The sequence below is a fragment of the Anopheles cruzii genome, chromosome 2 (genome assembly GCF_943734635.1).
Source record: "Anopheles cruzii chromosome 2, idAnoCruzAS_RS32_06, whole genome shotgun sequence".
Lineage (NCBI taxonomy): Eukaryota > Metazoa > Arthropoda > Insecta > Diptera > Culicidae > Anopheles > Anopheles cruzii.
Genome location: NC_069144.1, coordinates 59,252,770 through 59,317,477, shown reverse-complemented (window position 1 = coordinate 59,317,477; position 64,708 = coordinate 59,252,770). Strand labels below are relative to the sequence as shown.

The window sequence follows — 64,708 nt, the reverse complement described above, 5'->3', positions numbered from 1 at the left end:
ACTGTTCCGAAAAATGTTCTCACATCCAGCGTCTACAACTGCAACAACTCTGGTTGCATTCCTTGGCCACCATCCGTGACATTCTCCTGCTTGCGATAAATCTCGGAAGAAAATGAACAAAAATTTATGGCCAAATTCCATTCAACAAGTTTTGTTAGTAAGGCGCAGCTATATAATTTGTTTCGCAATTTAACCGCCAGCCAGATGAATGGTGAACCACATGGGTTGCGCACGTTGGGCTTCGCAGTTTTGCACCATAAATAAACCTTCCCCCCGCATCATAAACGCGCCGTGCATTCGCGTTTTCGCGATAAACAAACAGCTTTGCACATCGCCCGTGGCGCCATTGCGTACCGTTTATGCCGCTCCTCGGGATGGTATCCGTTTTATTAGTCCGCCCGCCCGAAGCCTCTCGCGGAGAGAGTGCCCGACCCCTTCTTGTGCCTTGTGCATAAAAATGTGGCCGAAGTAATTGCGCCCCGACCCGGCGAGCAGCACGTGCGTGCGGCTCGAGAACGACTAGGCGTCTCCATCGAGTTCGAATTTCGAAATTCGAACCAAACGTAAACAAACGCTGCCGCCGGCGCCTTCTTCGTTCGAGCGAGCGAGAGAGAGAGCGAGAAAGAGCGCGTGCAGAGTGGTACTCTCCCGCGATGTGCTCTCTTCCCGATGGCGCTCGGGTTCAGTGGCTTCGGCTCCGTACGATCGCTGCTTGGCGCCACTGTTGGGGAACTCTGCGGCCAGCGCCGACAGTTGGCCGTTGAATGTGAAGCCCGCAGGACGCGTAATCGAACGTTTTCCGCTGTGTTAACCGTGCGTGTCCCGCCCGAAATCTTCTCGAAGTTGCCGCAAGCCGCGAGTGTGAGGTACGGAGTCCTAAATCCTTATCAGTGTCCCCTTGAGGCACTGCCGGGACGTTTGCCCACGGCCGGATTTTACTAACGTGTACGTGTCCGGGTGTACGTGTTCCGTCTCGTGTTACAGCTTCGGACCAACACAAACCGTTGCCGGCTAAGCCCGATTTCTGCCGTTAATGAGATTTAACATTTTCAGTCTCGGTGGTGCCGTTGCTATGTGTGGAGGTGTGTGTGTGTGTGTCGCTGAAGTGACCACCGGATGGATCAGGGGCCGATATTGTACTGCTTCTTTCCTACGCAGTGTGATTGATTTTTACCAATGCCGGGCCGGGCTGAAACCCTCCGAAAGTCCCAATTCGTGCCTCAAACCGTGGACGGGTGATTTGCGAACGGACCCTGTTGACACGGGACCCACGAGGCCCTCTAGTCGGTGTGAAACTTTTGTGTCGCCTATAACCAAAACTGAAGTGGCGATGCAATTCGACACGTGCTTAAGTGACCGTCGGACGTTTCCCGTGAAAATCAACCGCCAGCAACCGGTGGCCCGCGTCGTTGATTCAATTTTCTCACTTTAAGGCCAGACGGTCCAGGCCAGACCTGGGCGGACAGCGATACGGAAACCCGACCCACCGTAATCGCGATCATGATGATGACCGGCATTAAGCCGACGGTCGGCCACGGCCAGTCAACTGGATGATGAAAGTGAATTAAAATTGGATTTGCGTTGGTAATTGAATTTTGTCTCACCCCCACGGGGGGGAGTCGGGGGCAATTGCGACCATCCGGATCCCGGCGTGACGCGGCGCGTGTAACGCGTCTCGAGTGCTCTGAGGTGATTTTAGTTTTCTCAACGAGCATTTAAAGAGTGCAGCGTGGATTATCGTGTTGTTGGCTTAGATTGATACTACAATCATATGAGGCCGAAATAGCATCCACGAACTGCGGCAGCTGCACGCGACCAAGTGACAATGTTGGGGCCTTCGGGTGATGACTAAAATTACGCCGCCCTCAGTGGTTGCGTCTAACGAAGTGCAAATTATGCGTGCAACGCGAGTGTGACTGGCGCACTGTTTGCGAACATTAGCGGATAACTAATTGGCGCGGCGTACGACCGTCGTGTGGTGGTCAATCAGAAAACCTGTTCACTAGGAGCACGCTCTTGCTATGGCACTAACTGATAAGCAGTGTAAAATAGGTGTTCAATTGAAAATGAGATGCGCCGACCCATGTCCCTCTTGCGTGGCCATACTGTCTTGAAATGTTGACATAAATTAATGGTTTCTTCGCGAAATGAGTCTGCGGGCGGCCTTTGCCTTTGCACGTGTCGTCAATTTATCGATCCAACGATTTGGCATTTAATTTAGCTTTGAAGAGTAAAAGTCAATTTAAAACATTGATTTCTTTTCGCCTCTTCAAAATAAATACTATCAATTTTCCGAATCACCGAACTAAATTCTTCGTTATTTCCAAGAATTGTTTTAACAAGTCGAAACACTCGCTTGCGAAAGTTATGTTATCTCTCGTTACTATTAGTCTTACAATGTAATTTCAATTCTCAAACCAAAAACGAAAAATCAGAAGCACGACGAAGCGTCCACAACTGAGCCAAACGTCGCTTCTTATTATCGTTGACATGGAAGGAATTAAACCGAACTCGGACAGACACTTGTTGTTAGTCTGTACTTCTTTTCCCACCCGATATAGGTCATTCGAGGCAGGAGATAATTGTAGGTTCACGGCCCCAGGAAAACATCCACCCAATCCAAGCCTCCCGCCGATCCGGGCACCTGGCAAGATATTATGCTTTGTAAACACAATTATGCTACAGTATGATGGAGTGACTGCCGAGAGTCGAGAGTTGGTTTAATTTTTATCACCATCTTGGGGACGAACTTTCCACTTTTCACCAAACATCGCTCAATTTCGCTAACCGTCGTACCGACACCGGTAACGCCCGGGCCCGGAAAAGTTTCCCTAAAAATCCAATTAATGTCCAAAACATAAAACGTCCAGCGCGGCGCCTTCAAGGACTCTCTCCGACACACGCAGGAACCCCGGAACGTGTCCGGTATTTGGGGACTTTCAGTGGCGAAGTTCGCACCGCCTCCCTCCTCGAGTGCGCGTCTTTATGGGCATCAGGAGACTTGACACTCCCGATCCTGACACGCCGGCGTAGGTCCCCGGGTCACTATTTGGGGCGGACGGAGAAGATATCCTTTCGGAAGAAGTTTTCAATTTGACATCCATTATAAGTTGGGGTACTTGGCTTCTGTTGGCGTTCTATTGTGCTGTTTTCCGTTGTTTAAAATGTTACATTACGATCGTCTAGACAGCCGATGAATGGCCGCACTAGAGCTTCTGTTTCACAATCGAACCATAATCCCGAGATTAATGTCGAAAATTAATCCTGCGCCACCGTTAACTGCCCATCGTTAACCGAAGTCAACCAAGCAGCACCCGTGCCTCCGGTTAAGTGCCGCACAAAGACAAAATTGTCTACCATGGCACGTTGCTTGTAATTGAATTTCGAAACGTCTTTGCCGTGGGGAAAATGAATTCATCACGCTCGAGGCGGACGAAACCAAAAAAATCGCGATACACGAAAAGTTAATTTCGGAAGAAAAACTTTGTCCCCTGCGTGTGTGTGACACACGCGCCCGCGGGAGTGTCCCAGGATATTCGCGAAAGATCAACAAACACGTGGTACGAGGGTTGAAAATGCTATACTTTCCAGCCAGCGGCATCGATATCGCTTCTCTCTCTCTCGTGCGCGCGCCCGTTTGTTAAAAAGCACTGACATGTGTTGACGTGTGGTTAACATCTTAAAAACCGGATGCCAACGAGCAGTGCGGCGCTCCGGTGACTGGGTCGGCTTGTCGCTCCGTTCCCTCTGCGAACACCGGAAGCGAGGAGCAGCAACGTATCTGCATTAATGGTGCCTGAAAACCCCCGTTAATTGAGCGCCTAAATGCATGGTAACCGCTCATCTATGTACAGTTCTGTTACACCGTGGTTGCACTCGAAAAGCAAGAGGAAAAGGACTCCTACGGACTGGGCCCTCTCGAGTGCTTGAATGTTAACCATCATTGTTGCAAAACCACATTCACCATGTCGATGGCTGGGTGTTGCAGAGTACACGACCGAAGCTAATTGCAAATAAGCCCACACTAAAGCCACGAATAGGTTGTGGTTGCTTCGGTAGGATACGATGATTTACTGACAGATCGGCAGGATCAGATTTTCACACCATCGCACAACAAATCCTACACCTTCACCAGATCAGCCTCGGATTAGAGATTAAGTTTCCAATTAGAAACAAAGAAAATTTTATTAATTTAAAATGGGCGACAGAAGGACCCCAAAAAAACGCTCATAAATCTACGTGCGTAAAGCATAAAGCACTTATCTGGGTCCCTCTCTCTCACGCTCTCGGGCTGATGTTCCTTTTCTTAACTCAAACCAGCAACTTTCTCCACAAAATGATACTTAAAAACACTCCACAAACCAGCTGGTCAGCGGCCAGCGAAGGCTGCCCTCCCGTTGCGTCGGAGCATATCACTTTCGTGACGTTGAATCAGCAACGCTAATTAATTTCAATGCGAATAATTAATTAGTTTTGCACTTCGAAAACAGCACCACGACACAAACAAACTCACGGACTTCGGACGACAGTGGGTCCTGGTCCAGGGTGAATATTGAAAAGAATTAGTGGAGCACACAGCGAGACTGCGTAGCTAAATAGGAGGCCACGTTCGGGATAAACACCGTCCCAAGGTATGTTCTAATATGGCGAAATAAATGAGCCGTCCAGAGAAGGGGCCCTCACTAGCTTAATGAAGTGTTTGGCCGAATTCGAATTCACCCACCATTAATGCTCCGACTTCCGGGCGGTGATTGATGGTGGCAGTCAGATTTATGTCCGGCTAACTAAGCTTCAGTTAGAGACTACTAGCCGTGACACTAACGTGTGGCCTTCTGACAGATGACTATTTGATCGGAAGCCACTCTCAGAAGATGTTCCGAGTCGGTCGGTCAACGCATCAATCAAGTTTCTCTGGAAAAGGCTTATGCAGCCCACATCCGTTCGAGACACAAGCCAAGCCAGTGTCGAGCATACAAATCAAATTGCCCTGCGTATGATAAATAGTAATGTCGGGCAGATAAATCTCAATCCGATCTGCTCCGCATTCGAATCCGTCGCTCTACGATCGATCATGATCAGGAAGCGCAAATTATAATTCATGTCCTAACCTGTTATGACCAGTGTCGAGCAACGGTGCGGCCCACTGTGCCTGATCCGATCCATATTCCAGCACTTTTAAGCCAGGCTCCCTTAAGCCGGGCCCCGTGTCCCCGGGTGGTCCCCGTCGAACGATAATGCATAATAAGAGCGCGCATCTAATGAAACCGCTGTCAATCAAAGCTGTTGGTTGGTGCGTCGGATGTCATACGGCACTCGAGCAAACAGCCCCGGCCACGCTTTCCATTTGACAGGTTCTTCGGACTTGGGACACCGAGTGGCAGCAAGATTTCATGGACGGCGGTGGACGACGATGGTGATGATGAGCCATTTCGTTTCGCTCGTCGCAATTTGGTGGGCCCCAGAGGTTGGCGGCGGACATACAATCTTGCCGAGTGGCGCATCCCTTGCGCCGGGCATCTTCATCCCGGTTTGATTCCCTTTTGCACTGGCCGCACGTGGCACTCTGCAACTTTGACTCCGGTGGCCATTTAAGGCACGTACTAACATGCGCACCCACACACACACACACACACGGTGTGTTTACATTAATAAATGAATATGGCGAGGGTCGCTCGGGAGTTCGCTGTTTGCATATGTGTGGGAGGGCGAGGTCCGGTCTGCTGGCTGGTCGGAGAGGATGATCCATATTATTCCATTATGATGCTAATACAATTTATTCGACGACCAGCGCTTGACGCAGGCAATCCCCACGGCGTCCCCTCGTCCCCTGGAGGCCCTGAACCGAAGCTGCTAATAGCGGGGTGGGTTTGCCGGTGAAAACGGTAGTGAAACGGAGCCGAAATAATCGCACAATCCGTTACATAAACTGTGCGCGCGGAGACCTACCGGCCGGATGGTTGAAGGATTTTCCGACCCAGGCCGAGTTTCCCATCAGCCCGTGACAAGGGCAGACCCACGGCCGGGCGACCGAACAAAAAACATGTGTCCGGCTTACGGAGAAAAAAGGTTCGGTTTCGGTGCCGTTTTTTTCCCTGTGCCCGGTGGTTCCGGTCCGGAAATGGATCCGAATGAAGCGAAGGAGCAAATAAGGGAAAGTAAACCGATTCGCCGGCGAAAAAGATGCTCAGCCTAATCTGGGTAGGCTGCGATGTTCGTACCTGGGCGATAGGCTTCGGGACCAAACCGTGGGCTGTATGTGCACCGATGGAGAGTGATTGCAGTAGGCGACGCTGGTTCAACAAGCCGTTGTCAAACATCCTCACCGGATATGATAAGATTGTTGGCGGACGATCGGCATGTTCGATTATTGTGACAGGACAAATGTTATTAGCATGTCATTGTTACTGAGACCTGAACAATATTTGAACTGAGTGAAATTTTATTCAAATAAATTTGTAAAGGACGTTTAATCGTATTTATGCTTTAAAGAAGGCTTTTTATAAGCCACAATTTGAACCACTAATGAAAGCCGGTCACTCTGCCATTCGAAGTAAAACAATCTCCATTTGCTAGGTAAACAGAAGAAAACGGCACCCATCTGAAGTGTGTCCCAAAAATAGCGCACTGATTGACAACTTTGTCAAGTCAAACACGGAACTTCACTTAAGAAAGGCCCCGGATTCCGGGCGTGCGTAACGAGCCGTTCAGTGAGACCTGCGGTACCAAATGTGGAGAGTCATTATTCAGTTCAAACACACGACTTGGCCGGCCAGAAGCTCGGCTCACTGTCCAAGACCGGCCCCAGGTTCTGGACAAAAGATTGATTACCGGGACTGGTAGTCCGCCCGTCAAAAGGGATCCAGCCCGTGGTGAGTGTGTTTCATTCGTGTGTCCAAAAATATATGCCTATTCACGTTCCTGTTCCCGTTCCGTTTTATGGGCGGGTGACCGTCTTTCCAACATTATTTCCGGTCTGTCACTCCATCAACCTCGGCTGGCCGGTGGGCACGCTGAATAATTCAATTCATTGAAAAAAGAAGGGCAGCACGACCAACGATTGACAGGTTCTGTCGGTTGGGTTGCCCCAGTGTTAGCGTAAACGTTCCCCGCGGGAACTGTCTTGTCGGAACACAAAAAGGAAACGAATAAATTGGATAAACTTTTGGGGGATAACATCTGCATCTGTTGCGCCGTCTGTGACACGTGGCTCAAGAACTGGACCATGCAGGCGATGCGTTGTACTTGCACGGCCAGGTTCTGGAAACGCTCCAAGCGCCCTCGAGCTGCCGGCATCTAATGAGTTTCGCATGAATTAAGCATCCCGCCCGGAACGCCGCGGGATGCACGGATGGGACTCGCCTGCATAACGGGCTGACGCCACGTGTCGGTTGGTGTGTGTATTTTGCAGAATGATGTTTCAAAGTGGCATGTTGACCCACATGGAGCGCAAATAGGAGGCTCGGTCGGTCGTCGCGCATAGCAACCGACATAATTAATCCGGGAGGCCGACTACGGCTAGCCTCAACAAAAGCGCAGAGTTGTCCTTGGGCAGATCAACCAGATAATGCATATCGAAACGATGTGTAATTTCAAATTGAAACAATCCCACCGAGGGGTCCTGTTCGAAGCATTTCGATTCCTATTTTAAATAATCCTCTTTTCGAATGGGTTGTGCCCCAGTATTGTCCCTAAGAAAGTTCACTGGTTCGCTCATGGGAACGTGCAGTGCAAAAAGGTTTCCGAAATCGCGAGAAAAACTCCATCAAACGGAAAAACCTCATACCCAAAATGGGATGGCAAACATATTCAGCAAACATAGCACTTGAGCTCCTTGAGCGACGATTTCTCTCTGCTCTGTTTTTCATCCCATTTTGTTGGCTCTTCTGAGCTCCATTTCACTCCATTTTTTTACTGGCCCGCCCAACAATAAATGATTTGACATTTAGTGCCTGTAGCGTGGTGCTATTTACATCCCGCGCCGACACTTCTCGCACACACGATCGTGGCGTAATGGCGTGTGTCGCGCGAGCATAAATAATCGCCACCAGAACGCACGATGCGAACGAAATGAATTATTCACCAGGCAGAGGGTTTGAAAGCCCTTGTAACCGGGTGGCCGCCCGAATTAGACCCGCGCTCCGGGGCCAGCATATCGTGACATCTCAAAATCTTCCCAAAAACAGAACGCAAACAAACCACGGACAGGCAAGAGAGAAACCTAGAAGACTGACGGCTCAATTCGGAGTGTCGGAGCAAAGGAAATTGGGGTGCCGCCAGTGCGGATAAGCGCAGGACGTGCCGGAAATATCGATGGGGAGGCTTCGCACCCGCACAGCCCTCGATTGGGGCGGTGGAATATGGCGGCCAATAAAATATTCCTCCTGAAGCTTTCTAATAAACGCCCAACACGCACGAAACGCCAAACGCCGCCACAAATCCTACGCTATATGGCCTGAATTGGACGAGAAAGAAGCCTCGGGAGGAAGCGACAAAATAAACGAGGAATAAAACGGTTTCAACAATGCGTGACACTTCCGGTGATCAGCCCACGGGCGCTTGGAACCGGATCCGAATCCCTTCCTCTTTGCGGATTGTGGATGTGTGTAGTAATTTGTCGAACGTACGAAATTTGTTTACCGATTTTTTGTTCAGATTTTTCGCGGAGGATGAGCAACAACAACAACAACGAAGAGCGATCTTTAAAGCACACCGGTTAAGATCCGAACGCTTCCAGAAGGCGAAAAGAGCATCTCGCGAGAAGGAACCGACTCAACGGAAGGAGCGGTAAAACATTAACCTTCCAGCAAACTTTATAGTACAGACCTGGACCGGTGAGTGTCGCAAGTATTCGGTTTATGTTATTGGCCGTCACGGGAATGTGCTCGGCTGCTCGAGAGTGTGTGGTGTCCGTCCCTAGGGAATCGCGTCTTGTCCCGTGATGGCAGCAGCGCACTAAAAGCAGCAAGGTTGTGCTTCGTTAGAAGCGTTTTTTATATTGCCGCAATAATTCAAGTCAATTTCTCGTGCCCACGTTCACCTCTGGCCTTCTTTTGGTCGCACGTTCTCGAGGTGGTGCGCGATAAAAGTTTGTTGTGCTCTTCACCGATTCTTTCGGGCCCGGCCCCAGCTCCATTTTGGTTGCCTCCAATTGCTTTGCTTTGGCCCCAGCTATGCTGCGGAGCACGTCTTCAAATAAAAGATCGGGATAAAGTGGGCCGGCCCGCGACCGGAACCGGAGGTGGCCTTCCAAGGGCGATTGACATCATAATTTGGGGTCACGTTCGTCGCAAATCTTGTAGTTCCGGGTTACCGGGCTCTTTTTGGACACTAAATCAAGGGATTCGGGGCCCTCAGTACATTTGTCATGATCCTGTGAGCCTGGCGTGTGAGAGAAGAAAAGATTTCATATCTCTTTTCAACATTCGAACTCTCCGTTTCTGTGTGACTGGCAATTAGCTGTACATGAAATTGCTTGCCACTCGAGTGTCTGCTTTCAAAATTCTTTGCCACGTATTGGCCGCACTCCAATTGTTCGATCTGCTGCTGGATGCAGCCACTCGACGAAGTCCACCACCCTTTAAAATGTAATTACTAAGCGCCGGGGCGTACCGAGTTCACCGAGGCGTCGAAGGCAATCCGAAGCAAAGGCTCTCCCCATTTCTAAAGGCACTTGAGCGCTGTCCGCTAACCGAATTAAAAAGTGAAGGACTTAACCGACTTGACAACACCGGAATCTGTCGTCCCGCTGGAGTGTAAACCAATACTTGCCACAGCCAATTTTCTCTCCCCCGGCTCTCGAGTCCTGTGTGTGTCCGGTCCACCTTCGTCGAGAGCCCGGCTTCACTTTGACACTTCATTTACCGTGCACTATGAAACTTAATCCTCTATCAACACGTGGGTCGCAGCACAGGAGTGTGGCAAAAAAAGGAGAAAACCTTTGCCTTTGCCTCCGGTTTCCGTTTTCTTCGAATCCTTTCCGGCATCAAGCGGATGCGGACACGGAAGTGGCAAGTGTCAGTAAGGCGTGAACTTTTTTGCGCCAGCCACCGGCATTTCGCACTCAAGCAGGATAAAAGCGGAGCGGGTTGTTCAGAGGATTCCCGAGCGTTGCTGCCTTTCTGGTTAAAACCACATTACCGAGCAGCCCGGGATGTGAATCGGAATGACACCGATCGACAACACCGACCACCGGACCAGAGCCACCATGCTGGGTATGGTCGGGAATAAAGTGGTCACATCGTGCAACAAATGTCTCGTCTGCTATCGGACAATGAAATTTTCGTAATCGCCAAAGTCCGAAGAGCGAAGAGCCATTTCTTGCGCTGCTTTAGTGTCGCGGTTCGGATCCGACTCCAATCGCGCCACCATCTGCGATGCGACTTTATGCGAAATGTCCCGGCCAAGGCAAAACCCTTCATCGAAAAAGATGCCACGCCAGCAGCTGTGACTGCGTTCGTTTTTTTGAGCGAAAGGACATCAAAATTCGAGTCACTGATTCGAGTTTGAGTCAGCAATAACGCGGGACGGCATTAGGGACTTTTGTTCTACTTTATTGACCGTACCTTTTTCCATCGTATCAGAAATAAGATGATGGATGTTGCAAAGCACATGTTCGATGAGTTCCTAAAGCGCATTAGCCTCAACGAGCTTGGTCCAATTGGCATACAAGCGAGAATATTGTGTGTCTTTAAAGTCTTTTTTGAGGCATCACACTTAAAGACTTTAGGGTTCTTTTGCTCGAGGTATGCACCAAGCTGCATATCCAGGCTCGATTGTCCGCTGGTAGGTAGCTCTGGCTTGGCCCATTTGGTTACCCTTCCGATGTGTGGCAGCTGCTTTTACCGTGCTAATTTTACGAGGACTTGGCACCGGAAAGGCGAACGATTTTTCAGGCCACTTCCCGCTGCCGGAAACTGTGTTTAATGCGAAAAACTTTCCCCCAAACGCTGACCACAACCACGAGTGAGTGGCCCTTTTTTTCTTCGGCAGCTTTTCCACTTCATTCGAGTTGTGCACGGCAAACGGTGGTCACGCTCACGAGTGGCCAATAGCCCGCCCGGAAGGAAGCAATAAGTTTCAGTAGCTCCCGCCCCTGGCCGACAGCGAATCGTTCACCTAGCGGCCTTTTCAACCCTGATTCCTGTACGGTTAGTTTCCAATTATTCAATTATGTAGCAATCGGTGCCAAAATCTGGCCAGGCTTCGAGGTCCGCTTACAGCCAACTCCATCGTTCGCGCAAAGGGACAGCGTGCAGGTTGTGCATCCCGTTTCCGGCGCACAGGGGCTGGTGTTCACTTCCGCTGGGGTTGTAAACTATTCAGCAGAAGCTTTAAAATGATGGCCCTACAAATTAGTCAAGTTTGCGAAGCCAAGGCGAATGAAGCACAAATCGAGCGTTTATCAGTGCCATTACTCACTGCAGGACGAACAAAATGTACCTGGGCCACCACGGGCGGGCACCTCCTTTTACTACGAAATTTAATCAACATTCAACCCACCGAGCGTTAAGTGACTTTCTAATGAGTGTACGGCGAAGTTCACGGGCGTGGTTTTCACAAACTAAAATCCTCTCGCTTTCAATTAGGTTCACGCAAAACCACTCAGCGTAGGAGTTCTTGGGTACACAGTTACCGTGTTGTTACCTACGATGAATCAATTTCATCAATTTTCCGGCCAAAGTTCCACCAAGCCCCTTTTGTGCGTGGTGCACACACACACACACCGATGTGGGGCCGATGGAACACAAACGTACAAATGGAATTCTCGGTTGGAAAATTCGATTAATTACACAAATGTACTCTCACGCTCACTCACACTCGTACAGTCGTCACGTGGCCTCGTTGGGGCGCAGCCTTAACAGTGATACTTTTGGGGTGCGGACCCCACGGACTCCTCCCTGTTGGGTCATAATGAGCCGGAATCAACCGAAAAAGCACCTCGGGAATTGAATTAATTGAGCAACGGCTTATGAAGGTTGCCTAATAAAATTGACTGCACTCGGTGCCGGTGCTGGTGGCGTAAGCGGCGTGAGTGATTGCTTCGCATTTGTCAGCCGATGCCACACGCTGAGCCAAATCGAAATTGGAAAGAAGAATGGATTGCAAAGTCTGTAATTTAATTGTTTTCCTAAATTTACCCTAAGACAAGATGGAAGACTCGAGAAACGAAATGTTGTCAGTTTCGGTCTCCGTGCTGCCTTACGTAATTTAGTCAACTCTACGCCACAATTGGATGCGCGTCAGCATATACGGTAATCCAGAGATCCCTTTTCGGTAATCCAACGTTTTACGAGTATTTTATAGCACTGAAACTAGCAGCACTGTCCGAAACGAAGGATACGATCCCAACTCCCAAACGGGGCAGCAAATAATCCCCCGGTTGATGCTATGATCCGTCAATCGAACATGCAAAAGGCAGGTCCGAAGGCCCGGCTGATGGATTAATCTCCGTGTCCTTCTTCGTCACGCACGCATCTTGGTTCCAGTCCCCGGAGAATGTGACGCCCCGATGCACGTCGACGAGGGAGCGAAAATTTGATTTTGTCCGAGGGCTAAACAGCACGGCATCGCCAGCAGTGGCCACGGGCCACGCCGGGCATTGAGCATTATCTATTCATGCAAACTGGGCCACACGTCGGAACGGTGGCCCAACGGTTTGTTCACACCGGAAATTTCGACCGCCCAGTCCAATCAAAGTCGACTGTGGCTTTGATGAAAGCTCACGCTCATATTTCTCACAACGCAAAGTAGGCCCCGAATATTTGCACGACACGATGGCGACAACAATATGGACCCAAAAAGCGGCCCATTCGAAGAAGCCCTGCGTTCGATAGCTGTCCCCGTTCGAAAGTGGGCCCCGAGTGGCTCGTGTTGGCACAGGCTCAAAAAGGATGGATTTTCCCATCAACGGCATAAGAACACAGAAACGATGAAAAACATTGCGGAGACGACTTGGAAAAGTCAACTTTCCCCAGATGCCCGGGCCCAGAGGACGTTGCAAAAACCGAAAACGCTTCGGGCGACTCCAAAGAATTAAGGTACTCCCAACAAAATGTACAGAAGTATAGATACTGGAGCCACTCTGCCAGCGTGCAGATGTTGCTTCGCATCGGCCAGCCACGTGACTGGGGCAGAGCCCCCATCACTCACGATCGACGTCGCTCGCCAGAAGCGCCGCAAGCCAAAAGTTGGCTCAGGTTTTGTGTTTGTTTTGAAGAAACCACCATGGCCACCGGTGAGATCCAAGCCTAGGGCTCTTGAGCGCACCCTCCACGCAGCGGTCTTGCCCAGCGAGTGTTAATCCATCGCCGCCGATGGTCCTGCTGAAACAGCCCAAACGAAACTTAGACTCAAGTTCAGAGAGTTTATTTTGGACATCCTGTCTCGGAACGCGCGAACGAGTTTTGAGTTATTTATGAGACCACAACTATCTGGGCCGCGCGGTACTAGGCCACTGTCGCTGGATGAAAATCAGTTCTGCCACAGTTTTTGGGGCAACTTCCGATAAACTTAGACAACGATAAAACCCGTCAACCGGGCGGTGGATACGCAAAAGTTGAATCTTCCGTGTCACGCCACGTCGGTTCACCTTTCGGTGGTGAAACTTTTGGGGCGATTTTTGGCGGAACTATTTTTAAACTTCTTTTGCCGGTTGCGCTTTTTTTAGCTTACGATTCCTCGAAACGGCAAAGATCGTGGCCGACAAGCGTCGAGCGGAAAACGAGAAAAATCCCATCAACGACTCACCAACTGTGCCTGGAGCCCCGAGGGCGAGCGTCTGCGAATGTTTCCCGGCATCATAAATTCACCGAAAATTTACACTAATGTGAGTGAGAATTCTTTTGTTTTCTCTCCGGCACCGAAGGTGTGCGAAGTTTATCGCACGGCCACGGCCCGCGAATGTCCGGGACCGGGGGAGGATGGGAGAAAAACATCCTTTCGAGCAGATTCAACAGTCGCCCACTTGCCCCGACAGTCGCTGGAGTGGTCCTTAAATGTTTAAAACAGAAAGCAACTCCTTTTTTTCCTTCGACTCGCTCATTCATTCTCGTCCACGGGCGACAAATCTCTGTCAATTTGCGCCTCCGCACCGACGTTTCCGACCACCGTTGGGTTTCGTCACCGCTGCACGGCGATGTCGATTGGTGTCTGTTTTCACAGGCGAGAGTCCGATTCGCCGTTCTCCGGTTGTTTTTACTTCACCAACCGGTTCGGGACGGTTCCGAAGTCCGCTCTCGTTTGGAACCTTCAATTTTGACAGCTTTAACGACAGCAGGGGATCCAAAAAATTATACGCTTACTTCCGCGTGGCTTTGAAAAACTACGCTTCCGTCGCCAACGGACAAAGAAGTCACACCGTTTTATGGAGCACCATTTTCACCGTCCGAATCGTTATTTGCAGCTCTCGGCGCTCTTGGCGCTCGGGTCAAATGGGAAAACTTTGCACACTTTATAATTACCCGAGGTGTGAGCGAAATCTGAAGAACGCAACTTTTACCTCGCCCGGTTCGGGGAATGTGCGAACAGTTTAGTTGGAGTTTCCTTTAAAGATGGGGCATATTTTTAACTTTATTGCTTCTGGCACTTCTCTGCCCATGGCCGGGGTTGGCATAGTTGTGGAACTGCGTGCCGCGCGATGAAAACTTCCCACGAGATTATATATAATCTGTTTCATCCCGATAATCTTTCTGCGCCCCGAAGTTCCTAATCCTCGAGCTGCACGATTTTTTTTTACCTTTAGCACGTTTTCTTGGCACCTGACAGTTCTGTAGAGGCACTCGAAAGGCAATTTTGTTGGACCTTTTCAACGTGCTCTGTGGGTTAATCTCACTCAGGCAACGGTCTTTGGTTGAGTTATGAATTTCATGGGAAAACTAATAATACCACCAAACTTACCCGAAAGGAACGTAATAAAACATTAACAACGATGATTAATTATGGCTTCCGTTAAGCATTGATTAGAAAAGACATTCAATCAAATCCGTCTGGAAGTTAATAGCATTTTTGTGTGAACGGCGAACGGTACGGTATCGATAAAAGTATTTGTGTCGAACGTTGCGCTTCTTGTTCGGCCCCCGGAGCATGAGCATGATCATCGATTTCGATTGTCCACCCTTGGGTCCGCCAATATAAAAATAGCTGTATCGCTGAAGCCATATTTTAGCCCTCTCCGGGGAGACCATCAATCTTCCGGCAATTTGCACCAGTCCGGGCTCGTCCGGCCCGGCGCCGTCATCGCAAGACCTCCGTTTATTTTGATCATTAAACTCACATTAAATCATACGCACGTTAAATTGTTTTAATGCCCTGCGTCGTGCTGTGAAGATGCTTCGGAAAAGATGTTAGACGCCAAAAGTACGTTAAAAGGGCACCGCCGGATCGATATCGTATCACACACACACACGCCAACGGCAGAGATTTCATAAAACGCAGAGACTTTTTTAAAGCATTGAATCAAGCTTAGCTTGAGGCTGATGATTCTGACTTTCTTCGGGTTCTGAGAACACACGGGCACTTCCCAGGGGCTGGCGGATACATCAACGTTCGATTACGCCGAATAATATCCTGTTGGCTCGGTTCAAACGCCCTGCGGCCTACAGCCTGCCAAATGGGAGCCTCACGAGAAGCGCATGCCAGGATTATGCTCCTTGCTGGTCGATTATGATGTGAGGTCTGGTCTGTGATAAAAACGAAATCCCTTCAAAAAACAAGATTCAGGTTTCCCGAAAAAGTTTAAGTACGCTTTACGATGCCTTTTGGATACATAACAACGCGAACCCCGCAGTGAAGATCGCTCCGGGACTCGCTCGATTGAAATGGATGCGTTTTCGAGAGGGATTTCGGATGATGGCTGAAAAATGGGTGCTCACCGCGTGCCTGGTGCCGCGTTTCCAATCACAACGTTAGAATTGCTTTCTTGCCACCAGCGACGATTGCGAGCGAAACCGACTCCGAGCCAATCCGTATTCGTTCGAGGAAGACTTTTTCCGTCCTCGACCGACAGCCACCACATTTGTCATGTGTCGGCCCATGCTTCCATTTTTGGACGACGAAACAGTTGGCTCTAGTTCTCATAGTTTCGCCCATTCATGGCGCGGCGAGAAGAAGTCAGCTCGGCAGGATGCGACTGCCGCCGAAGATGTTAGTTTGTACGCACGGACGATAATAAATTTCAGCTCTCGCATCGATCGAAGCTTTCGATTTCGATAACCGCAGCGTACACCGTGGGTGGGTGCCGAAACTCCGGGGGCGACTCACGCTGTAACGCTGTTTAATAAATGATTATGTTTTAATGCGATCGTAACGATGTTTTGATTGGAGCCCGAACGCCCGAGCCGAACCGGAAGCTGAACCGACGAAGATAAGACGAAGAGAAATGATTAAAGGAATATCGATTGGCAGTGGATCGTCTACTTTCGCTTCACCCGAAGCGTTGTTTTTCGTTAGACCGATGAAAAGAGCCGCTATTCGGACGGATGCTGAATTTGTTGCCGCCTCAAACGGGTGATATTAAAGTGTCTTACAAGGAACGGTGAACGGTCATCATATGCGCTACCTTTGCGCTACCTTGTCCGAAACTGCAAAACACAAACGGCTGGCTGTCGTTCCGACAAAGGACAACTAATTTGTGGGTTGTCAATTAGGATGCAATTATCCCCAGGCCGGCCCAGTTGGTTCCGAATGGCTCTATCCGAATGGCCTCGAGTGCCATGGCTAGGGTGTGCATAAAATTTGCCAGCTTCATCGTAACACGGTAACACAGAAAGATTGGCCTGGCCACAAATCGATGTGTGACATCTGTGATGATTGTAATATTCATTTTACACACCCTGTTGCCCTGCTGGTAACCGATTTCGTTCTGCTTTCCCAGTGACCGCCGGAGCGTGCAAAACCGAATCAAATGTTTGCGAGAAATCAGCACCACTTTCGTTGGCCGGCTTCCGCATCGATACACCGCGTCCGCGCGATGCTGGCGATGACAATATTTTCATCGACGGTTGCCGTTGCTGTAACATGATTTACTGTTTCGTTGTGACAGTTTGAGTCGATGGCCCCGGCCACGATGCCGATGGCCCCGTTTTATCACCCGGACCTGGCCCCGACCCCAACCACGAACCCACCCAAACCATGTTAAGCCCCGAAACGGTCAGACGCTAGCAAAAAGCGAAGCGACTGTCGACCAACAGTGGTCAGCAACAGCAGCAGGATGCAAACCGGAACCACTGGCAATGCACATTCGTAGTGCGAGTGTGCTGTTTCAAAATTGCTTCAAACAAACTGCCAACGTGGCCTGGAGCTCGTGTACAGCGAATAAAATCGGTCGCTTTGGTTTGGAGAGCCAATTTTGAGATCCCGAAATGCCGACTCGGGAGCTCTCCGGGATGTAGGTCATCCATTATACGGCACCAGATGCTCCGGGGAACGGCATTCTGCTGATCACTGCATTTGCAAATCGGTCGTAGAGAAGTCCTAGGCGGCCAGGCGACGGTGGCATGTGAACTAAATGGCGTTCAGCACCATTAACATTCTATGAACCAACCATGGCTGCCGGGCTTATGGTATTATTTTCAATTGCGGAAATATATCATCACGATTCCCGTTTTTGCCGCTGGCCACTGTCTCTTGTGCAGATATTGATCAAATTTAATTTTACACAAGCTCACACACGCACACACAATCAGAACCGACGAGGCTCAACTCAATTGCTGAGTGAGCAATAACAGGGATTCATCGGCAGTGTGAGTGATCACCCGTGAGCTTTTGTTTAACAAGCCGTCACGTCATAAGCGCCTCCAATAAAGTCGACATTAATCATGCCACACGCACCCCCGCCCGGCACGTGAATGCTTACGAATGCCACAACAATCTGCCCCGGGAAGGAGATCCAGATCTCCGATTGTCCGAGCTTTGCACATAATTCGCCACCATTGGGCCGTGTAGAGGGCAAATTGACCGCCGCCCGGGCGGCGGCCGTCGGTGTGTCTGCTGGACATGCCCGCCGCTAACGAAGCCCCTGCACCATGTAGGATTAAAATAATGACCGAAACTTCAAACCCACCCTAGAGAACAAGAGCCCCAACAAGAGAAGTGTACGGACGGGCATTTGCATAAAATCGATAAATTCTTCTCCCTGCCGGTTGGCAAGTGGCCCAGACACAATCGTCAGCTTCAAGCAATCGTCAGCGGAACACGGAACCGAATGTCGGGGCCCACGGGCTCGGGTCCGTAAACATTGGCACATTTTGCATACGAAATGCGAGTGGCAAACTCGTTGGAATTGAAGCAGCAAACTCCCAGCAGTAACAGCCCAGTTCGTGTGCTGCAGGGAACCGTATTTTAGAAAGTATCTCGTTCGGCCCGTGTTTGTTATTTTATTTAATTGCTCGTTGATTCCCCCCTGTTCTCCGACGATCGAAAACACCCTGCGGCTCATTTTTTTCATGTTTATTTTCTTCAAACGGCTGCGATCGGGTGCAGAAGCCCATTACCGCGCATCATCAACGTCGTTGTTAACCTCATCAGTGTCACCGGCACGCCGCCCTCAGAGCGACGGTGGTCTGAGGTGCTTTGGCGTGTGTTCTACGAAGTGGTTATTTTGCAGGACGGGTTAATTAATGTTCTCCTTCGAAAGTCAGGTTCCGGTCCATCGAAGGAAATGATCACCGCCATGCCGGAGGTTTTTTTGCAATCCCACTGACTGACGGGCGCAGCATTCGACTTCGTTTGCCGCTTGCGCTTCGAGGGCTTGGTTAAGCTGGCAGAATGCCGCTGCCCTGTGACCTATGGTGGCCGTTGCAAACGTCTGGCGCATACATTGCCTGGTCAACATACCGGACTCTGTATGCTGGCATTTCTTCGATGCGCTCTCCGTACGGCTGGCCCCAGTATGCTAAGCATGGGCTCGGTAATGGAATGGAATGCCTGCCGACGGTAGTAGTAATTTTCATTATGCGGCATGAATATTTCTTATCATAAAAATTCTATTGGGCTAACCGAACCGCATCTTACGAAACGCGCCACACACGCCGGAGCGAACCTCTCTCAGAACTTGACTCCATTTTGGTGACGCAAAATAGACACAATAGAACGGGGACGAATGGAGCAAAACGTGTAGCTAAGTATGTTTGAGCTGCGACAGCAGGCAGCAAAAACACGCGTTTGCGGTTTTTCCGCTGAATCGTAGCGCATCAGTAACGAGCGTCGTGTGGGATTAGAAGACGAGAGCGGCCGCCACATTTGTTTGACGCCGACGCTTGCCGACGCGTTGAAAACTCTTCATCAAAGGATCTCACTTTCTTTGTGACGACGGCCTCGGCAAACAGCGGCTCAGCGGCGGCTTTCGGACGGGCTGCACACACACGTCGGGACGGGGCGCAGGACCCATCAATCTCCGTTGCGTTTGATTGTATAAATTTTGTCCCACTTTTTACGTATGCCGGGCGGGCCTTTGCGTATTTGTTCGGTGCGATTGGTGTCGACAGAATGACGTTAGGCTTCTGGCGCCTCAACTCAACACCCAAGAAAATGATGTATTGTGCGTGCGAAGATTAAATATTCAGAAAAAAAACTGTCGTATCACCTGCGTGCCACTGACACAGAGAGCGAAACAGATGCCGTACTTATGGCAGACAGTTTTGGTCTGATGGCTAATAAGAATTTATGGAATTCTGGGTGAACTAATAACATAACAACTGCGTAAACAATTTACTTGTCAATTGGCGAATCAAATCCCTAGTGATGTATGCGTTACGTGGATGGAAACACACGCATTTCAATGGAGGCGCCTAGTGGTTGTTGACTTTCGATGGAGACGCCTGGCAGTCATCACCAATTGTTACTCCCATCCAAGTAACCCACGACTGAGTCAGAAAACCGCTCACGAGATAACCTCAAACCCTAGAGCCACGGCAGTTTATGATCCTTTTTACAATTAAAACGGATTTATAGCGTCTCTAAGTGTGCCATCCATCAGAAAACTTCAAACGCGACGGGTTGACCGCGTTGGGTGCGTTTTTCCAATCCGTTGGGCAACCCCAACGGTAGGAAACGGAGAAACAGTTCAGCCACGCGGTGCCCGGATGTTAAGTACCGTGGCCACGACCCTAGCAGTGAAGGTGGCGTCAAGGATCATGGTTTCAACGGATCGTAATTCACCGGCAGGGCTGCCATAAACTGGAGACGGCGTAGTGCCGGACACAACTCATCCATCTCTCCCGCAATTTTATGCTCCACAATTCCCAGATCCTGCCACTACCGCTGAAAGGTGAACCGACGGCGACGGTATCAGATGGCTGCTGTCGGACCGACGATTTACTTGAAACAGGTATCCACTTTTCCGGGTTTTCCTTCGTGGGAAAACTATAAAAAAGATAGGACAGGACCCCAGGATGGTTTCTGCTGTGTTTTTGGTCAGCCAGAACAGTTTGGGTCACCTCTCAAACAATGGAGTTAATTTAAAATTCTCCTCCTTCGTGTGTTCGTTTAACATTCATGGGACTACGACACGACACAGCTCCGGCAAACAACGGGTTCCAATTCCGTATTTGCCCACTTGCGACCCTTGTTCCGCCTTAGAAGCTTAGCAAGTGTCGATCGGGTGGGCAAACCAAACAAAAGCGCACACAAAACGGGGCAAGTCCCATCGCAACGGAAGTCGGCTTAACGCCTTAATCAACAAATAGCACCAATCGAAAGCACACAAATTAACGGAGACATTCGGCCGGCCCAAACTGCTGTGCGGCATAAATTAGACTTAACTGTCATTTGTCCGCGATCCGCGCTGTCCATAAAAAGTAATTAAATTAATCACACAGCACCGGAGCACCCATTTAGCTGTCTGCGTGTGTGTGTGTTTGTGTGTGGCAGGGCGAACAAAATTGCAACCCAAGAAACCGGAAGAGACCTCCCCTTAGGGAAAGCAAACAAGAAAGGGCTGGCCGCGACTCGATCGTGCGCAACCGCATCCTGTGAATGAGGCCCTTGTGCTGAAACTTCCACCGAACTCCACGGAACACTCGTAGCGAACCCCTGTCCACCCCGTTTAGGCCGCCGGACAGAGAAAAGTTTGTTTAACGAAGGGCCATTTTTACATTGCGGTTGCAAATCACATTAGTTCCTTCACCGTTTTTTCCGAGTTTCCGCCAATAAGAAAAACCCGGCCGAAAGAAAAGTACGGCACATCGATGAGCGATTCCCAAATTTAGTGACCACCACTGCTAATAAGTGTTACGGCACAGTTGAAGTGGAACTCCGGCGGAACGCGGACATACTTTTTTCCCTTGCCCCTGCTTCAACCGGAAACCTTCGCGGAAAATAAATTTGGCACAAAACCTATCACCCATTCCGCAGAGAATGGCCACACTCAAGGGACCGCGTTGCAACTTTAGGGCACAAAAAACACGGCCGAAAGACGGACTTTTCCCCTTCGTTAGGGCGCAGGGTCGAGTGGAGACAAGTTTTTCTATCGTGCGGCCACGATGGAGTTGTGCCGTTTTTGCTTTTCTTTTCCCCCTTTCGGTGTGTCGGTGTGTGTTTGGCCAACGATCGGCCCCCGTGCCACTTGTTTGCGTGTCAAACTGAACGAAAACAGCGCTGGCAGTCATTAATTTTCATTTCCAAAAGTCCCTGTATAGCCCCCCGAAGAACCGCCCAAAAGTGGGAAAGAAAACGCGACATCTTAAAATGGAACTCGGTCCGATGATGGAAACTTTGGCACGGCTTAATTAAGTTTTGCACCACTTTCTAACGGTCTAACGGTCACCCGGAGCACTTCCTAGTACACTGTCCACTGCCAAAATTTCGATGTTATCTTCATTTTGCGCTTTTTATTGCACATCGAGCACCACATCGTATCGTAAAGTCGTTAAATTGGCGATTAACGGCCGCTGCGCTGCGGTTTGGCGAGCCGCTAACATCTCCGCTGCCAATCCGTGGCTGGCGCAATCACCGAAATCGAACGCCGAATCATATTATCCCGGCCACGGCCACGATGGGTCCCGGTCCCGAACGATCGTCCGCCGTCGCTGTTTACTTCATGTTAACGGCGCACCGTCAAGACCCGGTTGGTTTAGTTCGTTTTTCATTACCCCCACAACCCGGGGGATGTTTGGTGCCGGAGCATAATTATGCCGCGCGAATGCTCCGGCCCACCAGATGGCACCAATGGTCGTTAAAACGCGAAAGAAACTGAAACTACCAACCGCGAACACGAGCACCAGCCGCCAGCTAACCCGCGGTTGCTTTTGGGCGCAACAAACACCGGGAACCCTGAGTTCCTGCCACACTGCCAATTTCGAAACATACCACTAACGACTACAAGGGCCTAACGATTACCAGCAAGGGACCACTAAAACTAAGCTTGATTTAAAGTACGACACAATTCACGCTGCTGTTAAGACCAAAACATGACTTTGCCTGTGTCCCTTGATGATGTTTTCTCACCTCACCGCACAACAACTGCCTCACATTAAACGAAACCTCAAACAATTTCATAATTTAATGTAGCGTTTTTGTTCCGTCGCATAATTTAACGTTATCTAATTTAAAATGAGCGTCAGATTCCAATATCTGAATATTTAATTTATCGGTTCACGGCACTCAACTACGGACATGCTCATTAATTAGATTCATTTTGTGGCCACCTACATCGGTCAATGATTGCGTTCAACGACGCCCGGAGCCAATGTTTGAACAGCAACATTAACCGCCTCTTTTATCGCACCCATTTTCCTACATTCTGTTGATGAGAAATCGAATTAATCTATTTAATTGGCACTGGCAACACTGGTCTCGGCCCTGTAAGTCATCAGTTCTATTTAAGAGCCACGCCAATAAGGGAACCCCAAAATATATGATTCCTGGAGTGGAGTGTTTGTGTTTGGAGTGCCAACAAAGCGCCGATGGTGTGGCTTAATTTACGTCGCGTGCGGTACCGATCCAATATTTATGGAGCACCCCAAAAGCTGCGGTTCCGCCGTGCAGCTGCTACCATAAAGCTTAAAATGGCGACTAAAAAAACACACGGCCGCCTGGCAAATTCCCTGAGTTACGGGGGATCAGATTTATATAGTTTTGTGGTTCCACCGTGTGCCGCGAGCCGCGAGCTTAACAAATGTGCCACCAGAGTGTCGTATTGATTTTGGACGCCCGTTTTTTTCTGGCCGTTGGAAGAGGATTTCTCTCGGATTGAACGCGGGCGAAAAAATTGAACTCTGCTTGAAAATATTAGTCTAACGCACCGAATTTATTGGTCGGAATTTGCTCGTGGTGGGAAACAAACAATCTCGCGTCGGGTGTGCTAATGGCCGGTTGGTACTAAACTTTACCCATGAATCGTACGTTGCGAATTGTTTTTTTTTGCTCTTTCATTTACGCATTTGGCAGAGCACATAATTTCACAACATTTAATGGCACGTTTTACGTCCCCAAAAAGGGTACTCCTCGAGCGGTAGCTTTAAACGGGTTTTTACACCACACAGGCAGTGGTGAATTCGGTTTGGTGGTGAACCAATCATCGGTTCATAACCCACTTTCACGCAAATGTACAGGCAAAACAGGCTTTTCTTCGTCCTCCCGGTCACCGTGGTTTATCTGATGTGGGAGGGATTTTGGGGGCCTTTTTTCGCGAGTTCACCTCGGTATCACAACAATCACCCAGTGGCGGCAGCCATCTGCGGTCTTCGCGACCTTCTGTGGCCGACCGGGATTGTAGGCGTTTTGCGTCGCTCAACCGAACCAACAATCTGTGGAATGGCCTTCAAATCACGGAGGGTCGCCATTTTCATCCCCCGGGGCTGTCCCGTCGGACATACTCGGAACGGAGCTGATCGTAGCTCCGTCGCTCGAATCTAAACAAGAAAAGAAAAACCACGGCCACCAGCCCTGCACAGGCAAAATTCAACTTTACAAATATTTACTCAGCGTCAGCCACCGGCATTCGGGCGAGGTTTCGGAAGAAAATTCATTGTCTCAGGCTCAGGGACCAAGTCATTCCATATTCATTAGTGACTAAACAATTGCTCCATTGACCTTGGGGCTAGAGGTTTGTGTTGTGCGGGCAAAGGATTTCACGAGACGAAAGGTACGATTTGCGTTTGCATAGGATTCGCCCGTCGGTATGGGTCCCGGTGCTCCCGCCGAGCAGCGTTTAAAGAGCTTTAAACACAAGGCCTCGCAGTATTCTCGAAGCAAATAAAGCTTTAGTAACCTCCATTCTGCAGAAGTGTAGTGAACACCCAAAGTGATCTAACATAATGCAATAGAAATACTTTAAAAGGACTGCAAACAATTCGCCAACGAGCGCCGACCAGCAAACTCCGCCCTCGTTCGGACGTAAAGTTTGTGCCCAAAGTGGAAAACACTAGCCGATCGGTCAGCGTGGAGGACTACGACGAGCTCAGCTCGGTGCCACCAGATTTGCTCGGTGCACTCGAGAAGAGCACCGAATTCGAATGTCTCCTGCAAGCCCACCAAGATGCAGAATCCAAGGTACCGGAATTCAGGCAAATCCTATTTGTTCTATTAATGCAACCAAATTATTTAACCCTATCCCGGATATGCGGACACCAAAAAGACTGAACTAATATCTCCGCTTTTGCTTCCGAAAACAATCCATCCACACAGACGCCGTTCGATGGATGTTCGGTGGACTTTGACCGGGTCCTGTGCTGGCCGAGAACGGAGCCCGGATCCTGGGCGGTGCTGCCGTGCTTCGAGGAGTTCAAAGGCGTCCATTACGATGTGACTCGTAAGTAAACGAACCTCGCTCTCGCTCCCCATTCGAGTGCCTCTGGTCCTTAACCTTTACATCGTCCAAATTTATCTTCATTACCGTTTCTGGTCCTCAACTTCTGGTGGACAACTTCTCGGGGACACTGTGTATGGTCTGCTGGCCACTTGGACTTGCTGAGCCCGGGGAGCGGTGTACAGTCATGTAGAAACATTTGGAACCTCGCCGTCGATGACAGCAGCGGATAAGAAGTTTGTCCGGCCTTTGATCATCCCATCCTGTCCCGCCCCGTTCCGTTCAGCTCATTGTTTTACACTATCTCGTGATTGTTTCTGAAATTGAATTTCGTCCAACCGGTTTTTCGGCAGAACCGGTCCCATCGGAGATAGCGCTCGCAATTATAAGTAGCATTTGGGCGGCACGATTGTTACTGAAGCTTACAAATCAATTATCACTTTATTACGAACATAGAAAATAAGCATATGGGTTCGGGATCGGCACGCTGCTGCCCGCAACCTTCGATGCCAATCTGCTGTGGCATTCAATTAAAGTTTTCCCACTAACGTAATTGAAACGTTGCCCACTTGAACCGGACAAGAGTCCAGACACAAGAATGGCCCTGAACACCCGAGTTGTGGTGAATGTTTCTGAGCACTGCAAACAATGCACCGGTTTCCAGGCACCATTTTTGCTGCTGGCCCATTCTGGCTGCTGCACTTTACTTAATAAGATGATTCGTTCGACGCCGGACCCGGCCCCGCCGCCACGAATGGACCACAAACTCCCATCGTGTGAGGTTTTCAATTCCACAAACACACACACAGTGGAATTATTCACGAAATTCAAAGGCCCGTAAGGAGACGTAACATTGTTTGGGGAGGACAACCATAAACCATTCCAACCACAGGGGAGTTTGTACAGGGACCGTCGCCGCCGGTGGTACGGGCCTTTCGAGATGATTTATCGTTTTCTTCCCAATTGTGTGTGTCCCGCCACCTGCCCTCGCAGAAAACGCCACCCGGTACTGTCATCCGAATGGTAAGTGGGACAACTACAGCCACTATGCCGCCTGTCACCACACGTCCGAGCCGCCGCCGGATATTGTGGAAATTTCGTCCATCATCTACTACACCGGCTACATACTCAGCCTGGTGGCGCTTAGCCTCGCTGTGATAGTTTTCGTTTACTTCAAGTAAGGACTCCTGCCGGCCTGTTGTGATTGGGTGGCCCACCAGCTCTCTCTCTCCTCTCATTCGCCCACAGAGACCTGCGGTGTCTGCGCAACACGATCCACGCGAATCTCTTCATAACCTACATCCTGTCGGCGTTGCTATGGATCATCATCCTTACGCTCCAGGTAGGTCGCCGGAGAATGAATGCCGCCAGTGCCGATGCCTAATGCTGATGAATGTTGTTTTCTGGCTCCGGTTCGTCCTTGCACAGCTCACCAGTGGCAGCAACAGCGGCATGACCAGCTGCGTAATCTTCGTTACGCTGCTGCACTACTTCACGTTGACCAACTTCTTCTGGATGCTGGTTGAAGGTAGGTCAATCGTTCAACGTTCGATTTTGGGGAATTGTTGGGCGTACCATGAATTATTGTTTCCCAAGCTCACTGTTCTATTCCTGGAACGTCCTCGAGAAGTTAGCTCGGAGCTCGTTGCGCTCAGAGTGTATTCGTATCGTTCGCATCGTGAAGAGTCTTCGAGCGACGTCATGCTCTTCTGACTGTGGATGTCTGGCTGCTAATAAATCTTACATCGTGCCCGGCACGTGGGTGCCATTTGGATGACGTCCACCGAGCCATTTGATGTAGCGCCTTGTCTCCGCCTTCGTGTACTCGTTCTGGAAGCCAGAATCTCCTCAATGAACAGACAAACATCACGAAATCATGCCGTGTCGTTGTCGTTATTCTTAGAGCGCCGTCTTTTCTTATGAAAAATTTAGCATGCACCGGTGGTCCATTATTTTAATGCCATAATACAGTCGGAGAGGCGAAAAAACACTTCTTGCCGCTGTCCGCAATGATTGGTAGCGCGTGTGGCGGCTCTTTTTTCTTTTATTCCACCTAACGAAGTGACGTGGCAGTAAAATCGGAAGAGACGGGCAGCGTTCTTAAAGCCTGTTTAATATTTTCTCAACTCACCAAAAAGGCCACGGAAGAGATACTTCATTTATCAGAAATTCAGCTCACTTCCTATGGTCAATTTCAGCAACCTCGACCACGGAAAGCTAATGTCGGTTGATCGCTTGGAAAGGAGTTTCCAATCTGGTCAATAATCTTCTTTCCGTAAATGGCGCAGCGGTGCAGCCACTTACTTTTTCGAGTTCCCTCCAGATTGGAGAACCGTTACGCGGCGAACGTAGAACGTGATCGAAATCATAATGAGCAGATTTTCGTGGCCGAACAATCCGCCGAGCGCGAACCCCCGAAAGAGGTACACCGGCGGACAACGAACTATCTCTGATAAACTTAAACCGTAGAAGGGGACCAGCGCGGGACTTAAATGAGCATCAATTTTCTGTCTGCGATTATCCCGTGCTCGGACATCGATATACCTTTCGATGATTCACGGAATATGATAATTCCCATCCCAGTTGCACCGGTCAACGATCGGTCGGCGATCAGGGCGACCGTCTTGCAATAATTGTGATCCGAAATCCGAACCGTGACCCATTTCGGGTGGTGGTCTAATCCAAATGGCATTAACGGTCTTTATCGACCCTCGGGTGGGGGGAGGTAAGATTTTATCTAGCCGGCGCCGACAGAACTTTTACGGGTCGAATCGGAATTGATCGGACACGCTAGAAGGATACCGGGGCGAACCGGATGAGGCGAAAGCGAATAAATATTGATTATGGATTTCCGCGCGTCCGCGTGCCAGACCGAGAAAGTGGGATTATGGGCGCCGTGAGCATGACGACATGGCACGTTAATGGTGGGATTAACGGGACTAAATCGATCTGCAAACCAATCCCCGGCGTTCGCTATCGTTTGCTTCCTCCGGCCGCAGTTTCCGTTACACGGCGCTAAGAAGCTGGGTTTCCAAGGTTTCTGTGCACAATCGACGGTAAAAATCGCTTCCTCTTGCTCCGGATAATCGTGTGATTGGATTTAAAATAAACAATTCGATCCGTTACGAAGCCGCGCATGGAGCCGCGCGATTAGGGATGGATTTTTTTGTCGAAACGGTCAGTTAAGAAAATGCTATTTTAATGAAATCGCCCTTCACGTCGCAACATTAACCATAACCTGCGCGGAGACCACCAACAGGAGTCTTCGATCTCCCTACAGCTCGATATTCGAACAAATCAATAGAGATTAGGTTTAAGAGACCACGTACGGCCACGCACGTTTTATTGACGATCCGATGCCGATGAGTCGGACTGATTGGATCGCTAGCTCCCGTTGAATCAACCACAATATTCTGGATTAGTTAGTTTAATTACAAAATAACACTGATCCGACTCCGTTGCTCTCGATTCCAGGACTGTACCTCTACATGCTCGTCGTGGAAACCTTCTCTGGCGATAATCTACGCTTCAACATGTACGCTGCCATCGGTTGGGGTATGTGGTGCTACTCAAAGTTTTCGCTAGGTGACCTTCAAAGGAGCGGCCACCAGTGGGACTTGCTTCGGGAAAAAGTTGCTCACTTCAACGTGGCGCGTGGCATGGCAAACATCCAGCCGGACACTCAGCTGGGCGCTCCAAAAAATTGCCAAACGGTCTGGAAAAACTGTCCAACGATAAGTGGTATCTCGGATCCGCATCTTCTCGCAAGGGCCCATTATCGCCACAATAAACACTAAATAAATTGTGCTCACTTCAAGCTTCCTCAGCGGCACAGGGTTTAGGAGGGCGGCGCATAAAGCATGGCGCCATTTCTTTGTGTCCGTTCGTAGAAAAATCTTGAGCTTGTAAGCAATTTGTCGGCAGAAAGCCACAGGATCCAGTTCGCGTTTAAAGCGGTTGTTTTGGGAAACCATTTTTTTGTTGCGAAAAAACCTCTCAATTGAGACGTAGCTTAGGGTCACCGCGAGCTGCTGGCGAGCCGCCAAGGGCCGAAGGGGCCGTAAGAGCGTACGGGCCAAGGGTCGACAACAACACTGTTTCATCATTATGCGATAATTACAGCGAACCAGCCCCCTTTAGAAGATAATTACACGGAAAAGGATCATAACCAGCACCACCTGAAAAGAGCTTTCCCTAATGGCCGATTCTGCTACAATTTGTGTCTCACCCACCCGGAGCATAACAAGGGCATAACGTTTTCCTTTCTTTTCCTCTCTCGTAAGGTGGTCCCGCTATTTTCGTGGCGCTTTGGGCAATCGCGAAAGGAATAACACTGTCCGGGCTGGACAAAACGGACACGGTACGTAAGTCAAGTCAGCGGGAACCAACTCGACAGCGAGCGGGACAGCGTGTGTTCGGGATGTGTGTTTGATTTGGAGTTTGAAACAACAACAACCGAAACTTTGAACTCCGCTCCGCCGAACTCGAAATTCTGTTCGTCGGTGCCAGCGGCACCGACGGTAAGTTTAAATTGTTTTTGGTAATCTTCCGTCCGCCCGCAGAAGTGCGCCGAACAAGATTGATTTTTTTGCGATGCGCAACCCACATACGTGTTCGGTGATGATGTGGTATCATTTTCGTCATCAATCAATGATGACCCAAAATCATTCTATTCGGTACATTAGCCACCGAATGCTTTCGCCATTGTAGCAGGCTGTGGCCCCTCGGAACTTTCCATCAACCACATCACTCATGTTTTTCCGACCATCGACCGCCGAACAATAACACAAAAATAGAAGCCCACACGGCGGGGCCAGGACCCACCGGGAAACCGAAGCCGGAACAACAACACTCAGCATCCGAACGGCGCCCCGTTTCCGGTTCGACCCCGTTAATGGGTGCGCCCTCGGGGAGAGGGCGCGCGTTGCTCAATTAGTGGTGATTGTTTTCCGGTCGAAACGGCACGTACCGGTCTGTCCGGGTGGGTCGGTTGGTGATGTGTTTTTCTCCGGCCCACGATCCGGGACTCGATCCGGTTACAGTGACCCGGCGACGGCCGGCGACTGAATCAGGACGCGCGTCCGTTACGCTTTGCATTCCCGACTCCTTCTTTACACGAACCTTTCTCCCCGATTCTCTTACGCACGGCCGCTACAGCTGGAAATCGAGTGCTCGTGGATGCGCGAGTCGGTCGTCGATTGGATCTTCCAGGGACCGGTCTGCGCGGTGCTGATCATCAATCTCGTGTTTCTCATACGAATCATGTGGGTGAGTATGGCGGGCAGCTCCTGGCCACGGTCCGGTCGGATCATCGGAACGTCCCCGTTGCAGGTGCTAATCACGAAGCTACGGTCGGCGAACACGGTCGAGACGCGCCAGTACCGGAAGGCTTCGAAGGCCCTGCTGGTGCTGATCCCGCTGCTGGGCATCACGTACCTGGTGGTGTTGGCCGCCCCGGCCGAGGGGGTCGTTAGTGACATTTTCGCCATCGCTCGGGCACTACTGCTCAGCACTCAGGTATGTGTGTCGCGGAGCGAAGCGATCGATCATCCGGCTAGGTGCGGTCCCGGTGCAACGTATTATTAATTTAATTAAAGCTTTAAGCGTTGAAAGCTTCGAAATTGAGGGTGGTGCAAAATAGTGGAAAATAATTGTTAATTACTCGGATTATTAAACAGAACACGTGCACACACTCATTTTGTATAAAAGTCTATTTTGAGCACTGCTCAATTGCTACATAAACAGTCATTTAAATTCACTCAATGGCGTGCCTTTGAGGGAAAGAACCAGAATGTAGGAAATTCGAGATGGCTTTTGAGGCCACGAACCACCAGAGTGCAACATTGTTGTAGGGCTGTTTGGCATGACTACCCGCGGTTAAGGTCACAAAACTATTTTCATATCCGGGCAGGCAGGCAGGGGCAAGGTGTGACCACTTCCTTCCGCCAGCACACGCTGTACAACAGCAACATGTTGTAGCAAGCCCCACAAATGCCGGTCGCACGGCTTCCCGAATTCCGTGCCTCCTCCAATTACGCTAATCTAGAAATTGAAATGTAACACGGCAACGGGTGGTCTCCGGATCCGGCTCCATCACGCGACTGAGGCGCCCGGCTGAAGCGGAAATGGTTAGCCATTTTATGGCCCGGTGTTAATTTCAAACTCTCGCCCCCGCGGCCGAGCTCTACTCTGCGTTCCGATCTTTGGCGAAGCCATCGCGGCGGATCGTGATTTCGATTGTAGTCCGGGAGCACCGCGTTTTGGATAATAAATTACGGCCCTATCGGATCCGAACCGATGATAGTTGATGATGAAGGATTCAATTTAATGCGAAGTGGATTAAATGTGTCATTTAACGTGGTTTTTTGCGGTAGAGTTCGAAATGATTAGTCGCACTGGCAAAGCATAACCCAGTGTGGTTGGAATGATGATAATGAAAATAATGCGCATTGTTCACAATCGCAATCGCGTGCTGGCCTCCAGGAAGCCTTCGGGAGTTCTCTGTACAGCCCGCAAAACAGAATAATTGTTCCGTGCGCGACGTACGCCGGGAACAAAATGGCTAAAGAGTACTGAACTGAACTTGACAGCAGTTTGCAGCAACACCGAGACCGTGACCGCACACAGCAACAGCTTCCCAAACCGGAAGTCACCGCATTTTTCCTTTCTCTCTCCACCAGGGTTTGTCGGTGTCGCTGTTCTATTGCTTTCTGAACTCCGAGGTACGGCTGGCACTGCGGCATCGGCTCGAGCGCTGGCGGGACGAACGCAACATCCGTCTGGGTCAAGTGCGCCAGCGGAGTCGTCGGTAAGTCGCGTCTCGGGTGCGCCCCGAGCACCCCGGCTCCTTCCCATTGCTTTGACCGAGAAAAGCTGCTTCCAGGACCGGGACTCAGAACGGTGCAACGGAAATATCCTTCGTCGTCAAGGACACGCCACGCCGTTCTGGTCGTTAATATCATAATTTTTCTACTTCGTTTGTGTACCAACAACAACTCCGGCGGGCCGGGGTCGTAGTTCAAAAGTTCGCCCCATCGCGAACACATCGTCAAAGGCAGACCCAATGCTAGCGCCGTTCCGGGCCACACTTTTATGTTCGTCCCACTTTGCCTAGACCCCATCAATGGCGCCCGGTGACCCATTGCAGAAAGTGTCTCATTTACGACTATGGCACCCTCGGAACGTCGGACGATTTCGCGCGCGGTCTGGATCACATTCGCTGCAGGCACGGCATCGGGAGTCCCCGTCCGTTCCGTAGTATTCACGTATAATAACAGCATACGCGGCAACGCATAATCGTGCTTTATGGATTGTTAGTTTTCAATAGCCGGGCTGGGTCGGTCGCGTTTTGGGCGGCTCTTCGTTCGCCGGTTCGCCACATAAACCGCGTTAATGTTTCCCGGATGTGTCCCAGATTCTTGTGGACGCCCGCACGGTACGGAATCGTCGCCCATCCATCTTCGCGGTGCAATCATCGTCAAAAGTTTGATTCTTCCCCAATTTCCCAAAGACGATTATTCACTCGAAAGCCAGTGCGCCTGACTGTACGTTTTAAAGCCGTGGATGAGAAATGGCCAACAGTGAATCTCTGGTGAAACTTAGCCACTGGTTGGCAAATTGGTTTTCAACTTTCGCTTCCGTCCTTCTCGAACGAAAGAATCAGAAACCAACGCTGTGGGAAACGCTGAGACCGAACCGAAAGCCCAGCACTTTGTGAAAAATGCAATATCCAGCCGACGGGACGGGCATTTTTCAATCAGCGCAATACTTATCGTCGATACGAAACAGCCACTACTGGTATCAATGTTTGCCCAACACGTCGGCCACGTCGTTCGGACGAGCTTTACGGCTCTTTGGCGCTGCTGCTGCTTCGGAGCGATCCTACCCCAAGGTGTGCGGTCAATGGAGTGCAACATTATTGTGTGATATATTATCCCGGGGCTATCGTCCTCCTTTTTGGGAAGGGATCGCCAAAGCCAACGTCTCGTAACCGATCTTTCGCTACCGGTCGGTCGGTCGTGGCGGCTATCATCCCTAAATCATGCTTCGATTCCGGCCAACCATCAATTGCCAATTTCGAACCCGTTTTATCGCCCGTATCGCTGCAGGAGCAGAAAGAAAGGGCATTAGTAGGGGGCATTTTCGGACTCGGTGTCTCAAGGTGCAGCGCATAGCTCGGAATGCAAGCATATGGCAAGGAAACATATTTTTACTCTCTCACATTCGATACGTTTTGCGATGTCAGCTGAAGGTTTTGAAAAGCCTTGGCGTCGAAATCCAAACTTACTAATAGGTGTAACTTTTGACCGCTGATTTAGTTTTTAAAAGTGAATGTTTCCCTCTTCTCTGGAATGTTTCTTCAAACGCATTTCATCACACCTTCTCTCAAGACTCTAATCTTCATCTATCTTCTTTCCTATGTGTCCATGATCTTCATCTCTACTACAACATTATTTTCCCGTGTGTCCCGCATGTACGTCTGTGGTCTTGCCAAACCTCTTCCACACTGCCACGTCAGCTTCACAAACTCCGGCTACAACCAATCGAAGGAATGCTCTCCACGGTCCCGAACGGAAAGCTTCCGGTAAGTTCATCGTTTCGGTGTATCCCTTAGCTCCGTTTGCATTTTCCTCCGTTATTGGTTATGTAGTTTATGTTGAGTGTGAGCAATTTTCACCACCACCATTTTCACCACGGCACACTGTCAATTCGATTAATGTAAAACTCAAACGAACAATCAAGTAGTCTTCGTCTTCATTTACGGTAACGGTACGAGTTTTTAAGGTAATGAAGACAATTGATCAACCTTTTACCTTATGTTCATCAACCTTATGTTCAACAACAAATATTATTATGATTCCAATAGTTCGGCTCTTTCTTCGTCTGATTCAATTTCTATCAACCGTCCATGAGGCGGATAGGTAGGATCTGGATCTCCGTGCGACACTTCCTCTTCGGAAAGATCTTCGTCGCCATCACTGAGCGTCAGATCAATGCTTTCCATCTCTCCGTCGTCACTGAGCGTCAGATCAATGATGAAGAATAATAATATGGTCAATGATGAAGAATGTAGAAGAATAAAAATCACAGCAAATATTCAGCCTGATAACTGTAAAAAATGGACATCAAAACGCGAACGACTTAAAAAATGCAGCAGCCAAATAATATGGTTACTTTGTTAACCGATTTGAAAAAAATCTAAAGCTTACCAGTCAATGTACCATGGAAGTGTCTATGCCTGCTTCGCATGATAAATGTGAGCCGTTTCGTGTAGAACACGTTCTTTTCGTCAAACGGAAAGTAGGTCAGCGATAGCTTCTCGCCTGTATCGAACAATTTAAGATTAAGAAGACGGGAAGGATGAATTACCTTCCAACCCGAGGTTCTGCTTGAAGGCAGATTAAAGAGTCCAAACTGCCCACCAGCCACCGTTGGCACAATAGCGCCTTCCGTCGGCCGGTCGTTCTGATTAACATTTAATCCTGCTGTAAGACCTGATGGACAGATAGGCCAGACTTCCGGCAGGCAGCGGCGCGGACAAAACGGAAACGGAGCGCAAGATGGCCTTTTTGTGTCCGGTGTCCGGAAGCGAGCGTGTTGTTTGATCTGCCGTCTCACAGAACTGGCTCAATGGATGAACAGCGACAAAAACACTGGCTAATGCGCGTTAACACTGACAAATTTGAATATAAGTAAATAATCCTGATGCCGGTGAACGTGAAAATGCGTAATTTAACAGGAGTTTGCTTCTGTTCATGTTTTCAACATGAGGCACGAAGACTAGCCCAGAATGAGTAGCTGCTTTTGCTTGAACCATGACGTAGGTCGCAATCAGAATACTAAATTTAAAGCTCAATAAACGACTTGATTCTGTTATAATTCAACAACTTTAGGTTCTACTTATCTTCAGTTACGTTCAGGTTATCTTCAAAACGAGACTCCAATACCCGGCCAAGCAGTTCAATGGTATCGGTGGATTGTAAAATAAATCAGCCGCTCCCACAGCCGGAGAATGCTCCTTCCGCCGGGTCCACAGTTGATTAGTAACCATTACCTTTCGCCATCTGAACGACTATTGCCACCAGTCGATGCCACGAAACCATCCCAATGATCTTGTCAAGGCCCAATCCTTGGCTGCCAGCCAATGTATTGGTCCTTTGCTTCGTCTGCTTGGGTTCTCTGCTTCGTCTGCTCTCTTTTTTTGTTGTAATTGATTTTAAAGACCATTCCGCCACCCTACAGAATGGCGCCGGTTTTAACCATGCACCATCCGTGTCATTCCAGACCGCTGACGTACAACAAGCGGGAATCGTGCGCATCGTCGGCTACGACCACCACGCTTCTAGGACCCCACACGTACCCGAGCACGGTGCGCGGTTCGAACGGGGCGCTCCACATGCAATCGATTGCACCGCGCGCCATCAGCCCATTAATGCAGGTGTGCAGCGAAGATCTCCCAGATCGGGGGATTCCCCAGCATCTTCCCAGTCTAATTATTCTACTTCTTTGTGAATCACCGCAGGGCCTGGACGAAAACTCCGTCTAAGAGAGGAACCGAATGGCACGGCGATTCATCGGAGAAACCGGACGAACGCATCGCCCACCGGTAGCTGGTCGGCCGCCATACTCGCTGCGCATATTTGGCCGACAACAAACACCCAATCCCCGCGAGAACAACGAAGGGCCCACCAGTGCGAGGATGGAACTGCTCTTTTTATCAGCCTAGATGTACCCTTCGGATGATGAGACTGGCCCGGCAAGTTAGCAAGTGTAGCAAAAGCCGGAGCAGCAGGGAATCGAATATAGATGTGCAAGCTACTCTAAACTGGTAATACGCGATTCGTAACACACACTCGATGTAGTAAATTCTCTATATACATATACTTTACATATACTGTAGTTGAAGCATCTGATAGATTGTTTTTCCTCTTTACGAAATAAATCAATTTATTTAAAAAAAGCCGTTTCAACTCGCAGTTTTCGTTCGTTTCGTAAAATATAAATTTGCTTTAACTTACCAAGGGCACCATTCGCGTCTCGAATCTCGAGCCGTACGGCACCACTCGGGTGCGCATCGTGCCCGGGTGCGGTGGTAGAGGTACTCCAGCAGAAAGAAACCCATCGCCAAGCCGGCTCCCCAGAGAATAATCCAAACGGCGGGCTCCACGTCCACGAGGCTGACGGGAACGAACTTGCCGCCACCGCCGGAGCAGCGGGGTTTTTTGGTGTACAGCTTCGCGTTTTCTCGATACTGGATACCGTGCTCGTTCAGGCGAAACAGTCTGCAAATGGCCACCGCCAGTAATTAGCGGTAAATAATGGGCACCGACCCTTCCTCCCTTGGCGGCGTACCCGATTTTGATGTGCTCCTCGAACGACGAGTTCTTTTGGATCGCGTAGTAAGGGTCGACCACCTGCAGGAACTGAATTTCCTGCAAACCGCACTTTTCGTCCTCCTGGTACGTCTCCCCGATCACCTTGTAACCGACGCCCTGCTCCACGTGGAACGCGTACAGTCCCTGGCGTATCCGGTCGATACCCTGTTCCAGCTCCAGGAACGCCGCCGGTCCGCCGTCGGGCCGCGCTACCTTACGCTCGTAGATCGCCCGGCGTGTCGGTTCCGTGGCGTGCGTAAAATAGTACCGATTAAACACGGTATCGTGGACACCGAACTTGAGCCGCGAGGCCAGTAGATCCTCGAGCGACCGAATCTTCGTCGATGGACTCTGCAGCAGGGCGACAATGCTGGCCGAGTAGCTGGCGTACAGAAACATGAGCACGATGAACGTGAGCAGTGTAATGAGCCGAGCGGAACAGTTTCGTGGCAGCACCGACGAACCCTGCTGGCAGGACGCTCCGTACGTCATGAGTAGGGCGTCGCGAAAGCTTGGCGTCAGCGTCGCAGGATCGGTGGCCATCAGTTGAGCGTTGGGTCCGGCAAGTCTCCATTCGCCCCACAGTGCGACGAGCAGCAGCACTGACGAGCACGCGATGACAGCGATCACGCAAGCCCACACATCCTACGGCGAGAGGTGAGACGTTGACGATCGGTCTGTGATCTCTAGAACTACGCCAGGTATACCCACGTTGTCGAACGGAAGGAGGAACACGTTTTCGGTGTAGGAAAGCTTCGGGGAGCGAAAGATAAACTTCGAACGTGTGGCCGAAGTCATGGCCAGGTACTGAATCACAGAGGTACGATCGGTGGTGAGAAACAGGGGCGAGGCGCCGAGATCGGCCGTGTCGTGCACCAGCTCACCGATCATACCATCCCAGAGGCGCGTGGTGGCGTTGTAGTAGCCCCAGGTGGACACCTGCGAGTAGCTGACCGTCGCTCCGAGATACGTGGCCAGGCAATTTGTGAGTAAATAGTTCACCTTAGTGATCGTATCGATGTGCTTATCCCTGTTTTCGAAACAGTGGAAGTTTTGAGTGACGGAGGAGTCACCAAGTCACCCGAGAACTCCCCATACTTATAGTCTGTCAGATGGTGGATGGTGTCGGGATTGGTAATCACCATCGAGGCCCGCAGCTGGTGGCCGTACAAGTTCTTACGCCTCACGGAGGTCACCTTCTCCGTTCGTAGTTCCTCCATTCGGGTTGCGCTCCAACGCGCGTAGTCCTCTACACGCAACTCAGCATCGCGGGACACCCTGTAAACTGTGTGGTGAAGGAAGAACTCACAGCATAAAGTGGCTAGTATCCGTCAATGGACACTTGCCTTGGGCGAACAGAATCGCTTGCTCCGATTCCGGCATCATCAAAAACACCTCACTACTCAGCAGCACGGGACACGGTTGGAGTACGCCGAAGTAGCGCTCCAGTTGGCTCGCCACCGCCACGTTCGGTCCCTCCAGTGCCTCAGTGTCAACCAGTAACCAGCGAAAGTTCAAGTACAACTGATGTTCTGCCTCTCGCAGGAACCGCCCCGTTGCGTTGCATTTCAAATCTACAACTACCATGGTCTGATGGCTCGTCATATCGTCGTCCAGAACCGTGCGCCATGCCCGTAGCTGATCATCAATGTCCGCGACCCGCGGCACGAACTGCCAAAGGTGCTTACGCAACACGATTTTGCCCAAATTTAATCGTTGCTCTGGAAGACGGTAGAGGTAGAACTCTGCGAAACGCTACACAAATGCGACTGCGACTTACCATCTGTCCAGCAGTCGGCGAAGAAGGTCACCTTCAGAGGGCTACCGATATGGGTGAGTAGCGCCCCAATGGAATCGGCAATCGGCACACCGGAGATCAAACACGGCAGGCACGGAGGGATAATAGTGGACAGGGTTAAAACAATCACCACAGCTGGGCTCACCCCGGTGGCGGCGTTTAGCGTGACACGCATTAGCTTCCGGTTAGAGTACACCACCGGAACTGAACGGAAGCTGGCACCGGAGTTTGGACCACGGTAGCGAATGGGGCCGATATTTATAGCAGGAAGTTCAATCATACTGTGCAAACACAATTAGCCGACGACGACGCTTGTGTCGGGACATCTGGACAAGCCCGGAAGAAGTCGACCCCGAGTTGGATTGTTCAATCGAAGTACAAAGTCAACCCGTTTGCTGATCGCTCACGGGACAAGCAGGTGGATCAATAAGCAGTTAACCTATGAGCAGTAGGCTACGATTACTGATGGCGTTTGCTGTCGAACACAGAACGAATGGCTTGAAGCTGAGCTTTTGAGCTTCAGCACTTATCGAGCAATGTAATATGAGTGAGCGATTATTGAATTATCGAGAATATTCCCAGGGTCTCGTGTACGTGTGTCTGCCCCACACACACACACAGTTTACATAAGCCTTGTTTGCATTCGTGGAAAGAAAAGACCCTATTGTGTGTTTGCCGCCAACGAGGACGACGACGACGGAGATGAGGTTGTTGAGGCCGAGGTTTTTCAATTTTGCCCCCCAGTCGGCGCATACGTAATGAAGAACGGTGGCCCTGCTAAGGAATATCTATGGGTGTCCCTTCGCGTATGTTAATCAATCAAATGGGAATAAAAGTGAACCAACCAGTTTGACCTCTTTCGGTTACAATCTGTTTGCACCGTCGTCCCGTACCCAAGGCGGAGTAATGGGCGTTTTAAAACGAATCCGATAGGTCGGAGTGTCCTTTGGGAAACAGTTTTACAACAGCAGATGGTTAATATTCCACCGTACTCCATTCGGTCAGTCCACATCACGATGGATGGATCAAGGCCACTGGCATAGCCAAGGTCACCGGGACACAGTCAACCCGGACACCGAGAGTCCAAAGTTAAAAACGATTCCTACCTCGACATTCCCGCCGATGTCGATGAGGACGACAAGTGCTTAGTTGCCTGGGGACTTTCGGTCGAAAGATCTGTACTGCACTTTGCGAAAGCGGTTTGCGGGAACAACTTGTTGCACTTCGAGATAGTTGCCTGAGCGCTCGGGCCGGAATGGGACGGCCGCTCCTCCGGCCGTACCATTTACCAGTCGGGCTAATCTCATTCAATGGGGGCGCCCAGTTGCTGCGGTAAAGCCGCCCTTTCGAGCACTTCCACTTCCGATCCGTAAGCTGCCGGGAAAAGATTTTACAGCCCGGCTACTCGGCGAAGTGGGCTCTTTCAACTACTTTGTTCGCCGAGTCGCATCCTGCTTACAGATGGTGTAGAGTGTCGGCAACAAAACGGGGCAAAAGTGTCCATAAGCCTGTCCTCGGCCACGGCTGCCGATTTATGTGTCAACAACATGGCTAAGGAGCAAAAGGATGATAGCAGCCGCCACACCAACCATTCCTTCAAAGCAGGAACGGAATAATTTCTACCATTTCGTTTTGATCGACCTCTCGGCCACCTTCAGTAGGAATTGACTAATCGATTATCACAATCATTAGGGTCATTTTGGTCTGAAGCTGTTGCAATCTAATGGCCGCACTAAGTATTTGGGTCAAACGAAGCAGTGTGGCGTCCGAGTGTTTCCCAATGTTCGATGCGTAAGTTGGCGATCAATGGACTAAAAACCCTCCCGTTGATCGTCGCATGGTCTCACTGCCGATTCTGCCTTTCGACGACGACGACGTCAGTTACAAAGGTCACTCTTGGCTCCCGGAATGGAAGTTCCTCGCAAGGGACAGCGCCTAATTGGTGCCGATTTGCTAATTATACTGCTCGCTGCCCTCAACGTCGGGCCGTGTGGCGCGCTCTTCTGGACACGCTACGCTCCGGCCCAGACACCGATATCGGGCGATCCGCCGAACGGTTGGAAACCGCCCACTCTGGTGCCGTCGGAGGTGGTCCTAACCCCCGGTGCGACGGTCGGTGGCTCGAACCGGCGCCCGCCCGGGACGTACCAGGATCTGCTGCGTTTGCCACGTAAGTACGGGCGATGGCGAAGTGAAAGCGCTACCAACGCCATAATGACCAATCCAAGCGTAACCGTAGAGATCCTGTGTAGCTACGCGGCAACCGGTCGCTGGCCGCTCTATCCGGCCTACCTAAGGCCCGCAGTAATTGACCTTGGGAGACACGTGTTCGCCCTCGATGACGTCGGAGTGCGCCAGTACTGCTCCCAGTACGCCCGGGTCGGCGTCGTTTGGCGACCCTGCTGTGCCTATCCAGGTGAGTCGGGTCGGGACGCTTGAGTCCCGGAACTTCGTCAGGTGGCCAGGGAAAGGACGATCCATGCTGACGTCCCACAAGTACGGTGCCACGGTGCAAGTTTGCGGGTAGGTGCGGTGGGTCACTAACGTTTTCTACCTCGGCTTCGTCCTGACAGTCTATCCTGTGTACATTAACCCCGGACGAACCACGACCACGGAGGCTTCGATTGATAGTCCAGAGGATGAAGAAGATGGTGGTGAAGATGGGCAGGAAGAAGATGGCGAGGAGAATACCGGAAACGGTGATGGGGACGATAATGGTGATAACGAGGTAGAAAATGGTGCCGAGGAAGATAATGAAGAAGAAGGTGAAGGTGGAGAAGAAGGAAATGCCGAAGATGGTGAAGATCAAGATCAAGAGACAGATGGAGAGGGCGAAGGTGAAGGTAAAAATGGTGCAGAAGAAGGCAAAGAAGAGGGTAACGAGGGTGCAGAAGAAGGCACAGAAAATAGCACTGACGCCAACGAGGCTACTGAAAATAGTGAAAAGAAGAACGGTAATGAAGAAAAGACAGAAGAGGGCACCGCCAAAGAGTTAGTACAGCCGCCCCAAGAGTCAAAGAAAATTATAAAACGCTTTTCCGAACCGGAAACTGACACTTACCATAAAGCGCGATTCGACGGTCCGAGAAATGCTCCCCGATCCGGGCAAACATCCATTTCGTTTTCTCCATTACACTCCACGCCGATACCTGGCGGTCCTGGGCACATAACGAGAAAACGTGAGAGTTCTTTAGGGGAAGATGCAGCACAACCTCAAAAGAAGAAAGGCACTTTTCGCACAATAAAAGAGTCCAATCGCGAATAAGGCCACAGGGAAACAAAAAACGGAAAACCAAAGGATGTGCCCGCCACAAACGGGAACGGCGTGAAAAGCGTGTGAAACGTGCGAAGACCCTCACTGCTAAGCACGATAAGGACCATTCTTCTACGGCACAAAAAGGCACCAACATGAAGCCGCACGCCGTGGCCAGTTTCTTTTCATATTTTCCCAGTAAACCGCGGTGGCGGCCCAAGAAGTCAAGTAGCAAATCGAAACAATCCAACGAAATGGCAACAAAAGTCGCACAAGCTTCTTGGGGTGAGCAGCATCGACCGGAACGGACCGCATCCGATGATGCTGGTTCAACGAAGGGTTGAGGCTATTGTTGCACAGGATCGGTTGCTTTCTTTCTTCGGCCTCCGGTCGCACAATCAAAGGAACTGCATTAATTTCTCCTTGCTCCAGACTCTCGCTACCCTTAAGCCTGATCATTTCAGAACGAATCAACAGCGATATCCCAGGGACAATTGCATGTGGTTCGTTAAAAGATTCATAAAAATCGCATCGTATCGTATCGTATAAATATTGTCTCTACCTACCTTCTCCCGAATGCTCACGGTTTTTTTCTATAAAAGTGCACATGTGCCCAAACATGGAAATTGTGGAAATCAAACAGTATAGACGAATGAAAGAAGCGCGCTTCTAATTAATCCCTGAAGAGCTCCAGCATGGGGCCAACGGTACCAATCAATTCGTTCACTTCGAAAGCAAGCACTCCGTTTGCGTTCCGAACGAGAAGCCCAAATAAAAAGACCTCTTTGGAAAGAAGCAACTTGAAACTTGTTTTATTTCTACTCGTGTGTGCAGTCAGTTTGGTGTCAGTATACCGGAACTGAACAACAAGATCGAACCCACCTTTCGTTAGGGACTCTTTCACAAGAGGTTCTCCGATGTTGGCAATGTACAGAGCTATCACTTTTGCTAACAGACAACCGCGACCTGATTCCTATCCCGCCCATTCAACTTACGGACACAACGATGGAAGGGCACCCAATAAAGCCATCACCACCATCGTCACCGTTCGAAACGACATCAACTTCAGCAGTTTGCCGATGTTGCTGCCATATCAATTGCATAAATGGTTCAATGAGTAGAAGATCATGCTGGCCTCTTTCGCTGCGGATAACTCCGAAGACTGGGCCAATGAAACCTTTAATGGGGCAAGTTTTCTCCACCGCAAACGAGAGTGTGTGTCGCAAGCGATCACAGTAACGGATGTAGTAATAGAATTTTTCCTAACACATTTTCAGACCTCGAGGGCACACCTCTAAGAACGCATGCTGTTTTATGTTGCTCCTCTTGGCCGGCGTCGTGCTCTCGCCATAAAACAATGCCAAAGTGCATGCCTGTTAGCGGGCTGATACAGTTGCCAAGTTACTCCACCGATTGCAGAGGTATCTTCGAACGCTTCACTGTGGCACCGCTGCAGGTAACAAATTTTCCATCAAGAACACGGAACCGCGTGCGAAAACTTTCCCCATGGTGACGTTCGGCTTTAGATCGCAAAGTTTTCCGATTCGAGTATCAATTCGATTGCTGTTAACCTCCTAAGGCTATCGATTGTTTTGCAAAATGAGCCGCAAAGACGAACCAACGTCCTTTAGTTGGACGAGGAACTGTTGAGCCGTTGATGGTCTTCGGAAAGACACTCTCCGGAAACTTGGCAGAGTGAAGGATTACAGTTGTTGACAAGGACATTTTCAAACACGTTCAATTCCCATCCCATTTCATGCGTGTTGATTAGCAAAACAATAATTTGTAGATTTTTAAATACAAATTTCAACACTTGCGTACAACTTTCATGCAATACCACAAGTTATACCAAATTTACAAGTGCGGCGCTGCAATCGCCTTCCTTCCACCGCGTGAATACCATCCCGAAATGTGCAATGTAGTGCTAAACTTAGACATAGAGTGTAGCAAAGTGCATGGCGGAAGCAAACAAGTTAAATAATTGCAGAAAAATTGTTAAGTCGTGATGAATGAAACATTTTATTTACAACAGCGAACGATCTGACAGTTGAATGTGAGGGAGAGGATAGATGAAGGTGCATTTCCATCTGTCATTACAATCGATGAAGCGGTTCAAATGGATCGACGAAACAACGACCCTCGCAAAGAACGTTCTTCCCAATATCTTTTCGATCCGTAAAGTTATTAGTAAATACAGCCCGTGCTGCAAAATTCGTGCCACCTAATTAATAACAAACATACCTGCTAGCCGCCACAGAATTTGCCGTAAAAACTAATCGCTACCCACTCTGTCTAGCAACCCAGCGTGACGTCATTTGCTGCGCTGGCGAATCGACGAAAATCTGACATCGTAGCCATTTCTCTTCCACCGTGTCAAGAACGTCGAAAGCAACACTCAAAAAGAACTGGTCAGTAAAATCAGTAACAAATCTTTTTTGCTGCGATCCGCAATCCGCAGCACCGATTATCCGTGTTGAAATTTGCTTTCGTGGTAAAAAGTGCCGTGCCAACATTTGCCTCCCGTTGCCATCGGAAACACCGGCCAAGCAGGGTTTTCGGGACCTTAGCCGCCGCCGTCTTCTTGGCCATCCGCAGTCGGATTCCGTGGCAAAAAATCCGGTTCGGCCATCATCGGCGGTGGACGCGTCATCGCGGTGGCGGTCAGAAGAGAGAGACCGATTCTCCGGTCCTCCAATCCGGTTTTTCGTAAATACCTCCGTAGAGGTTCCGCCGATGCGTGTGCGAATCTGTGCGTTCTCCGTCACCGTCCCTCGGAACCATATTGTGCTGCCGCGGCCCAAGTTCGGACCCCTGCGCCCTTTCCGTTTCGCGGGGCTCGCTATCTGTAAGAGCGCGTGCCGTTGTTACGCGGATTCGTCGACGATCGAGATCTTTAATGTGTGTCTCCGCGGCGCAGAAAACCCTCCCGTACGGCCGAAAGATAAAGGAAGCAAAGCTGACAGATCCGTGTGCCGATTGTGTGGCCCCGTGGTGCGCGCGTGCATTATGTCCTTTTCTTTTACCCGGTAATCCGGTGTCCGCGCCGTAGAGATCTATTGCGGGCGCGGGGATTAGTGGTGTTCCGTCCACCGGCCACAATCTGTACGCTCGGAACCGGAGGTGGTGGTGCATTCTACATTCGGAAAACGTGGTCGACGTCTCCTTTTCGCTCGCGGTCGGTCACTTTTTTCACGCTCCACGTCTCTCTCATCACCCGGGTTCATTGCGGGTTCATGCGCTGCCCGGGTACTCTCTCTCTCTCTCTCTCTATCCCACACGCGCATTTGACGTACCGCACTTGGTCTTCCTTATGTTTGCCTCTGGCAGGAGGAGAGTAAAATCGTACCCCGAGATGTTTGTGTTTTGATATCCTTTCGGTTTCGCACGTCCGTCGCCTCCTTTTATCCTGGTACTCTCCCTATGCAGTGAGAACGTAGTGAGCCGGCGCTGTCAGTGAACGTAGTAGTCGCCGCCGCCGCCGGTACCATTGACTACCCAACGCAGTAAACTTTGCTGCCGCGAATCGCGAAAAAGGCACAGGCACGAATGGTTGCGGTGCTGCGGATTGCAATCGGATCGACTCTAAGTGACGCACTTTGCGCGTAAATATCCTCATCTAATCTCGTTTTCGTTTTTTAATTCTCGTTTACGCTGCTGCTCGACATTTTCCGGAACGTGTTTTTTGTGACGGTGTGTGCTAATCGTGCTAAAGGTCAAAGCCAAGTGCAGCAAACTGGAGTCTCAAAAGAGGACAACCCCCATCTAATCCCGGATCTTTGGCATACACAGTACAGTAAGTACCGGGGTACTGCTACGTGGCATATAGCAAACGGAATTCCCGGGTTCGCCGACAGAGTGCCCGGATTTTAACCCGTCCCGTTCGTTACCCGTCCAAACGATGGCCCTTTGGGTTAATAGCTGAGGTCGTTAATTCGTTTTCTTCCCCCCGCCACACACCACCAGAGCATGTGTCCCCCCGGACCGGCGGCGGCGGTTCATTGGCCATCGTGTCTGGCCATTCGCAAAGAGGACCACCACCCCGTGGGTTGAAAACATAAGTAGCATACGGTGGAAAACAAAAACGGTCCGGAGGTGTTCAGCAGAGATCAGTTCTCTTGTGGCCACCCCACACACACACGCACGCATCTCTGGCGATTCCAGCTGTGGTGTGTAGCTTTCTCTCTTTGGCCGGCGGCGACGGCACGGGGGCCGCCGCCGCGTGTGAGCCACAATAGGAGCCGGTTCCGCGGCCGCGTTCTTCGCGCTCCGCGAGTGTGTGTTGGTGAAAGCGATATGCCGCCGCGGATGGCCTGTGGAATTTGTCGACGTGTTCTCTTTTCCTGCTTCGGCCCCGCGGTTAGGCAGAAATGAACGAAAGGAGTAAAACGGAGGGGGGTCGCGCAGAGAGACAGAGCGCGCAGAAATACTGACCGCGCGGTGAGGTGGTGGTGTGTGGGTCGTCGACCGTCCTTCTGCGGTCGCGACGTCGTCCGTCCGCGCGGGAGAGATTCTACGTCGCAATTCATTTTTATCCGGCCGGGGGTATCCCACACGAGACCGCTTGTCTTATCTGCCGGTGCCGGTCTCCCGGGGTCCCGCTTTCTGATAGTTTCGAAACTCAAAAGCCAGGACCCCCTCCCTTTGGATTGCGTTGCCAACGGGAATGTTTAATTTTGTAAACGCGGTGCTGCTGCTGACTGCCGGACCATGCGGGTAAAGGAATGACACGTCGAAGCTCTGATTACGTGAACCGTGTTTTTGTTGCTCTCCTTATTCTTGTGTTCCTCGCCGTGCGTTCACTCGAGACGGCCCGGGAGAGAAAGTTCATTTACACTAGACAGTTGACAGTAGCGAGGGCGGAACGCGGGCCACGGGGGAGGGCGATAATGAACACCCAACATAGCGCCACGGCGGGGGAATGCGTGGTTGCGTGCGGGCATCTCGCGGTCGTCGTGTTTGCGATCCTCTCTCTCTATCGGCGACGACCAACCAAAGAGGCTAAGCAAGTGAATCAAAACATAACCTAAAAAACCCGTTAGTTGCTAGTGCTCCGGGCCGCGGGACTGCATCTCTTTCGGCCACTCTTGCCGTCCTCTGCTGGCACCTGGTGTGGTCGAGCGACGCGAACGAAAGGGATGATGCAGAAGAAAGCCATCAAACCAGAAACACAACATAACGTTCCGGCAAGATCCTCGCTCCCCGTGGGTCACACCACTCAGCATTCCAATCGTTTCTAGCCCGTTCCGTCTAGGCGCAGCGATGCACACGCCAGAGCCGAGAGCGGCCAGAGAGTTTGTGTATCTAGCAGGGGCGGCGATGGAGCAAATAATTAACCATATTCTTGACCGCAAGCCCTCGGATCGAACGTAGAAAAATGATGTTGATGTTTTCTTCCTCTCATATGCCTTGCGCGCGGTGCCACGTCGTCAGCCGCGGCGGATCGCCAACGCGAACCTATCACCGACTGGTGCCGCTAAAGGGCGAGCAACTTGTGTGCCCTTCGGTTGCACAATTCTAGGCAACAATGTTACAACCGGCCGGCCGGCCGTCTTTGCGTGCGTGTTGCGACGGGACGATATGTTTTAACCGAGAGTGTGCACAGAGCGTGGCCCCCATTCGGTAACCGGCGACTGATAACGAGAGCGCGTTCGAGCCCGGTATCAGCAATGCCGCGCACACGGATTCGGCCGAGTCGGTCGTGTGGTGGTGGTGATTGATTCGCGGCTTATCAGCATCCCATTGGTTGGGCCCAACTTGCGGTCAAAAGTGTCCAACGTGTGCTTTTGTTTGGCACGTACAACGCAAAATGTCCCCCAAACACTGAACCTTCACCAAATGCACGATACACGATGGGTGTTACGGAAGCGGAACCCCGTTGGGGGTCATTGACATCATATGCCATCTTGAAACGCTTTGAATAGCCGTGGAGGGTTAAGGTTCTTCAAGAACCGTGCGATGATTGGTTGTTTGCGTTGTTTGCGGCCCCATTTTCAAAACCAGTTACGGAACCACTTGCACTTGCCCATCCAGCGGCATTAGAACGTTTCGTGACGGCCCGGTTCACACACGGTTCCGCCCAAACGCAGTTGCATCTAAATTATTTGTTCCCTTCCCCGTGGTACGTGTACCATCGACCATCACTACTACACATGCAAATCATTCATATCGGCCGCCGGTTCTCTCCGTCGGTCACGGTGTTTCTCTTGAAAGTGTAGCGCCCCAAGATGGTGGATCATTGGCATTGATTCTCGTGAACGTTCCGTAAATTGTTTCATATCAAAACGTTGGTCAAATAATCCCGATCGTTTGATTATATTTTCTTATTTCTCTTCTCCTCTTTTCTTTCAGTTGTACTGTAAAGACTTGCAACGAAATAGGACTTTTCTTTCCGAGCAGTAACAACAAACACGCAGGCAGTAAAGATGGAGGACCAGGCAGCTTCAACGGGGATGGAAGGCGTCGAACCGCAGATGACCGGATTTATGAGCTATAACGATACCAACGTCCTGGGTGTGGTGTCACCGTCGGCCCCAGTCGCGCCCGCGACGCCCTGTTACGACGATCTGTTTCCGGCGCTGCCGGAGAGTGAACCGCCGCGCTTCAACAATCCCCTGTCGCCGGCCGCCCAGAGTATGCGCGTCGGTAGCTCGATCGTGACGCAGGTATTCATCGTACCGTCCGGCGAGCGCAAGTACGACTCGGACAAGTTCGGCGAGGGTGAATCGCTGCGCACGTGCCAAACGATCATGAAGGAAACGCACGCGCACATCGAGATCTCGAGCGCCAAGGACCAATCGCTGACGTTCCTGGTGACGGGCAAGCCGAACGAGGTGCTCGAAGCGCGGCGCAAGATTCTGGTCCACTTCCAGACGCAGGCCAGCAAGACGATCAGCATCCCGCGCGAGCACCATCGCTGGATCCTCGGCAAGAAGGGTGACCGCTTGCGCGAGCTCGAGCGATCCACCTCGACCAAGATCAATGTGCCGCGCATCAGCGAGGACTCGGACGCGATCACGATCCTGGGCACGAAGGAAGGCATCGAGAAGGCCGAGCACGAGATTCGCACGATGTCGGACGAGCAGTCGCGCAAAGCGTTCGAGCGGTTCAACGTGCCGAAAATCTACCACCCATTCGTGATCGGAGCGTTCGGCGAAAACCTGTCGAAGATGACGGAGGAAACGGGCGCCAAAATCAACGTGCCGCCGCAATCGGTGCAGAAGGACGAGATCATAATCACGGGCGAGAAGGAAGGTGTGCTGCAGGCGAAGGCGCGCATCGAGGCGATCTACAAGGAGATGGAAAAGAAGTGCACCTCGGTGGCGGTCGAGGTGCCGCGGGCTCAGCACAAGTACGTGTACGGCCCGCGCGGTTCCACCATCCAGGAGATCCTGCAGATGACGGGCGTGTCGGTAGAGATGCCGGCGAGTGACTCACCCAGCGATACGATCACGCTGCGCGGATCGCAGGACAAGCTGGGTAATGCGCTGAGCGTGGTCTACCAGAAGGCGCACTCGATCCGCACGAACGTGCTGGAGTGCCCGCAGTGGATCCACAAGTACATCATTGGGCGCGAGGGCAGCCTGATCAAGGAGTTCTCCGTCCAGCACCCGAACGTGCACGTCGAGTTCAACGAGGACAAGATCAAGATCGATGGGCCGCCGGAGCAGGTGGAAATTGCGTCCGAGCAGCTGCAGGAAAAGGTAAACGAGCTGACCGGCCGTCTCACGTTCGCGGAGATGATGGTCGATCCGGTGCACTGCAAGCACATCATCGGCAAGGCGGGCTCGAACATTAACCGCATGAAGGAGGAGTACGAGGTGCAGATCAACATTGACGAGAAGGACTCGAAACCGATTCGCATCGAGGGCCCGGCCGAGGGCGTGGCCAAGGCCCAGCAGGAGCTGCTGGAGAAGATCGCCAAGTGGGAGAACGAGAAGGAAGAAACGATCAACATCGATCACCGGCTGTTTAAGACGATTATCGGTGCGAAGGGCGAGTCGATTCGCGAGATCCGCGAGAAGAACAACAACGTGCAGATCGTGTTTCCGGGCCCGAACGATAAGTCGGATATCGTGAAAATCCGGGGCCCGAAGGAGGACGTGGACCGGTGCCACAAGTATCTGACGCAGTACGTGAAGGAGCTGCAGAAGAGCTCGTTCGTGATGGAGGTGCCCATCTTCAAGCAGTTCCACAAGTACATCATCGGCAAGGGCGGGGCGAACATTAAGAAGATTCGCGACGAAACACAGACCAAGATCGATCTGCCGGCCGAGGGTGACGCGAACGAGGTGATTCTCATCACGGGCAAGAAGGAAAACGTGAAGGAGGCCCGTGAGCGCATCCAGAAGATCCAGAACGAGATGGCAAATATCGTGACGGAGGAGATCGTCATACCGGCCAAGCACCACATTTCACTGATCGGAGCGGGCGGCATGCTGATCAACGCGATCATGGAAGAGTGCGGTGGTGTGTCGATCAAGTTCCCGAGTTCGGACTCCAAGAGCGACAAAGTGATCGTACGTGGCCCAAAAGAGGACGTGGAGCGGGCGAAATGGCAACTGCTGGAGCTGTCGAGTGAGAAGGAGCTGTCTTCGTTCTCCGTGCAGATCCGTGCCAAACCGCAGCACCACAAGTTCCTGATCGGCAAGAATGGTGCTTCGATCAAGAAGATACGCGACAAGACCGGTGCTCGAGTTATTTTCCCTGGTACGAACCGGTTCTTCGGTCGAAGATTTGACTCGCATGTTGATCCGCCCCCCTTTTCTGTTCCTCCACAGGTGTCAACGAAGAGGACAACGAGGCGATCACGATCATTGGCAAGAAAGAAAACGTGGAGGAAGCAAAGGCCGAGCTGGAGGCGATCATCAAGAACATCGACAACATCGTCGAGGACGAGCTGAGCATGGATCCGAAGTTCCACAAGCACTTCGTCTCCAACCGCGGCAAGGTGCTGAAGCGCATCGAGGAAGAGTGCGGCGGTATGTCGATTTCGTTCCCGCGTAGCGACCGCGGTGAGCGCCCCGATCGCGTAACGCTCAAGGGGCCGAAGGATTGCATCGAGACGGCCAAGCAGCGCATGCTGGAGATCGTCGGGGAGCTGGAATCGATGGTCACGATCGAGTGCTTCATTCCCGCGCGTCACCACCGCATCGTGATGGGCAAGGGAGGCTCCAAGGTGCAGGGCATAACGTCCGAGTTCGGAGTGAATATAAAGTTCCCCGAGCGCGGCACGAGCGCTGTCAGTTACCACGAGCACCAGCACCAGCACCACCCTTTGTCCGCGGAGGTCCCGAACCAGAACGGTAACGGTGACGGTGCCCCCGACGGCGCTGCTGAAACGGGAAATATCGTGAACGGTGGAGCTGTTGAGCCGCCCGTTCCCAAAGAACCGGTCCACAGTCTGGCCGACCTGATTCGCATCAGCGGCAACAAGGAACGGTGCGAACAGGCGAGGGACGCCCTGCTAGCTTTGGTGCCCGAGACGGAAGAAATCAACGTAGCGTTCGATCTACACCGCTCGCTGATCGGTCAGAAGGGACGGGACGTGAAGGAACTGATGAATACGTACGATGTGCACATCGAGATGTCACCGCAGGACAAACGGCTGGACATCATCAAGGTGACGGGCACGAAGACGGCGATCGCCGAGGCGAAGGAAGCCATCGCCGAGCGGATCAAGGTGCTGGAAGCGGAACGCGAGGACCGCGAGGCACGCTCGTTCGAGATCAAGGTCGAGGTCGACCCCACGTACCACCAGAAGATCATTGGCCGGCGTGGGGTGGTCGTGAACAAGATTCGCGCCAACCACGGTGTGCAGATCTCGTTCCCGAAGCAGGACGACCCGTACAACAAGAGCGTCATCACGATCCAGGGCTACGAGGAGAAGGCGAAGGCGGCACGGGACGAAATCCTGGGCATGGTCGAAACGCTCAGCTCGGTCTACAAGGAGGAGATGTCGATCGACGAGCGAACGCACCGCCGTTTCATCGGGTTCCGTGGCAAGCGGCTGCGCGAGATCAAGGAACAGTTTAACGTGGAGATCACTTTCCCGCGCCCCGAAGATCCGGACAAATCGCTCGTCATCCTGGCCGGAACGCCCGACAACGTGGAGTCGTGCCGCGACTATCTGCTCAACCTGGAGGAGGAGTTCTTGCAGGACGTGAGCGCAGCTCCGACGCAGCCAACCACCTTCTCGCAGATCATGGAAGACATGACCAACCAGAACACTCACACCAACAAGCAGGGCTTCATCGTGAGCGGTGCGCCGTGGGAACGCAAGACACCCAACACGCAGTCGCTGGTCGATTTCCCCGACTTTGGCGGGCTCGGAGGTGGAGCCGGTGGGGCAGCCAGCAGTGACCAGGGGCAGGGTCAACAGCAGCAGCAGCAGCAGCAGCAGCCGCAGCAGCAGGGTCAGGGTCCCATCAACTCGGCATGGAATGCTAAACACTAAGGACCGAAGCGGCGGGGATGCCTGGCAGACAGAGAGTGGCAGAAGATGCGCCCCGAGGGTAATCCAGACAGACGAAAACGCCAAGCATCGCTTATTGGGTTTAGGTTCCGGCTTTGCGGCAGAACCGACTGAATCAAGAACCGGGGGACACACACATAATGCACTTTCGCAATGACGATCATGGCAAGTAGCACAGTTAAAGACACACGGTGGAGACAGTCAGTGAGAGAAGAGAGTTACGGAAACCCGCACCCCCCGCACAGGCCCCCCATTCTTGTGACACACTCCGGAATTGACAATGACCGACCTCGATCATCATCGTGTGTGGTGGTGGTGGCCGGCGGGGCATTATGAGCGAACTGTTTCACCTTTTTTTCGACCTATGTGCAATTCGTCATTTATATTGTAAATAGGATAAAGAGATCACGGCAATGAGCACGGGATTCAAGTGAACAACATTTGATCGATAGAGTATGGCTAAAGAACGGTCACCGCAAATTAGTAAAGTAGGAAAATGTGGCCCCGAAGCCCCGAAATGGTAGACAATAGTGGGCCGCAGATAGATAAGACATGTATGCCAACACACATTACACACGAAAGGATCGATCGCCACCTCAAGGAACCAGTTTATTTTTATTTGAATAATTTTGTTGTGCGACTGAATTGTATGTTTGTGTTATGTTTTTTTCTTTTCTGGCGCACCAGCGTTAATGGGGACCCGGGTTCTATCGGCTTATACATCGTGCAGTAGCAGTCCCCATCGCGTTGGGCAACGACTGGTTGATTCATGTCGTTCTTTTTCTTTTCGTTCACTCAGCGTAATGGAATATGAACGAAACAAGGCGCCAGCAGCAGTTTCGCTGAGGTGTGTGGCCGTGCAAAGTCTGCGAACCGAGACACTCTTCAGAAACACAAGAAATACCGACACCCGCAAAGTACACCCGGAAAACGCAATCGGAGATCGAACGGAACGGCAATAGGGCGAAAGGATGGATTTATGTTGTTGACCACATGGCTACGGTTGATTCAATTATTTCTAACAGGAATTGCAACGGAACACTTAGAATATAAGCGAACGCTGGGCGGCGCGCACACATCGTAGTAATGGTGCCGGGCTCCTCTTTAGACTAATGTTTACAGTTTTAGGTAGAGCTTTTGTTTATTTTTTCTCTGTTTTTTCGTTCGTTCGTTCGTTTGGTTGTCTCATTTCGCAAGAGCTTGCTGTTGCCGGTCGGCATTTGCCGTTAGCATTTCGGTTTTGTTTGAGAGTGATCGATTTTTATTCACCCTTTTCGCGTGCTTCACCCTCTCAACCCTCTACGGACGGCGTATGGCATGGCTTAGGAAAAAAAGGGGGAAAACTAAACGAAAGCCCCGAAACGGAACGGTGCAATGATTGATCTTCGAAAACTAGATTCATATAGATATTCCCTCTTGCAATGTTTATTTACTGTTCAGTGTCGTCTACGGAGGTCTACGATTTCGGTTCCATTCGCATCACTGATCGCCCCAGTCCTTGTGAGAGGATCGCAGTTCCGGTGGCATTAACGATGCGCACGTCATGCTGAACTTATAAAGATTCTAAAAGCAATCATTTACTAGACAGAAAGCGAGAAACTAACGTTAAGTAGAGGAATGAGGGGAACCGTGCAAACAGTGTCGGCAACCGGTGGCTCATACGTTTCGAACGCAATCTTGATCCTCTCTCGATTAAGCTCAAGCTGACTCGGATACGGTTAAATGATGGGGCTAGGTGCAGGGAAGAAGACATCAAATTGGACATAGTTAGATTTTAATAACTCTAGGATCGAAATAGCTCGTGCGCTGGCAGGATCGCGGATGCAGGGATGCAGGGATGCGTTTCAAAGTTACGTTAAACTACTACTACTCAACCACAAACCCGGAACCGGGGGAACCGGGGGAACCGGGAGGTGATCCGGCACGCAATCAATAAACACAAACAGATTGCTCACCGCAGCACCATGTTTGGCATCCATTTGCGGTAAGCCCGACCAAACTGAGCTGCAGTTTTATTGCGAAAAATTAGCTTCCCTTTTTTCACGTGTTCCTTTGACACGGAACCGTTGTCAGCAATTCCGACGCTGGGATAACAGAGTGTGTGTGGACCACGCCAAAAGTGTAGCCGTTATAAACGGCCACCTTTCGCTGTGCGTCTACTTCTGCAGCGCTACTCGCCAGTAAAGGGTGTTGCGTGTGTACCGATTACCGATTTCGATACGTGACGGAATTTAGAAAGAAAGCAACAAAAGTGTAACAAAAGTTAGAAAAGATATATATATATATTATACAAACACACACACACGTATATATATATATTTTGATAATCAAATATTATTTCCATCCTCTTATAACAGAGAGAACAGAGAGAGAGAGTGGGGAACAATTGCGCCACAGAACGAAGTGCGATCGATACGAAGCATTGAGAGGAAGAAAACCAAAAAGCAGGGTACAAAACCCAATCGGTCATACGAAAAGGAAGATTAATGAGAACCTTTCTAGGACCGAACATGAACACGAACACAATAATAACAACAGAAACAAAATGTCACACGACTAATGATGATCGGCCAGCAGGAAGGCAAATCTAATCATACAAACAATACATTGAACTAACATAGGACATAAACGAATGCGTTGATCCGAGATGATTGAGAGTGGGTGCCGCAGCTGGCCATTCTAGCAAAACCAGTTTAAAACTCATCATCAAGCGCCCGGCAACTAACCACAATGGCGAAACTGCGAAGCCACTGAAAGTGACAAAACTGGCGAGACCCAGCCAGAGAGCGGGGGGCACGTAACGCTAAATCCTAAACAAAATAATGCGATGCAGCGTTTTGAGGCGAAAGCAAGGGGGCCGCGACGGACGGACGGGCGGAAGGATGGAAGGAACTACGATAAGCTTCCTTTACAATATTAATAAAGAGTGAAATAATACATACACCACATCATCCAGGAGGAGAGGAGCGCATCCGCGGCGATCGTCGGGGGTCGACCTAAAAACTGCCCGCGTCGCGTAACCAGTTGAGCGCGTTTATGGTGCACAGAGTTTGATGCGGGAGCAAAGCTTGTGGTAAAATAAATCTTATTACATTTTCTGTAAAACCGAAGCCCATTTTCTGCAAAACACACCCGAAAGTGCACACCCAAAGTGCAGTGACATTTGTAGGGTTCCGCCGCGCGCGCGCGCACACGCATTTGTATGGTTCCGCCGTTTCGTCGTTGCCCGTGGTAACGGTTCTAACAAAAACACCAACAAATCAATTCGCCATCAAGCGCGCGTGTTTTGTTCGTGGTGTTTTCCCGTTTTCACAATCGTAGACTCCTTATTCGACGGGTGGAAAAATGGCAGCACGACGTGTCCGCAGCGTGGACTCCACCACCATTGCTGTTGCTGCTCCGGTGCTGCCTTGGTGAGTCAGACTTGTACTGTTTCCGATCCAAGCAGGCGGGATGGGAAAAGATTCGGTCCGCGAAAAGGACACCATGATTGGTTGTGGTGGCAGAAAATCGGCACGTCCCGTTAGCGCATCGCCGTACTCGGAAAACTATCGGCCCCCGATGGACCTGTGCCAGCGGCACCTGATCAACCATCGCCTGCTGGTGTCGAAGCTGACGCGCCGCGAGCTCGAGGACAAGTACATCGTGCTGTGCGATGAGAATTACAGCATGAAAAAGCGAGTTCACGAGCAGGAGGACCTCATCAAGCGCCTCAAAACGAAGCTGATGCGTGCCTCGAGCGAGAGTAACTGTCGATCCAAGTCCCGCCTGGAGCTCGGTTCCAACGAGCACTACAAGTAAGCCACCCCCGGGCGTGATCCGAAGCCGAACTTTCCAAGCTGATTCGGGTTCGTCTTCTTCCCACAGTAGGCTGCACGATCTGGAGTCACAGCGCCGAGAGTTGCACGAAAAGCTGGAGGCCCTTCGCCGGGCAACGTCGTCCGACGTGCGGCGGATGGACAGTGTAACGGGCGGATCGATGAAACCCACCGGGACGAGACACTCTTCCGGTGCCGTGAACGGTCAAACCCTGCACCGTCGGTCAAAGAGTGCCGCCCATCGGGCGAAGGATCGTGAGCCGAGTCGGTGCAAGTCTTCATCCCCGTCCAACGATGACTACGAAGAACACTCCCGGGTCCGTGAGCAAGGACTGGCCAAGGACCGCCGAAGCACGGACCACGACGACGAAGACGATGACGACATCGAGGAGGAGGTGGATGGCTACGCTACGAACGGTGGACGCACTCGAAGTGGGCCCAGAAAATCGTACGGTGCCGATGACGAGGACGAAGGCGAAGACGATGAGGACCGTGACCGCGACGGGGACCAGGACCAAGACCGGGATGTCGCATCGTGTACGGGCGTGAGCGAAGAAAATGGAGACGCCGATCAGCGGTCGGCCAGCGGTGCTAGCGGCGGCGGTGCTACCCGGAACGCCAAATTCCGTGGGTCACGATCGCGGCCATCGGCCATCGGCAGACCGGTTGCCGGGAACTGTGCCGACTGCGAGCGCCACCACAGCGAGCAGCTGGTGCGCGAAACGGACATCGTGAAAATGAAGCTCAACATCAAGTATCTGCACAAGGTTAGGTTATCGATTAGCTTTTCGTGACGCGTGTGAAGGCCGTCACTCCTCACGCCACGCCATTGTTTCTCGTTTCCGGTTCTCCACCCGCAGGAGCTGCAGAATGAGAAGGAAAAGAGTGCGCTGCTGGCGCGCCAGCTAGAGGAGAGGCTATCGTACGAAATCATGAAACGGAATGCGGCCGAAAACATCGAAATACTCAACCTGAACCGGCAGGTCGAGGACATGACGCGAGAACTGCAGCGCCAGGTGGACGAACAGAGGCGCTCGATGGAGCACGAGATGCGGAAGCAAGGTAGGAGAAAGTGACGCCAGTAGACGGCGCGAGGCCACGGCGCGGCGCGATGTTTGTGAACGGCGTTTGTTGATACTGTTGCCTAGTTGCTTATCTAATACTCTAACGGACCCCAACCTGTGTCTCCAATGACTTTCATTTCGCTTGCAACCGAAATCCTTGTCCACGTGGCGTGCCGATGACATTTTGTCGGCGGCCTGTTCCGCAGGCGACCTGGAGGCGCAGATTCGCAAGGAGAAGGACAAGAACAGCGAGCTCTTCGAGGAATGCGAACGGTTGAAGAAAAGCATCGAGAAGCTGAAGGAGAACATGTCCGAGGTGGAGGTAAGCGTGAAGTGACAAGACCTATCAAGAACTCGGACCACTGGTGTGCCTCCCACTTTCGTCCTGCAGATTGAGCGAGACTTCCTAAAACGGCAGCAGGAAAATTTCACCAAAATCGTGGACGAAAACAAACTGCTCAAGTATCAGCTCGATGACCTCCGGAAGCACAATCAGGGGCTGCTGAAGCAGATCGACACGCTGAAGGAGGAGGAACTGGTGACGAGGGCATCACAAAAGGAGCTGCTGGAGAAGCTGAAGACGTTGCAGCAAGACAACGACACGCTGTCGGTGATGCTGGAAGGATTGCGCACCGAAAACGAGGTGCTCGCCGAGGAGAAAACGCTACTCGAGCAGAGTCTCAAGAGCTTGGAAGGTCGGTTAGCAGAGTTCCGCTCGAATACTTTGTCACTAACAAGGCCGTATTTCGTATTTCAGCGTCGCCCATCAGAGAACTGACGCCAACGCCGCCACTATCCTCTCCGGTAGGTTAACAGCAGCAGCTCACCGTGGCGTGCGAGGCGTGCATCCCCTTCGGTTTGGTTTTCCATAGAGCTAGGTCAACTCACGCACACACACACGAGCGGCCCAACGGTGCCCTTTTTGCCGGTGCCAGCTGCAAAAGTTACCACCCTATTCTAATGGCACCGCGTTTCGAGAGCGCGTAGAACTTAGCTAGAACTGATACCAACCCTGGTGTGATAATAGAAAGCGAACCCGTCGATTAATGGCCAAGTATATACCTAGAGTGGCTGCGGCTGCGTTTGCCTGTGTGTTTTTTCGTGTTTTTCTGGACCGAACCGACTTCCAAGCCCTCCCTGCCTGCCCTGGTTTGTGGGTCATGTGGGTCCCCGCTGCGTCCCATTTTTTGATCGGTCCCACTTTTCCTGACCCACAGCAGAAGCCCCTGTTGGCTGATGTGTGCATCCAGACGGAGCGCGAAAACTTGCAAACTATGTCCGAAAGTGTTGTGTTTGATCCGGACAGAGCACTGGCCTCGACGAAGAGTGAACCACAGCCAACACCCCTACGAAGCTCACACTCTTCGCCGAAGCGTTCTTCGCTGAAATCATCACGCAACGGTGGTGAACTAGCAACTCAAGGGGCGGCCCCAACCACACAGCAGCTCCTGCGGCAGGTTACCGTTGGCCAGACGATACCGAAACTGTCACGCATCCTGAACAACCGTATCGAGGAGCGACACAAACCGAGCAACGTCGAGCTGTTGCTCATGAACAGCTACCCGGCGGAGCTTGAGGTCTGTCTGCAGTGGCCCCTGGCCAGGAAGGAGTAATGACCTGATCTCTCTTCTTTTCTCTCGCCAGAAATCATTCCGTAGAAACGAACGCTTCCGGGCGATACAGAGTTCACTCCGAGGGCGCGAGACCGATCGTGGCTCGATCGTATCGAGCGGGTCCGAGCGGCGAAAGATCTCGTTTGCCGAGTCCAGCGCAACGGACGAGACGAAAGGTACTGCAAACTGCGCGCGCATTCGAAAGTGGGCCAACTAACGGGGGGACCGTTCCTACTTGCAGATGACGAATCGGTCCCGGAATCGGTTGAACGAAACTATGCCCGTTTGTTTGGGTTCGGACGACAACCGTCCATGTGGCACGCGGTGGCCAATCCACTGCAGCCGGCACCGGTAGATACTAACCCGCGGCCACAGCGCGATACCGATCGACTCACGATCGAGATACAGTCCGTCCGGTGGCACGAATCAGCCATCGATCTACTGCAGACGGACGGTGTGTCGGTGTTCTACGTTGAGTTTCGGTTTCTCGACCTACACGGTCACCAGCTAGAGACTCCGGGATCGGCCCCATTCGTCACGGGCACCACCGGGTTGCGTTTGCAGCACAACTTTCACTTCCAGGTACCCATCGAACTCGACCCGAACCGCAACCCGGAACGATGCGCACAACTGAAAGGGATGCTTGGCCCGGAAGGGCGCGACGTGCTCACGTTTGTGCTGGTAAACGAGCGGCAGGATTGCGAGGACATCGGGTACGCCACGGTACGGTTGCGAAGTGAGCTGACCGCGGGGTGCATCGGACCCGCGGATGAGCTGCTCGTCCGTGCTCCGATCTACGATTTTCGCCGTGATCACGACGAAATGGGAATGCTGACGATAAAGTTCGAAAACGTTGCCCTTTTGCGCACCTTTATGACGGCGGAGTAGGGTTGCGGTTGGGCGGGAAAATCGGTAGGAAATTTTACCCAAAACTTCTTTGTTCATAACCAAATTTTGTTATCGGACTGAATGTATGCTTCCAAAAACTCCCGTGCTAGTCTAGTCGAACCCGAAATAGAAAATAGTATTCCCATTAGTAATCGGTGCACATTATTGCGCAATGCAGCAACTCACTCACCGGCCTCTATGTACACCACCGATCCGAACAGAAGTGCTGAGCCGTGGAGGTGCTAATGTCGGCTGCCAACACCAGCGACCGGCATGGACAAAGGTTTATTACAATAAATTGGCGGCAGCGGAAGGAAATGGCGGTACGGCCCTCGGCTCATTATTTACAGTACATGGCAAAATGGCACTCCTCGAGCGAGTAACGGTTTCGGCTCAATCAAAGCAGTCCGCTCGTGGTGCACATGTGGCGAGATAAAAAAGTAGCAAAAAACCAAAACCCAGCCATCCATCCAGCGCGCCATCGCGGCCAAAAACACAGCGGAACCGATTGCTGCACAGTGGCTGTCCTCAGCGTCGTGGCCGGATCAACAAATGAACGTCTAATTAAAAATATACACAAACACTGCGTTGTCGGTGGTGCACATAAAAAACACCTCTGCCCCGTGTGCGTGTCTACTAAACGTCACATTAGACACACACACACACGCGTCGCGCTCTGCGGTGCGATCCAAGTGAGCGGTGCGAGCCGAGCAAACGGCGACCCACTCTCTTGGTTTAGGTTGAGGTTGTGTTTTTTCAGCCGGTCCGTGGCCGGATCGAGTACAGATCCGCCGCCGCAACCGCCGCAGTCAATGCCACTCGATGCCACTGGTTTGGGGGAAGCAAACGAAGAAGAACAAACCATCACGCGAATCTAAGCCGCGGTGGTTTTGGGAACAACGGAAGCGGATCATGATGATGAACGCCTGCCAACACAACACATGCGTGGCGTGGCGTGGCGACGCGCGGGTGGTCCTATAAAAGAAAATAAGGAAACACTTCACTTCCCTTCGCCCGGCCCCCTGCCCGCTCACGGCCGCGTGAAAAACCATATGTGAGCCGCCGCCCGATCTCAATCATTGTCGAGGACACTCGACGGACGCGAGACGCGCGATCGAGCGATCGGGTAGCCCGTCGGTACCGCCCGACGGCCAAACCGCCCGACGGGGGACCAACCGGTTCGAGTCGAGCGCCGCATCGGTTTGCGGCTCAGTTTCAGCCGAGCTTTCGAACAGAAAAGTGAGTTATCAGCCAGACCGTAAGCAGCAGCCGTTAGAGTGTGTGGCCGAGAAAGAGAGAGAGTGGAAGTCCAGAAGGGGGGCCATTGTGACCCCTCCATTTTGGGCAACAGAGTGATAGCGCTAGAAGCGATCGTCCAGAAAGAAAAGGTTCCGGAAGGATCGCCTTTTACAAGGATGGATGTGTTAAACTATGCGCAGCGACTACTCATGTAGCGAGATCACGAAAAGGCTCAAAGTATCACCGTGCGCACCGGAGCGATCTCCACGAACGGGAGCAGTGAGTGTACTCCGCGCGCGCTGGAGAAAATGGTGAAAATTCCAAAAGGGCGGAAAGTGCCATTACCCTTTTTTGATGCTGCCCGATTAAGTAATCGACCCCAGGGATCGGTGCTCACATTACATAAGTGCAAATTTGATCACATAATGGCAAAGTGCGCATGAAACGCACGAAATCGATCCGATCGTGCGAAACGATCACCGACGTCGTGTGACTCAGTGTGTGCGAATGCAAGTATGTGGCCGCGAGAGAGAGAGAAAGCGAGAGAGAGAGATAGCGAGAGTACAAGCAATAAGAAAAAGTACCGAAATAGTAATCAAAGTCAGTGAATCGAATTGTTGTCGGTGAAAGCGAGTGGCGCGCGATCTTCGCCTGAGCCCCTTTAAGAGTTGTGATCGAGTGAGCGAGTGAGAAAGCAACAGGTCGCACTGTCGCGCCACAGGTTTCGGGAGCCGTGCGTTCCGCGGCTCATTGACGGTGGTCGTCGTGGTCCTTTGCAAACAAAACGACAGTTCATGAACCCCATCGAGTCCCGTCCCATTTCCCGGCGCCAGTTTCGCCACGGAACGCGTATCCCGACAATCAGACGACGACACATCCGTCCACCTGGCCCGTGCCAGCTATTCCTAAACCATCCTTTCGCATCCGGGTGCTGCGAAAAGAAAGCAAACAAAGCGACGCGAGCCCAGCGAAGCGTTACAACCCGGCAGCCGGCAATGAATCCTGCCGGAACCCACCCGGTGGCCATTGCTATTTGCGTTTGAAAGATTTTTCGATTATCTCGCCGCCAACGGGCACGCACCGGCACACAATCAAGCCCCACGCCACCAACGACCGAGCCACGAGCACTTGTACCCGTCGATGAGCGACCGAGCGCGACAATGTGCGATCGCAGCAAGCCGGTACCCGCCGTACCGCGGTTGTGCCAACAATTTATAGAATCTAGAACATGGTATTTTAATTTAAATTGAAATTTCAAGACTTTGCTTCGGGCGACAATGTTTCGCTTTCACTGTCGCGCACCGTCGCGGAGTGCCCCGATTCCGTTGGTGTTGGTGCCCTATCACAAAACGCAGGGCCGCGGGTTTTCGATCGTTTCGCGGGCTACGGAGAGAACAATCTAATCGCGACATCGTGAAGGAAGTCCTGCGATGGGGCCCTGCGTGTGAGGGAGCGTTATTTATAACTAGCGCAAAAACGCACACACATCTCGGCGGAAGAAAGATCAACCAGCTAAAGGCGACAATAACAACAAAACTAACGGGGTGCGGTGGTCGCCCGGTGATCCATTCGTCGGCTATCGGACAACCGACAAGCTGATAAACGACTTTCTCGGGATCGGGGTCTCAAATTTCATTCATCACTCGGGAAGAAAATATTGTGCAGATTGGCTCTCGGCGCGATGCAGGAAATGGGTTTCAGGATTAGCTTCGACCTGGCCGGTGCCATGGTTCACCGGTAATCCCCGCCTTCTGTCGGTCTGCCGGTGTTTCTCAACACTGTTTCTTGTTTTGCATGTTACTTTTCGTGGTGGATTAGCGAACGTAATGTTGCTTTCACTCAAAGTGGGACCGCTCGACGGAATCGGAACATTCGATCGTGAACTGAACGCGCCACCACCAGCGATTAGTGTCAAGAAGGAACGGGGTGTTTAACGGCGTGTTGGGCTCCGTTCCAACAGCGCTCTCGCGAAGAGTGCGGCCGGCCTCGAGTCGCACACGGCACGGCGTTTTTCACGTCAACTCCGGGCTCCCGTTAAGCTCCCGAGGACGCGCTTGAAACGGATCAGTCCATCAAATTCGACACGGCAACGTCAAAACATCAACCCGTCGTCAGGATGCAACAAATTATGTCCTTTCTAACGATGATCAATGGGGATGGGCTTGGCAATGTATGGCTGGCGAAGAGAATCGTTTCGAAACGATCGTGTGGAGGTCACTTGGAATGATCGTAAGATTCAGTGAATCAGTGAAATCGCCTGTTCGGTGATGGCGGTGCTTTGAGTCATCGACTTCACACCCTCGTGGCGGCCCCGATGATTTATGCTCCCCCTCGGCCAAAATTCCTTCCCGGACATCGACCGTTTGATTTGCCGCCAGCGAACCTCTCCATCGTGCCCTCTCATTCTACCGCGCTTGTCCGGGCGGTAGTTTCGTTTCTCTCACTCACCAACTGTCCGACCGGATGGCGGGGATGATCTTGAAAAGTATTAATACCTGTGTTCACAGGCCATCATCTTCCCACACACCGGCACGGGGCCATTTACAAACACACCGGTGACTGGTTGGGCGTAGAAAAGAGCAATTTGCGCCCGCGGCGCCTGGTCCGGCTTCGAATGGCGTCGAAGATGGTTTATTTACGATGCGTTCGTTTTTTTCTCTCTCGCCGACGCCATCTTGCTTTCCGGCGGTCGTTTCGAGTTCGGGTGTGTGGTGACCGGTGGCGCCAGGTGCGCCGCACGATAAGCGAATTATTTTCACCTGCCCCGTTCGTCCCAACGTGTGTGACCCCGATCGCGATCGTGGCAATCTTGGCAATCGAAACGACGATGCGCCACGTCGGCGACGGCGAAACTATTTCACTTGTCACTTGCGCCTGAGCCACTTGCCTTGTGCCGAATTCCGTGCGGGGGTCACAGTCGGAGTGGTGGGCAACCCCAAACTAATTGATAGTGTAAAAGGGCACCACCGAAGCGGGGCCGTAACGACGGATATCGGAAATTTAAATTTAGAACCTCCGACACCTCGAGTGACGTGGGGCGGGGGGGCTTTGTTTGATACCGGAGTTGGTCAGCGGACTAGTCGAAGATTAGTCCATTAAACGCGGTTAAACGCGGTTAGTTAAATTAAACGCGGGCTTTATGACCTAGCTCGGAGTAGCTCAAGCGCACTCATTAACGGGTCGCTAATGCAGCAATAAATCCCTTCCGGGTGATCACTAGCTCGGTCGGTGATCGTTTACTTTTAGGACCGCAGCTTATTGGATGGGCCCAGGTTCTTAAATTACAACCACTTTACCACAGTCCCTGTAGCTCAAAAAACCCCATCAACTCAGTAAACAGTGTAGAAGTGTCCTGTACCTACCCAGCAGCCCTTCCTTTCTGTGTGTGGTGAATTTCCGCGGTGATCGTCGTGTGATAATCGTTCGCTAGGGGTTCCAATCGTCCGCGTCAAGTGTCCCCAGTGAGTGTGGAGTGTCCAATCCTTCCTCCTTTCTTTCTCAAATACAAGGCTGCGTGTGAATTGTGGTACCCGAATCTGTTCATCGCAAGTGCGGCCCGTACGTCGGAGTCGGAATTGGTTTGGTTCGCTGTTTTAAATTGAATTCGCCAACTACACGCCCGGCAAACGCCTTGGGGCGAGTCCCACGTCCCACGGGGCGCCATCAGGATGACACTGAAAGATGAAATACTGACCGCCGATGTCAAGCCTGGTAACGTGCCCCCGTTTCTGTCAGCATGCGATCTTCCTTCCGTTGGTGTCGGTGTTGGTGGTCACTAATCAACACATTGTAACTGTGCGTTAACTGACAGCGGCGTATTTTATGTTTTCACCCAAAGCCCCAAGGACAAAACACTGTCACGAAGCGTCAGCGCCGCTGACAAGGTTAAACAATCCACAGTCCCAGCCCGTAAATGGTGTCTCCAAGCGGACACTTCAATCGACCCGTAACGGCGTTCCGCGTTTATGCTGCACGCTAACGGCTAATTTATCCGCGCGTATGCCCATTACGGTACGCTTCGTTTAGTGCGAGGTGAGATTTATGCACCCGCCCGAGGCACAGGCATCAAAACTGGGCCACCGTTTATGTTTTCGCACCCCCGGGACCGGGATCCCGGTGCAGCGGCTGCTGGCGCTGGTGCATCGTGGTGGGCATTATTGTTATAATTAAAACAACTAACGGGGTGATTTATATCGTTTTTATTTGCGCACTCGCCGTTCGTCGTTTCGCAGAATGTGCGCCGACGAGCCCGGCGCCGACGGTATTGCATTACATGTTGCGGCTTGCGGCCGATCCGCTTATGCCGCAATGCCGAGAGCGCGTTTGAATAAATATCAGGTTGGCTAAAAAGTCATCGACGTTTTTCACGATAGATGCCTTTAGTGATCGATATCTCGTGAAGTATCGATCGTACAGTTATAAATTTAGGCTCGTTTTAAAGCTGATT

At 51.4% G+C, this 64,708-nt stretch overlaps 4 protein-coding genes across 4 annotated transcripts; 3 read left to right on the top strand and 1 right to left on the bottom strand.

Moving 5' to 3' along the window:
• The first annotated feature begins 15,338 nt into the window (after window positions 1-15,338).
• LOC128267126 (diuretic hormone receptor) lies at window positions 15,339-35,362 on the top strand. Its single transcript, XM_053003914.1, has 14 exons — window positions 15,339-15,354; window positions 24,350-24,486; window positions 24,622-24,745; window positions 25,736-25,919; window positions 25,991-26,084; window positions 26,171-26,270; window positions 28,217-28,297; window positions 29,026-29,102; window positions 29,900-30,010; window positions 30,074-30,259; window positions 31,423-31,550; window positions 33,261-33,326; window positions 35,027-35,180; window positions 35,265-35,362. Exons 1-14 carry the CDS (start codon window positions 15,339-15,341, stop codon window positions 35,286-35,288), a joined length of 1,482 nt encoding a protein of 493 aa, XP_052859874.1. The 3' UTR covers window positions 35,289-35,362.
• A 394-nt stretch (window positions 35,363-35,756) lies between these two features.
• LOC128267125 (ionotropic receptor 75a-like) lies at window positions 35,757-38,090 on the bottom strand. The gene is made up of 6 exons (XM_053003913.1): window positions 37,898-38,090; window positions 37,464-37,838; window positions 37,216-37,402; window positions 36,829-37,147; window positions 36,095-36,762; window positions 35,757-36,024 (listed from the first exon to the last, which is right to left on the bottom strand). Exons 1-6 carry the CDS (start codon window positions 38,088-38,090, stop codon window positions 35,757-35,759), a joined length of 2,010 nt encoding a protein of 669 aa, XP_052859873.1.
• Window positions 38,091-44,833: 6,743 nt separating this feature from the next.
• On the top strand, window positions 44,834-54,738 carry LOC128268461 (vigilin). The gene is made up of 3 exons (XM_053005565.1): window positions 44,834-44,961; window positions 47,517-49,874; window positions 49,946-54,738. Exons 2-3 carry the CDS (start codon window positions 47,591-47,593, stop codon window positions 51,619-51,621), a joined length of 3,960 nt encoding a protein of 1,319 aa, XP_052861525.1. The 5' UTR covers window positions 44,834-44,961; window positions 47,517-47,590; the 3' UTR covers window positions 51,622-54,738.
• A 354-nt stretch (window positions 54,739-55,092) lies between these two features.
• LOC128267124 (titin homolog) lies at window positions 55,093-59,022 on the top strand. Its single transcript, XM_053003912.1, is given in 8 exon segments — window positions 55,093-55,436; window positions 55,507-56,224; window positions 56,318-56,519; window positions 56,728-57,216; window positions 57,279-57,325; window positions 57,739-58,098; window positions 58,166-58,290; window positions 58,389-59,022. Coding segments are annotated over 8 exon segments (2,919 nt in total).
• The last annotated feature ends 5,686 nt before the right edge of the window (window positions 59,023-64,708 follow it).

Excerpts from the sequence above, each read along its gene's own strand:
- LOC128267126 (XM_053003914.1), top strand. Across the intron at positions 24,746-25,735 it reads CGTCCATTACGATGTGACTC|AAAACGCCACCCGGTACTGT; the intron begins GTAAGTAAACGA and ends CTGCCCTCGCAG. Across the intron at positions 25,920-25,990 it reads ATAGTTTTCGTTTACTTCAA|AGACCTGCGGTGTCTGCGCA; the intron begins GTAAGGACTCCT and ends ATTCGCCCACAG.
- LOC128267125 (XM_053003913.1), bottom strand. The coding sequence starts at position 38,090 with ATGCGTGTCACGCTAAACGCCGCCACCGGGGTGAGCCCAGCTGTGGTG. Across the intron at positions 37,403-37,463 it reads AGCGATTCTGTTCGCCCAAG|TTTACAGGGTGTCCCGCGAT; the intron begins GCAAGTGTCCAT and ends TTCACCACACAG. Across the intron at positions 36,025-36,094 it reads GAGGAGCACATCAAAATCGG|ACTGTTTCGCCTGAACGAGC; the intron begins GTACGCCGCCAA and ends GGCCATTTGCAG.
- LOC128268461 (XM_053005565.1), top strand. The coding sequence starts at position 47,591 with ATGGAGGACCAGGCAGCTTCAACGGGGATGGAAGGCGTCGAACCGCAG. Across the intron at positions 49,875-49,945 it reads TGCTCGAGTTATTTTCCCTG|GTGTCAACGAAGAGGACAAC; the intron begins GTACGAACCGGT and ends GTTCCTCCACAG.